At 36.1% G+C, this 72,089-nt stretch overlaps 4 protein-coding genes across 12 annotated transcripts in view; 1 reads left to right on the top strand and 3 right to left on the bottom strand.

Annotated features, from left to right (window-relative positions):
• The window catches only part of LOC129003175 (tropomyosin-1-like), a 35,154-nt gene extending 13,375 nt beyond the window's left edge, over positions 1-21,779 (bottom strand). For 2 of the 7 annotated variants that reach the window (XM_054431443.1, XM_054431442.1), the window contains exons 1-9: positions 21,621-21,779; positions 10,790-10,940; positions 9,937-10,062; positions 8,332-8,465; positions 7,108-7,225; positions 5,404-5,474; positions 3,876-3,951; positions 3,364-3,426; positions 2,061-2,130 (exon numbers count right to left, since the gene is read on the bottom strand). In XM_054431443.1, the coding sequence (XP_054287418.1) occupies positions 2,061-2,130; positions 3,364-3,426; positions 3,876-3,951; positions 5,404-5,474; positions 7,108-7,225; positions 8,332-8,465; positions 9,937-10,062; positions 10,790-10,903 (772 nt within the window). In that variant the 5' untranslated portion in view covers positions 10,904-10,940; positions 21,621-21,779. Of the gene's footprint in view, positions 1-1,112; positions 1,272-2,060; positions 2,131-3,363; positions 3,427-3,875; positions 3,952-5,403; positions 5,475-7,107; positions 7,226-7,340; positions 7,459-7,512; positions 7,631-8,331; positions 8,466-9,936; positions 10,063-10,789; positions 10,941-21,620 lie in introns of all 7 variants that reach the window. The other 5 variants (XM_054431440.1, XM_054431441.1, XR_008491626.1 and 2 more) reach the window with 4 other exon arrangements.
• A 12,808-nt stretch (positions 21,780-34,587) lies between these two features.
• On the top strand, positions 34,588-51,018 carry LOC129002945 (mitochondrial outer membrane protein SLC25A46-like). The gene is made up of 9 exons (XM_054431080.1): positions 34,588-34,819; positions 37,591-37,697; positions 37,956-38,134; positions 45,091-45,147; positions 45,710-45,855; positions 46,659-46,795; positions 48,272-48,393; positions 49,347-49,488; positions 50,285-51,018. The coding sequence occupies exons 1-9, from the start codon at positions 34,630-34,632 to the stop codon at positions 50,450-50,452; spliced, it is 1,248 nt and encodes a 415-aa protein (XP_054287055.1). The 5' UTR covers positions 34,588-34,629; the 3' UTR covers positions 50,453-51,018.
• Positions 51,019-51,180: 162 nt separating this feature from the next.
• Positions 51,181-53,244, bottom strand: LOC129003409 (uncharacterized). The gene has a single exon (XM_054431701.1). The coding sequence runs from the start codon at positions 53,242-53,244 to the stop codon at positions 51,181-51,183; it is 2,064 nt and encodes a 687-aa protein (XP_054287676.1).
• A 3,564-nt stretch (positions 53,245-56,808) lies between these two features.
• Positions 56,809-71,871, bottom strand: LOC129004327 (uncharacterized). Of its 3 annotated transcripts, none has more exons than XM_054432873.1 (9): positions 71,781-71,871; positions 68,669-68,954; positions 67,350-67,518; positions 64,632-64,763; positions 63,488-63,607; positions 62,741-62,872; positions 61,545-61,659; positions 60,529-60,705; positions 56,809-58,505 (listed from the first exon to the last, which is right to left on the bottom strand). In XM_054432873.1, the coding sequence occupies exons 2-8, from the start codon at positions 68,929-68,931 to the stop codon at positions 60,530-60,532; spliced, it is 1,107 nt and encodes a 368-aa protein (XP_054288848.1). In that variant the 5' UTR covers positions 68,932-68,954; positions 71,781-71,871; the 3' UTR covers positions 56,809-58,505; position 60,529. The 3 variants fall into 3 exon arrangements, with proteins under 3 accessions (XP_054288848.1, XP_054288847.1, XP_054288846.1); XM_054432872.1 differs by having other exon boundaries at positions 71,727-71,838; XM_054432871.1 differs by having other exon boundaries at positions 71,658-71,830.
• Between the last annotated feature and the right edge of the window lie 218 nt (positions 71,872-72,089).

The following is a 72,089-nucleotide window of genomic DNA, read 5'->3' as shown; positions in this document are numbered from 1 at the left end:
TTATCTAGAATTAAATTTGATAAAGCCTTTAGAATCCTTACTCAGGTAATTCAAGATTTTCTATGTTTACAATGTCATTAAATAACAAAATGAATCGAATTTTTTATATTTCCCTTTTGAAACAAACCTTTTATTTAAATATTTTAAATGTTGACATTTTGTTTCAAATTATATTACAGTAGTACACTGTTTTTTATTGGATCTTGTTTAAACTTTAATTTACTTTTTAAATACCATAAACGTAGACTAAAACTAACACAAGGACAACATACATTAACAAATAATGGCATTAATAGCACAAGCACAGCAAATTAGGACAAAACTCTAAATGTTAGAGGAATAAACTTAACACAGTATCTTCTGAGGCACATCATTGAAGTACAAAGAAACCATAATTCTGTATTGGAATGGTGAATCGAAAAGAATAAACCATAAATGGAAATAAATGTTATGGTAACCATAAAGTATGTGTAACAAAACTGCACATCACATAGAGATCATGAGTTGTTGCTAAGTAGAAACTTGAACTTCTCATCGTTTTCCATCCAATTACTATGATGAGTAAGAACAATATTTCGATGTTTCTCTCAATAGGCTTTTTTTATATTTCTGGGAGTATTCGATCAAAGTAAAAATGTGTTGATCTTTACTTACGGTGAGAAAAAATTGCTTTAGATAAGGTTCTGGGTTCAAATGTGATTCTTTTGAAGAGTTGTAGAAAGGAGTATTTTGAAATTTTTTAGGGTAATATAGAACTAGTTTTTTTTCACTGATTCAAATGTAAAATGAGTCGAGAAGACATTCCTTCGGGAGAATATTGTAGAATCTCATGCTTCAATATCGACGATAGGGTGGACAGACATGCACGAAGATGTACATGGAATGGGTACATGCAGACTGTTGGGGCTACAGTACAATGTACATTGGGATAGTGATAGTGACACTCAACAAATACAGACAAGACTAAGAAACAACGGGTTTGTCCAAAGTTACCCTGGGGAAAAAACCTCGGGGCCTACATTTCCCATAGAGTCCTGATAGGAGTCTACGAAATTCAAAAACCAAAATGGGAGGTTCTCATCAGAGGGTCTTCTCCGGGAGTTCGACAATACCTTTTCCGATGGCGCTTTGATGGTTATTTTCATACATATTACAACACACATCATGTTAATACAAGGCTCGCTGGGACTAGGCGCCCACGATTTCTGTGAGTGTCGCGTCCACGTCAGCCATGACGGTCTTGTATTTGTCCTTCTCTGTGTGAAGTTCATCTGCAAACATCTGCGAGTCAGCAAAATGGCGGAGGCGGGAGTGAGCGCCACAGAGCAAGCAGCATAGAGTAAGCGGACGTAAGCAAGCCAATAGTACCTTATTGCTCTATGTTACAAGCGACTATCGAAGGCAAGATATTATTGCATTACGAAGCTGTTCTACTGATTAACCCCTTGGTATCTTATGTTTAAACTTAACTATTAAAAATGCTGTACAATAATGTATTTGAATTTAAATATTCTGATATGGCATGACGTGAATGTATATTATTACATACAAATAACATGATTATTGTTTTCATGCTAATGGATGAGGTTCACTGTGTCTCCTGTTATTTCATGTCAGGAAAACACACACAGGTTAACATAACCAAAGTTACACACAATCATAACAATCAAAAATGTTACGATTCCATGAAAAATCAGATAGTTGCTTAAATAATGCTGTTCAGTAAACCACACCATTACACTTGTGACCGGCTTCAAAATTAATTTTACAATGGAACAAAAACATTGCTTTAAAACAAAAACCCATCGACTTTTTCCTTTTGGTTCGCCCTCCAAGAGAAAATTAAAACGAATATATCATCGACCCACTTAAATAGCTAAACTCGTTTCTCCTAAGCGTTAAGCATGCAAAGCCAGCGAATCTGTTGATAAACACATGGAACATAGCGAAATAAAGAACGTTAAAACCAATGCCTATGAACGCTACAGCAATAAGCATTGTCGATTTTACCGAATGTCTTAAGAAATATTTGAAAAAGTTAAGTATTTCTCGAATCTGACCTTCCAGCCTGTCGACCTCCTTCTGCAGTTTCTTGACGGTCTTCTCGGCGAACTCTGCACGAGCCTCAGCCTGCAACAGGGAACGATCATGTGATCAAGGTACCCTTTGTAAAAAGTCTAAATGTAAAAGAAAAATAGTCAAGTTCGCGCCTAAGAACGTATCCCATTTTGTTGTATATTGAAGAAATTACAGCTTAAGATGGGGATTTGAAACCACTGAGTCATTTAATTAACTATAAATTGTTGATGATTGGCCAAGTAAACTAAAGTAAACTGAAGTGTTGAACATTATTTCAGTAAAGCAGTTTGGTAAACAAAATTAGTTCTGGGAACCAGTTTAGAAATCAAAGTACATTGTAGATTTCTAATCAAGAGCCTGATGATGACAGGTGTAACTGATAGAAAAATATTGCCTTTTGAAATGTATTAAGAAACACCTACCGCCTGATAAACCTCTATTGCAGACGCTGATAATATCGAAAAAAATAAAAATGGCTGCTATTAGAAAATTTAGAAATTGCAGCTATTCAATAAACATTTTTAATTTAATCTTTAGGTATAAACTGTTTTGAATGTATCGGGACGCTATATCCATAATAATACATAATAATACTTAATACATAATACTTAATACAATAAGGAGGCCTTTTTAGGCTCCCTAATTTGCCAATTTGTACTATTGAGGTGTCATTTCAAGGCATGTGATCTTGCGGGATGACGAAAGGTAATGAAGAAGATAACTTTAGGGCTGAGCCCTCATAGCATTATATCACAGACAAAAAGATTTGTCTATGATTAAATCCATCATTTTCAAAGATTCAGTGATTGTGAACAACTTTCTTTTGCGAATTTAAACAGCTGATCCTTCAGTCTAATCTTTGAACACGGTCATTGTTAACGAATAAAATCAAACAGTTTATGTAAAATGGAATTTAAATGCACTAATTTATGGTTTGGGTTGGATCTAAGAGCAGCAAATTGAATTAATTTATGTTCTGCTAATTCGTAGTTTTATTCACCTGATAACTATGTCAAACATGTTGGTTTAGTTGTCGGACATGTTTAATATTTGTTTGTTTTTGTTTGTTTAGAATTGGATTCATTTAGACTCGAAAACAAATTTGCACACTGGCCCCTCGTTTTATATTATACTTTATACTTTATCTGTATAATAGCACCAACACACGCTACCTGTTACCAAGATAGTATTCAAAACTGAATTATCTATTCCTCCCAACCTAGAATTGGGAATTCTTAAGATATAAATGAGATTAAAAGTATACTAAATTGTAACTAAACTCACTTCTTTGAGCTTGACGGAGAGTTGCTTGATTTGTTGCTTGTATTCCTCTACTCGCTGGTTGGCCTAAACAAACAAACAAATTGTCAAATAGTGAATAGTGAGTACATAATAAGTACATAGATGTACATAGCAAGTACATAATAGGTATAAGGATAAGTACATAAGGGGATAATAAGTACCTAGATAAAAATTTGCAATGGTTTCATCATATTAACGGAATCATCTCAAAATAAAAATATTTTATTGAATGTATTCTGAAAAACTACTTCAAGTATCGTGATAACTTTTAATAAGTTTATTTGATTCATTTATTCTTGTGTTCCAAAGTCTTTCATCGTAACATTAAATATGTTTTTTTCATATACACAATGCAGGTCTTCAGCAATTATATCGTGGTTAAAATTTAACTTCTTACTATATCAATTGAAATATGAGTATTACATAGGTTTATTTATAATAACTGCCAAAATTATTTCTTTTTGTCCTGACATAGTAGAGTTAAAGTCTATTACCTTTTCTTCTGAGACTTCCAGAGACTTTAAGCTGTTACCGACGACCTTCAATTCTTCTTCCAGTTCCATGATCTTTCTGTAAATTATAATAAAAGTCAATAATTGCAGCTTGAAAATCATCGCATTTTTACCCAATTAAAATAAACAGTTGACTAATTGTCTTGCCATACTTAAAAAAAAATTTAAAAAACGCCAAGGAACTTTCTTTACAACTGAACACGAACATTCACATTAACGTTTTTGTAAAAATTCTACTACCATCTGTTCCCCTTGTACAATTAGCATTATTTACTTATTAAGTAAAAATAAATAGATTAACTAAATTTTCTCTGTTTACTTCATGAGTAAATAAACAAATGACTAACGAATAAAAAATCCTTTATTTTCGAGCTTCCCTCGGTACAACAACACAGCTTTATAGTTATTATTTTACAGAAGATGTTCCACTTTATACCGTCCCTAGCTTATGGTAACTCTTTTCAGGTTATGGAAATTAGTTTTCAGAGTCAGAATGAAGGTTATGTAATTTTTAATAAGAATATAATATTGCTGATCACATAAGGGTTTTATTGTGTTACCGAAAGCCCTTAAGAACGTTTTGAAAATTGAAGGAAACTAGAAAATCTAACTACACTAAACATGTTATTTTTTTACTAAAATGTCCTCTTTACTGTTGCTTCCATATCTATAGGGGAGTTTCACGAGGGCAGTTTCTGTAGCTTGGTATGTTTTACTGTTCTTATATTTCTTGAGAGTAAAGAGTTATTTTTTATACACTGATTGGGACAATGCAAATATGTTTTCCTACAGTTAACTGACAAAGCAGACTTCCTTGCACTGATTTTAGCATGCTAAGCAGCTAATAAATTTACTTACTTTTGCCGCATTCATTTTACTTTTGTCACAATCATTTTTTTCCGCACTCCAGTATTCCAACCCAACAACACAAAACAGTGTACTCTAAAGGTACGTAATAAGCACGAATACTAGAAAAATACCGGTATGGATCATAAACAAACAAATGACGTTTTTGGCCAGAAAGTACAGAAACCCCCTATACTAATAGCATTAATTAACATATGTTTTGTTAACTTTCGGACCAAAACGTCATTTGTTTATGTTTATGATCCATACCAGGTATTTTCTTGTATTCGGGGTAATAAGTGTTCCCTTGAAAATACGTTGGCTACACGTTTTTTTCTAGTGGGGCTACACAAAGATACTACGACTACAATCAGCTGCTGCAGCGTTTCACAGCCTTTTGAATTTTGATACTTCGACTTAACCTGCAGTTTCATGTTATTTTCGTTCAATGATTGGATTTAACCACATTTAACCTAATCTAAAACGTGTTGTTTAAGTGTTTGAGAAACTAATTATTCGTATGCTTTATAGTAACTGTAGGAAAAATATTTTGTGTAATGCGAGCGCAAAGTGCTACTTCACGCACTAGTTACACAAATAACTATTATGGTATAATGGTATATGGTATATTATGGTATAATATACATTGTATGTGGTTACTTACGAGTCTCCAGATTTTACACGGTCCTCAGCTACTTCAAGCTCGTCTTCAACGAAGGCCAACTTCCGTGAAACCTGATCAATACATTCATACATTTATAAGTAGATTCAAAAATGTAGATTGCCTATGTCGATATGAAAGGTGAAACTGTAGATTTAATTTTGACAAAATTTAAACTTTGTACTCCAAACCACACTGATAAGTGAAAAAGTGTTGGATATGGAATGGCGAGTGTGGATGTGGAAAAGAAAAATATGTGGTATGTTGGTTTTTCTGATACTTTCTCTATATTCAACATTTTTTAGAATGACAATGTACTGATGTAGTGAAAATGATTTTTAGTTAAAATAATATTTTTATGTTGAATGGTTTTAAAATTATCTACAAATATTTACAGTATATAACACAAATACAAAGATAGTGTACTAATAGATGACAAACTGTTGAATATCACTTTTAAAATCTTACATCAACATGGCTGAAAATACAAATTTCTTCACATTGATGAAAAATTGAAGACACTTAGTTAATGAACACTTCAGAGTAAAATTGTTCTTGTTAAACATGCGTAGAAAAATGTAACATTTAAAAATCATACATAGAGTTATTTTTGCAAAACACCCGACAGACGAATATGACAAACGTTTCAACGTACAGTATTAGAACATTGACAGTGTTGTACAAAACTGAGATAAACCCACATTTATGAAACAAAAATATTATGAAACAAAATGCAAATTCAAACAAAATTGAACAAAAATGCACACAAAATGATTAAAGACTGATTAAAAATGCTGATTAAAAAGCAAAAAACATAGACAAAATGTTACGTTTGTTAACCGGTGAAGCTTTTGCAATTATTAGGAAATTATTGTACTGATTGCTAAGTGAAGGCGTTGCACTGATTACTGTGTTTGGACAATCAACAGTTGTCGAATAATGGTTCAAAAATATTCAGGATATCATCTTGCTCTCTCCGTTTGGTGAGTACTATTTCTCCACTTGTTATTCATTTCCACCATTTAGTTTTTTTGGTCACGTTGTCATAATAAATTAACTGTGAGATGTATCATGAGGTTCTTTCGAAGGAAATCCAGTTTACGTGTGTGATCTTGTTAACATTATTATAATCTTTGGTATTTCTTTGTCAAGTATCATTTGTTTGTTTGTTGTAGTCATCGGTGTGAAATCGTTCTTTATTTTAAATATTTTACTTTCACCCTCTTGAGGATCTTCTAATTAGCATTTCCTTGAAAATTACTTAAATAGGCCTACTTTTTACTAAGGTAGCCTTTATGTTTCTTGTTTCTTCTCTAGACGTTGGTATCATTTTTCTTCAGCAACATAAAAACGAATGCTCTTTCACTTTCATGAAATGTAAACATGCCAACTGTCAACTTCCAAGTGACTGACTAAGATTTTCGTTAATACTTGTTTGTGAATTTATAAATTTCCGTGTAGACCACAAGCCTTGATATGTGGTTTGATGTCAATCGTCTTGGTTAGTGACATGTTCATGTCCAGTTAAGAAAAGTTCATGCAATAAGCGAATGTCAAATGCAGAAGCCAGAGCTAAGCCAATAAGCAAGAAGAGGAAAATATTAATATCAGTAGTGAAATGGCGAGATTGCAGGACAGCCTTGGTATGCCAGAAGCCAGCAGTCAGAAGTGTGAGCCAGCGTTCAGACTCTCTAGTTCTCTACTGACCTCCTCAGACTTGCTGTCGGCATCCTCAGCCAACATCCTAGCCTCTTTCAGTTGGTTCGTCAACTGATCCATCCTCTCCTCGTCGAGCTTGCTGCGGTTCTCTAACACCTGGCACATTCTGCAAAATTCGGATTAATCATTCGAGCGTGCAAAACATTTCCCGTTCATCGGACACATGGTGCAACATCCAAGGTGTGCTAGATCAGCGTGCAGATCAGGACCATCTTACCGACCTCGTCGGACTTTGTGTCCGAATCCTCAGCCAACGTTCTCAGCTCTTTTAGTTGGTCTGTAAGAAGATCCATCCTATCCACTATAGGTTTGTTCCGGTTCTCGAGTACCTGGCACATTCTGAAAACCCCAAAACAATCAGACGGACATCCACGTCACCACGATACTACAAACCTCCTCCGACTTGGTATCCGAGTCCTCGGCTAAGGTTCTCAGCTCCTTAAGAGTGTTTGTCAGGTGATCCATTTTCTCCACAATCGGTTTTCCGCGGTTCTCGAGTACCTGGCACATTCTGAAAAGGCAAATTACATACTTTACTGTCGGCCAGAGTTTCGTTTCATATTACGAACCTCCTCTGAGTTGTTGTCCGCCTCTTCGGCTCTTGTCCTAGCATCCTTCAGCGACGTTGTGAGGAATTCCAGCTTTTCCCCATCGCCCTTGCTACGGTTCTCTAATACTTGACACATTCTGAAACACTTCTTATTATTTTGAACATAAGAGACTAACCTAAGCTTAACTAATTAATTATAGTCAATCTAATTTAAATCAAGTTCTCGTGAAGTAATGTTTAACTTATCATATATGTACTCATCATATACTTTTGGCCTTGTGCACTGCTACAAATTTTAAATTCAGAAATATCCGTTTTGTGTTAAGCTACTCTAAACATGCTATTCTAGAATTGTACTTCAAAACATGACTTTACTCATAACAGCATTAGTGTAGTGAGGTCTAAAAGTATTGATCAATAATGCAGTTCTGTTCCACGACAAAAAGGGACGTCCCTGGCAACAATGATTTCTGTTCCAGTGATTATCCGTACATCTGATACGGTTTTACCTTTTTTCTTCGTAGATCGCCAAAAAAGCTTACTTTTAGCAGCGCGATGTACACATTATAGAGGTATACAGCCTTAAGATCATGCAGTGATGATATTTGGTTATCATTGAACTTGACGAAGAGTCCTAAATCAAACTGGATACCGTTTCTTACCGCTTGGCTTCGTCGGCTGCCTGTGAAGCCTCTGCCAGCTTGGACTGCGCTTGTGTGGATCTTTCTTCTGATCTTTCAAGGTCCTCCTCAATCATCTGGACCTTCCTGTTGAGGGATGCTACTTCACCCTCAGCCTAAGAAAAGGAATTAAATATGAATTATTACATAATGCACTCTGGTGTTTCCTTATTCAAATACTCCTTCCATAAAAAATACATGTAAATTTTTACGTAAAATAAATGCTAAACGTGGCTAAGCCTATCAACCTAATGTCAATATAACCGATATTCATGAAATCTTGAAAATGGTTAACCGAAATAGTTACATCATATACTTTTCTTGTATGAATTGTAATCTTCTTTAATTTCCTAATTTAGTATAGTAGGTATACAAAAAGATCATAGTTTTTGAGATATTTAGGAAACCCCTAGAAATGGTACCTAACAGCGGTAATTTTTTTTTTCTACGCCAGTGGCATTTCACGAGAGTCACGAGAGAATAAATTTTGGACGCCATATTGGAATAGAAAAAATTAAACTTTAAGTTTTTTTATTAATAAACTTACTCTTACTCTCAGGGCCATGCATATCTAAGAAGATATTTGGCCGCACCAACAAAGCCTCTCCATCTTGCTCTATCCTCTGCATCTTCCTCAGTTGCTCCATGTCTTTCTTTACTTGGCTCCACCATTTTTGTTTTGGCCTTCCCCTCGGTCGGCTTCCTTCGGGACTTCTTAGTAAAACTAATTTTAACTTATTTTGCTCCTCTCTTCGTAAAACATGTCCAGCCCATCTAACTCTTCTACACTTAAATTCACATACCACATCTGGATCTCTGTAGAGTTCTCTCAGTTCTCTGTTGTGTCTCTTCCTCCATTCACCTTCATAAATTGGTCAATAGATTTTTCTTAAAATCTTATTTTCGAATGTGATTAACTTCTTTTCTTCTTTTTTATTTGGTTTCCATGTTTCAGCTCCGTATAATAATACTGGGCTGATTATTGTCTTATAAATTCTAACTTTGGTGTTTTTTGACAGTAACTTAGAGGACATCAGTATGTTGCAGGCGTAGAAACATCTGTTTGCCAGATTTAGTCTATTTTGAATTTCTATTTCTTCTTTGTTTTCCCTGGATAAGATAACCCCTAAATACTTCAAATGTTCTACTTTTTCAAATTTATGGTCATCTACCTGCAGTAGGTCTTGGGCTATACCCTGATTTCTTGAAAATTGCATATATTTGGTTTTCCCATCATTTACTTTTAGTCCTAATTGTCCTGTTTTGTCCATAAATACTTTTGTTAGTTGGCGTAGGTCCTCTAAAGTTTCTGCAAAAATTACGACATCGTCTGTAAACGCTAATATGTTAATTCTGGAGCCAATTGAAATTCCCTTGTCTATTGTTGCCACTTCTTATAGAGCTTCTTCTATTGCTAGGTTGAAGAGGATTGTATTAATATACCATCTTCAAAAGATAATAAGTTTTTCCTTTAACAAAAAAAACGCGAATCATTATTTTAATACAAATGAACCTGCACTAAGTCCCCGACGTACCCTAGGCGTGTAGTGTGTAGTATTTATGTATTATTTGCCATGTTTCACTCACCTGTGTCAGCTGCTTTTCCTTCTCCTCCAGGTCCTTGGTTGCCTGTTCCAGAGCCTTCTTGTTGTTCTCCAGGTCCTGTTCTACTTGCGTTAGCTTCTTGGCGAGTTCCCGAACGTCCTCAAGGACCTGGTCAAGCATATGAAAATATTAAGCACAATACAGTAAGGCTGATTTAAACCAAATGTCCACTTGAGGGTCAACAAAAAAGTTTGTAAAATCTTTTTGGACTATGAATAATGTAGGTAATACATGTCCACAAAAGACTAGTATAATTTCATACATTAGCTGTACTGTTACACTTCAACTCACGATTTTCTACCTTTGTTTGTTGTATCGGCTACATGCTAAAGTTTAGTACTACTCGTATTTTTTGCCGAGTTTGTTTATCAGATTAGGTATCATGACCTAAAATAGAAAATGTTGAATAGCAGTTTTCATGGAGGAGGATGACATTTCGACATCACTCTGTGTGTTTTCTCTTATTGGGTGAAAAAATGACATTGTCTACTTGTCAGAAACATCTTAGATAACGAACTAAGAGATGAAATTATGAATGTCTCACTCCAGGGTTTCAAATAACGCCATTTCCATCGAAGTTCATGTTAGAAATCACTTGTTTGCATTTCGTTTCGATTTTTGAGAAATTAGGTCATAATTTTCTTCCATAATTCATCAACTGAGATGTTTTTGCCTAATAGACTATGTCCCTTATTTACCACGGGTAAACCTACCACAAGGGGTGATGTCAAGAAAAGAAGGAAGTCAGTTTGTTTGCCAACCTTGTCGCTAACTGCATTTTCCAAGAAAACTAAATTTGATCTATGTGAATATAAATTTTCCAATTTCTGCCAACCTTGTCAGCGCGTGAGTTAGCGTCCTTTGCCTGTCCTTCGCAGGTGTCCGCCTTGTCCATGGCGGCGTCCTTCTCCATCTTCATCGCCTGCATTTTCTTTTTGATCGCGTCCATCTTGGCGGCTTTGTTGGTCTACGCTACCTGGCCGAATCTGCAAACAAAGTCCATCTTTAGTACAAACACTGGAGAACAGGGGTGGAAAGCTGTAAGTTGTAGGTGAGTGGTTACAGTGCTCGCCTAATGATCAGACTTGAGAAAAGTCAGTAACATGTTGGTGGTTCGAAATTTAAACAGCTGTCTTGGGTAATTGGGATATCAATAAATAGTCTTGGGTAAGGAATCAACTTTGTCAGTAATTGATTATCTCATTCGTATACGTATTTTAACGCCATTAGCTTGTTTAAAACGGTTCAAAAACTTGTGTTGTTGATGGCTTAATGACGAATGGCATCTGAGCATAGAAACGAACCAGATTTGAAGGTGAGTCCTATACAATTTCACTCCTACAATTTCAACACCTAGACGATTGCATGATACTGTGCTCTAATACATGATATTTAATTTCATCATCGGCGTCATCATTGTAACCTGGAAATCAAGAGGGTCTGACTAAAATATCATTGCAATTAAAAACTTACTGGTTAATATTGCTGTCGTCATACTGCATCAAAAACAGCTGTTTTAACATGTGCGTTACTGGTCTAAAGAAGCTATTTTTTTCTCTCTATGGCGAAAAAGAATCAGCTGTAGTCGAGAACATCAGCTGTACATGTTTCTGACTTAGTTTTTCGTCTGCTGATTTTGCGAAAACCCCCCTGATTATTATTAACTAGGCTATTGCATATTATCAATATTTTTGGGATTATTATAGTGTCTCGTTCTATTTATACTGCAGTAACATAACATTTACTCTTATGGATGATTTGACAAATTTGAAGTACTGATTTTAAATTAATTTCTGTGTTGGGCAAAATAATACGTAATTAACGGTAACAACTATGATAAACAAAGGCAAAACAAGATATTAATCATTTTGGTAGAAAATTCATAAAAATTTAAACAAAGTGCGGTGTTATTGTTTTGATGTTTTGGTTGGCTTAGTAATGGTAAAAAAGATGATTATAAATGTATGGAAAATATTGTTTATCATACGGGCCAGAATTTACTTTTCAGCCCCTTTATAATTCTTGTTTTTTAGTTTTAAACTTAAGCTCATATCGAAAAGATTCATTTTAGGCCCTAGTGATAAAATTAACCTTGTTTCTCTTTCCAACATTATACATTCATTTAAAATATTATTAGATCTGAAGACTGAGAGAAAAACTGAACACAGTATTTTACATATTTACACATGACGCCCTCTATGCGCAGCTGCAGCTATTTTTAAGCCAAGCCGATACGTTTTTAGACCCAGCTGACCCCAAAACTCCGCAGCGCCTCTACAGGCTGGCGACACTCGAGACTGCCTTCAACACTTCATTTTTATTTCAATATTTTACCGAGTTAGGACAAACTGATACCATTAAATTTGGAAACTGAAGTAAACGTATGATCGATATGGCTAATATGACTGTGGTAAGGGTTTATCATTGACTTTTGATCTATATTATTAAAAGGATTTTTTTTATTGTTGTGTGCAGCAAATCGACCCCTAAATATTTGTTTGCATAGACATATTATGTATCAATTTAAAGGTCTTATCCTCTAGATGTGCCTTTTGCGGGTTTGGATGATATTCCGTGAAAGCCCTTCGTCCTGGCTTTTAAAATTTCAGAGTTTGTTCTAAATTCTGTTGTCAATCATCTGAACTTTTTCAAGTTTACATTTGTTTACATCAAAACAGATGGTCATGATTCAATTTTGTTTACATCCATACGAAAATAGGGTTATATGTAGTTTGTGATGTTTCAGTGAATTCAAGTAAAATGTTGTAATTTTATTTGAAAAAAAAAATAAAGAAGAAAATTACTTACTTTAGATTTTTTGTTTTCATAGTATGTTCTATTGATGTTTTTTTTATTGATAATTTTTCTAAGATGCCTCGAAGAGATCGCGCACGCAATGATTATAATAGGACTCGCAATGCAAATAATAGGGATATATCAAATACATCGCGGATTTTGAAGTCACCAAGTGATTCAGGTTGCTAGTTATTACTATTATTATTATAAAAAAAAAACTCATAAAAACACCGAGCCTATCATAAGGTGTTGACAAACTTCCCATTTTAACCTCATATCTAGTGAGGTTGTATGAAATACTCTCGCCACAGCAAACCTGTCGACTAAGCAAATTTCCATTTGTCTGAATTGATTTTCAATCAAATCTATTGAAATAACATTAGGTTTAACAAGTGCCTAGGTTTGCTGCTACAAGTAAATTAATAAAGTGTTTTTTTTTAGTAAAATATTAATAGCTTAGTATGGATGAATAAATTTGCCGAGTTTGGTCAAAATATCCATTAACAATCAAATTACAACATTTTACAATATTCTCCATAAGAATAACATAAGAATTTTAAATTTACATTTTTTTCCGTTAGTAATAACCGTACAAAAACACTTTGATACTAAATTATTTTTTTTAAGCTCTTTAATGAGGTCTAGAGAGAAGTTGGGAGATTATGTGTTTTGAGGGTCAAAAATGAGAAAAACTATTTTTTCATAAAGATTTTTCAACCAAAATTTGGTTATGATTTTTACTAAATACCTTTAAATATTTTTATGTAGTTAGAAGTTAATTACCCTTCTTTGCATGTACATTATTTTAAAATGACAATTAATACAAACAACCGGATCTTTATTAATTCTCGTTTAAGCCAATTATTGTTCACAATATTACTCTAAATTGCGGATGGATACGTTTCGGATCATAACCACAGCGATTAGTAGCACCATTTCTTTATTTATAAATTGTTTAACTAATTATTATGTCATCAGAGTTGTTTTATTTCAATAAAAAATGCAAATTGTTTAATTTTTTGTTTCAATCATTCAATTTTAGGACCAATGAAAAACTTTAGTTCAATCATTCCGTGTGTTTTTTTTTATCTCATAAGTTTTAAGTGCTAAGATTTTGAGTAAATGTTTTTCGCTACACTACTGTGAAATTACCTGTTTTTGTTTAATGTTTATCACCTGCGAAAATCTATCATTACATTGTTTACAACGGCAAAAAAGAATGTTTTCACCACACTATGATGTTTTTGGCTGTATTACATACGTTAATTGGTGGCTGAAAGTAATGTTTTGCTGGCCATGCCAGCTGTCATCGTAATTTGGGGACCGAGCAGGTTTTTACAGGCCGGGGCCGTAAAATCAGCTGCCCGCTTACTTACTTAAAACATGAATGCATCTTAAATACACAATCAAAATCCATAGCATTGCAATAGAATTGTGTTATTGTCACCGTTGCCTAGCAACTATTAATTTTATATTTGCTGATTCCTCAAATTATTTCTTCACATAACCTTAAATGTGCAGTTGTGTTGACCATCAGTGTGCATTATTATAGTGGTGAATAGTGGTAATAGGGTTAAGTGTGGTGAAAAATAGCGTTCGTACCACGGACCGAAATGGTTTAGCAGCTCTCGATCGATTTAAGTTCTCGACTTCGTCTCGAACTTAAAAACTATCTCGAGCCAGCAAAACCCAATTTTCGGCCCTTGGTACGAAACATACTATTCCTATGCGAAAGTAATGTTTACTATATTTTTTTCATTTTGCCGACGTAAACAAACTAAGATTTGTTATTGTTTTGTCAACTGTTTGAATTTTTAACAATCAAAGTAAATATCTATATATTAATTTGAAACTGTTTTTCTTTGTCATAGCTATATTGAGAGAACGGCTGGGCGTAGAAACTCGGTAGAGGTGTCTAAAGAAAGGTCTTGGTCTGTAGATGAGCCATCAAAAGAGAAAAATGGTGAATTCCCTTGGGGCTCTGCCCCAGTGGCCTTTGAATTCCCATCCCATGTTATTCTTATGGAGGAAAAACTGGGTTTTTGTCCCAGCTAATTTGAGAGAACGCCTGGGCGTAGAAACTTGGTAGGGGTCTTTAAAGAAAGGTCTTGGTCTATAGATGAGCCATCAAAAGAGGAACGAGGTAAATTCCCTTGGGGCTCTGCCCCAGAAGCCTTTAAAGTTGCCTCTTCAAATTTGTTTACCATATGCATAATTCTACACTACTTTTTAATGAAACAGCTGTTAATATTTAAAATGTGATTTATTGAATTTTTCAAAATGAAGTACAGTATTTGCAATGGGTTTTTCTGATCTTAAAATCGATTTTATTCTGCATCGTGTCATGTTTTGCAATATAATGTTCTATTACCAAATCAGTGGAAAATCCTAATATCACAGTAACTCTTAAAATTATTTCTTATGGAGTTGACTTATATATATTGTATGGCTTGGTTTCTGTTTTTTTACCACTTCTTGGAGATTGTACGTAGGTGATATTCTTTGGCGTATTGCATCTGTAGACGAAACTTGGGTTGGTGAAATTATTACAATGGAAAAAAAGCGATAAATCCTGGACAATTTGATATAGGCTAAAAATAAAACTGAATTAACAATATGCTACATTTCTTGAGCAATCATTGAAATAACCGATTTGCAAACAATGGAAACATAGAAAAGTCATAGAACACAACCAAGTAGAAGAAAAGAAATATATTTTTTTCATTTATAATCGTTATTATAGACAACCTAATGCGGCTATGAGAGGGAAAATTTTTTAGAAACACTAAAAACAAGATCAGCTTTTTGAGAAAAGATAGAGATTTACAAAAGATTTTTATTATATCTAACTGTTGTGTAGATCGTGAGTATTTCCATAATCTTCGTGAGTCGCCTGTAATGCTTCGTAATTGCTCGAATTCGAGCAACAGGTACACTAGTTAACTTTAAATTGAAGTTATAACCTGAAAAAAAATTTTTCCTACAGTCACCCGACAAAGTTGGCTTCCTTGTACTGTTTATAGTACAGAAAGCTGCTAATTGCTGCATATTTATACTTTGCCGTACGGTTTATACTTTGTCCTACGGTTTATATTTTGCCGCACATCAGGATTCCAACGAAACAACACAAAACAGCGTGGTTCTATTAAGCACGTAATCCGTGTACGCTTGGAAATAGGTTGGCAACACTTAAAGATAATAATACTATGAGCAGCTGATTGACTATTATAACTACGATTTAACCTGTCATTTCGTGTTTATAGTTTCGGTATTTCTGAACTTTCTGGACTTTTCTTTTAAACGTTTTTAAAACATTCCTACGATCTTAATAAACAAGAAAATACCTTTAAAGCATTTTTTTTTTTGGCGCGGAAACCACTTCAAATTACAAAAGCATACGGAACTATATTCTCAAAACGCGGAGCACATTTCTTGCCGAGGAAAAATAGCGGAGTGATACGGACCGCGGGTACTACTTTCTCTTGGGCACCATTTGTGTTGCCAGCTGAACCTAAAAACGTGTTGTATAGTGTTTGAAAGACTAATTATTTATATGCTTTATAGTGACTGTAGGAAAAATGTAATGTGTAACACGAGTGAAAAAGGCCTTTGCTGCACTCGAGATCATTCCTCTCGTAAACATTGCTCTCGTGTGCAGCAAAGTGCCACTTTCACCACTAGTTACACAAATAACTATTTCTTTTTTTTAAACTTTATTTAATTTACAATCTGTTCAAGTTGAACAATAAGCAAATGATATAAATAGTAATACAAAAATAACTTGAGGAACATGAGCTAGTGATTGACCACCGTCAACACTAGCAAACAAAGAGAATTTTGATAACACTTAGCCGAATCTGAATGGTAGGTCCAATATCGTATGTCGCTTCAGTCTGTAAATGGTGTTGTGATTGTCCAATAAATTAAGTGCAAGATGATTTGAATGATTTTCCAATTTTATAATGTATTTTTTGCTATGAGTTTTGTAATGTTCAAGAAAATAATTAGTCTTTGTAGTGTAGTGTAAAGTAACGTTCAAAACACGAGTGAAAGTGGGTCTATACATATTATCGACCATTAAAAGTGCTCGATAAAATCTCTAACTTCAAACATGGTCTCAAATATGTAATGAGTGACTCACTTTCTACTCTTGTTATGAAATATATTATTTCGATACATTAACTTATATAAACGCAGACTAAGTATATATGTGTACATTGGAATATTTATGATTTTTTATTTTTTTATTATTGAATGGCAAAGCCATACCAGTACTTTACAAGGGAGTGAAAATTTATAAATGTATTTAGCTGGGAGGCCGACCTGAGCCCTCAAAATGTAAACATTAAATTTCATCTAATTATATCCATGTAGTATTAATATTTAACTTCCCGAAATCAATATTTTGAATTCGTAAATCCCCAATTAAACCCCTAAGTCAAAAAATGTAAACAAAATTAAAACATTTTAATTTATTCCGTGTTATCACATTTTATTTAGTAACTATTGCTATTATATATGATATATTAACATCATATATTATATATGATATATTAACATCATATATTATATATGATATATTAACAAAAGCTTGTTAATGTAGTTTCCTATACAATTTAACACTGTCCCAAATTAATAAATACATTATTATCTTTGTGCGAATTGACAGATTAATTAGTTTTATAGATTTTATGATGACATGGAAAATTAATCATACAGTTTATATATTTATAGTACAACAGTACAACTCCATTGTATGTAAACAAAATTGATCAAAATTGCAACTTTTGTAACTTTCCCCATAAAAAACTCATAGTTACTCCAACAACTTATCCATAATAAGGATTGGTGGGTTGGGAGAAATTGCGTGTCAGATCACTATTTCAATAGTGACAAATATTTACGTATTTATCTTGTGTATCATTTTTATAACTCGTATCACCATAAAACACGTAACTTAGCAGTTTTGCAAAATATTCTATTTGGTTTCTTTCAATCGTTTGTGTAATCAAATAATTTTACAATATTAATGTGGTCAATATTTCCGCCGAATTCATTTTCTCACACTTAACATGGTTATTTATAAAGCCACGGACAGTAGGTGCTCTAAGGAATTTTAAAATGTGAAATAATATCAAACAAACCCTTCCCAGGCATGTACTGAATAAGCATAACCTCCTCTTTATTAGTAACATCTGTTTCGGTTTGGCCGGGGCTGCGGCGTTGCCACTTTAGTCGCTGCGGCCTTGTAATATGGTAGTATATACAGGGTGTCCCGGAACTCTCTACCAATATTTTAGGGCATTGTTCCTGAGTAAGAAACATATCTAAATATCATATTTATATTGTCCGGAAGTCCTTAGTAAAAATTTGCAAGTTTTTCATTGCCGTCAGCTTTGTAATAAAAGGTCACCGGTTCGATCCTGTGAAAATATGGCTTTTCGATGGTTTGAAGCTTATAATAGCGAAATAAATAATATTGTCGAAAGGACCTAGCTGTCCTTGATCATTGGCTTTTGATAAATTGTCTTGACTAATGAAACAACTCATTTTAGTCGGTAACAAAGTTATACAAGGATCTTTATCCTACATTCATCATTCAGTAATATTTAGGTTATGAGGCACTTAGGGGTGGCGTCCCCATCTCAATTAATTGGTAACAATAACAACATTTTCTGTTATATTTGCAGCTACATTTTCATATAGTTATCAAACTACATTAAACCACATTGCCAACTTAAAAATAGCATTCAAGTAAGCTATTTATTTGCTGAAAGCATACAAGTCTTGATCGAACAGTTTAGCTGAAAAAATCTAAAGCATTATATACAAATATAATAGTGTTCGTCTGTGTTTGTGTGTTACTTAATAACGTAAACTACTGAACCGAATTGGCTTAAATTTTACAAAAATATTGCTACTATACCAAAGATCCGTTTAGGAATATTCATACTTCGATTCTGACCGATGGCTTTGCCCACAGTTCAAGTTCTGAGGTGAGGAATTTAAAAGTAGATATTGATTGGTATCCAAGACTCCAATGAGAACACTCACATTGTTTACATTTTGCTATGACATTTCAATGTAAACAAGCAGAACTGTCAAATGCGCATTAATTCATTCCACACAGCTGGTTTAAAAACTAAATAGGAATTTAATGTTTTGTACAACCATGTGGCAGGTTTATTTATACTTATATTTTGATTGTTCGTTGATTATATATAGGAAATAAGTCAGATTGTATAACTGCTGCTGTATCAACCTGGCTTCTAGCCCTAATTAAGTATTTAAAGTTTTTAATTTTAAAATTAAAAAGTTTTAAAATTGAAAGTATTTAATGTGAATAATTTTATTAACAGATTGTTGTGGACAAAGTAGTAAAGTTATATTGTTATTATTTTGTTGTTTATTTCGATATAATTTTTTTACAATTTTAATATACCTAACATGTTTTTGGATTAGTGCACACACCTTAAAAAGTAAGATTTTTTTTAACAAAGAGATAATATTTGTATATTTTTGCCAATTCAAGATAAGTAATGTTCACACTATTTGCTTTGAGATAAATTTTGAAACACAGTTTTAGAGTACTACCTCTAGTTAGGATGCTTTCTAATCCAGAGGTAGCTGCAATAATTATGATATAAAATGCCGTTGTAAACCCATTCGATTTCGTAAAAATTTGTATTGAATTCATTGTTGGATGAGTTTCAAGATCAAACTACCGACCACTCATCAGCTGTTGTTCAAGTCAACCAAACCATTGCAAACTAACAGTAATTTGGTTAAAGTTTGTATAATCAATTAATTAGGTAGTAGGTCCCTTAGTTGCCATTAGCTGTATGGGCTAATTAACAGCTGTGTCTAAGGAAAATATCGGCCTTAGTCACTAACAAGACAAGATCGCGCCACTCATCCTACCCTCATCTCCATTCATACTTAAAATACCTACTTTGTATGGTTGCAATTTCAATGAAAAGTAATAAAGATAAGTATAAATCAGCTTAATCCAAACCTGTAAAACCTTCGCGATACTTTTATTATTTTGAAAACCAAACCATTTTTATATAATGGACTAAATTTCAGCTATAACACAAATAAATTACAATGAACTCACGGTTGACTGTATTTGACACATTAATGGTCAAATGGTTTTAAGGGACAAGAACACCACTAAGTGCGGCGAAAGATTCTGTAATGAATTATAAATGGATATTCTAGAAATGTTAAAATGTTTCTAGATTCTTTATGATGATTGTTTGGTTAAATAAGTTACAGTTATATGAATTTATATGGGGCTTATAGTAATTTAAAAGTCTCTTAATCATAAATGGAACTAAAAATGATACAACTACTTTCCCTCCTACTAATATTACATTATTTAGGTATAAATAATACAACTTTTTGCCAAGTGTCTTATAAAACATGGTTTAACAATTTACAAAGTTATATAATAATGGCAATTTTATAAGTTTTAAATTGTATCCATCAATATTATTTGACAGTCTCGAAACCGCGTGACTCCACTGTTAGCCTGACATGAATCGTTTGAAATGTACCACGCAGGTGCACAACTTAGCCACACCCCCACCACTGCCAATGGACATTCGTTTGTCTTTGTATGCCAACGTATTGATAACTAATCTTGACTTTTAATAACCAACCGATCAAATTTGGTAACCAATTTTACGATTAAATAGTGAAGTTAAAACGTCGACGAGAATTTAAATTTCTCAGAACACTATAATTGTCGCACAGTTTGGTGTATTTTCAGTTTACATTTTTTTTCTGCCGAGTTTGATTACTGCGGTTTCTTTTATTCCTTCGTAAATATATTTATGTACAGTGTTCATTCATAAGAAGCAAACAGTTGTTTTAGCCCTCTTTGTGACATAAATATTTTTAATAATTTTTATGAGACATATAATATGTTATTTCGTTTTGCAGCAAGATTTTTTTGGTTTTGAAATAATTCCGTTGTATTGATCTGTAGGTAATAGGTAATGGGTCTGTAGGCCTATTTAAATACTGATACAAAATTGTCTGTGTATAGCAAACGTGACTACGGTTTAAAAAGAAACTAACACGAACTGTTTCTTTTAAATTTTCAAACAATTATTCTAGTCTTAAATATTAATGGTGTTGTTATTTTTTATAATTTAACTTCAAAACAACTATTACGACAATCTAAACACACATACACATTTTGTTACATTAATAGCCTAATTTATTTAAATCTCACTTACTTAGATCAAACGCATTATTATAGTTGGAAAAAAGGGACGAAATATTGTTATGAGGACTCAAAATATAAAATATTTTATTTGTATTAGTAATAGTTGTAGGCCTAATATTTTAAAATGCAAAAATATTATTGGAAATTGCCGATTTGATAGTTATGCTGTGATTGTTTTAAATGTTTGTTTGTTTGTAATAACACCCTTAAATATTTAAATCGTAAATTTGTTAATCTCACTAAATATCTTAGTATGCACATTTTGAGACTTAATATTTACATAAAAAATATGTATGTTCTAAAAAGTTAACAAAATAATGCCAAACTGAAATCTCTACTCAAAAGGTAGTTAAGCCAAACTAAAATTAAGCTGTTATTTTAAAGTGAAACTTAGCCGTTTTCAAAGTCAAGGTCATTACAATTAATCCACACCAATATTCAAAACTTCATTCAGCCACGCCACAATCAAACCTGTAAACACACTATTTTCACACAATCGGGTTTAATTATTTAACGTAATCACTCGGTTTTCCCCACTCACAGGACAACTCGGCGACACTGACACTTTACCACACCGCGGTGCGAAAATCAAAATTTCGCGACAAACTTTATCAACAAAAACGTTATCACATACCTGATACGAGCGGTGCCCTGGAACAGTCGGGACTGGGGGGCTGAGGCCCCGGGTTCCCGAAATGGGCGACCCCCCACCCCCCCTCGAGTAAACTGATCCCGCCGGGCACCACTCTTTCTTTATATAGCTCCTAGAGGCTACATCTCGTGTGTGCCACTGCGAGCTCTGATGGCTCTTGGGCACCCCTCCACTAAAACCCCCCTCCGGCAGTCGCCCCCGCCCCCTACGATTTTTAGAAATAGATATTTTTAATATTTTCAATGTGAGTAACCTACGAGGAATTGAAAATCCATGAAAAAATATAAAATTTAGTGTTACTCTTAATTGAAGTTGCATTGATTTATAAGAGACTCATATTATGCACTTTATTTAAATTTATTGTTTTTGTGTTAATAATCATTCAAATTAAATTCGTATCATGACTTTCCAATTATTTCCAAATCATCCTCCAACATGGTAATTATGTGTTCCAAAATCAAAATAACATATTCGAAGCCAAACGAGTAAATCACTGTCATCCCAATTCCCAATTACTAATGTTTGTGTTAGTTTAGCGTGTTAAATGCTGACCCTGGCCCACTTCGACTCTAACGAAGGCTTCAATACACAGGTACAAGACTATTAATTTGCACACAACATAATGCAGTCACTTATAATTATTTATTTCTTTACTGTTGCTATTAGGAGAGCTGATACTTACAAGCACTGTCCAATGAATAGATTGGCGATGTTTGAGACAAAACCCCCCTCCCCGACCTCAGCGACGCATCAACCCCCTCCAACCGACTTTTAAGTTGCCCCAGTTGTGGTGATGGTGTTTTATAGCCTGACATGAAAACATGCCATTCAATTTCTTGAATGATTTACAAGTATATTATTTATTTTAAAAGTATTATGGATTTTTAAATTTTGTAAGTTGTCAGTTGAACATACTTTACATGTTTAACACTTGCGTTTAAGTTGTGGTCACCGTGGCACTTCAAAATTAAAATTCCCAACAATGACTATTTATTTACTTAAGTTGTTTCGTGGACCAAATAAGACTATATCTGATTGGTGAAAATGATTTGTGTTGTTAATGCGTTTCCACTGTACTAGTGAGGAAGCAAGTAAAATTGTCCATATTTGTTTTGTATTAAAAATGTATGCAAAGGCACACATGTTACACATGAACACATTTTACATTGTTTATACTAATTCTACAATTTTATCCTTTGCTGGCTATGTAACTCTAAAATGTTATAAAGATTTGCAATAAAGACTATTTATTTGCCGATAATATTAAAGGGTTTCCTTTATGAAAGTAAACAATCTTTCCGTTGTATTTTAATGTTTCTTTGTAATCACGCGTCCATTCATGAAACTTCGACTAAATACATGCATTTTAAACTACAATGAAGCACATTTAGAGATGTTTTATTATATTTTGGCGATGTTGTAAGATTAAAACACGTCAAATGTGTTGTGTTTCCGTTGTTCAAAACTCAATAAATCGTAATTTTTAAAAGACGTTTACATAATAACTAAATTCTTTAAAAAACCACACCATTAGTAGAAAATATAAGTAAGTTTCCTCAAAAAAAGTTAAGAAACAGTTTAGGAGATAATTATGTTATGCATGGATGTACTTAAAACATACATTCCTTGGTGGTTCATTTCTGGACCAAGGTATCTTTTGTCTAGACTGTTTAACAATAATTCTTTCTAACAAGTTGACATGACAAACAACAAGAACAATACTTGCACTGCCAGTTCCTTGACACATTTCAAACACATGGCATAAAAATACTGACCATGGTGAATAAAAACTTGTGTACTCCATTAAAGGAAACAATAATCAGTTCTCAAACAACATGGGAATAAATTATGAAAGGTGATTGACAGTTGTATGGTTGTATCTATTGTTACACATAAAGGAACAATAAGTTTAAGATTTTTGGACTTCATAGTTTGTTGAGGTAATATTAATAGGAGGAATGAGAGAGATTTTACACCTCTTTATTTCCTCTTGTTCCCAAAAAGGAGTGACGTTACTTATTGAGTGAATCAGTGAAATGTCTCTAAAACTTTTTTTATTTTTAGTCAGCTGAGCATTAAAGTGTAGTGAGAAAACAAAACAAAATATATTAAGTTTTCAATTTTATCATTTAAAATGCACTGATTATACCTTTTTTAATTGAGTGTAACAGAAAATACGGAGGCAAACTAGGAAATGTTTACACAACTGGTACAAGAGAGGGCAGAATAAAACTATGTTAGTTTACCCATGGTTTATCAATGGTTTAGTGAGGTCGCATAACTATTAAACACTAAAAATTACCTATGTCGTAAAGAAAAATCACTAAAAATCAATGGCCACTTTAGCAGACTACAGTGTCATAAAACTGAAATTCAAATTGCCAAAGATGGCGGCCGACTTCCCGCCTAAACTAACCTAATTCAATTCTCAGTGAATTATAAACGCTTTGGCCGTCAGGCTATGATTGTAATTTTTAATTTTCAGGGCAATATTAGTCTCTGCAGACGGTTGGGCAGAATTTGTCGATAAACTTGTAGGCAGAGAGGCGCGATGATGTTGGTAGGTCAGACGAGTTTAGAACGAACATTCCGCCAGATTTAGAAGTGACGTCACGGCTCGAGTTACACAGTGCTACCAACTCTACTACTGTTCAACACAAGATAATCATGTACCAACTCAAAAACCTTCGGAATATCGTTTGGATTTCCTCATCATATACATTGTGCTACTAAAAGTAACGACTAGCCAATAGTATTTCCCTTTTATATGATTATGGCAATACCTCAAATCCAAGATTCCTCTTATTTATTTATTACTAGCAGAGTACCCGTCCTTCGTACGGGGTTGGCGTATCGTATAAGTATAAAATGCTTATTGCAGTTATACTCATGATTTGTGTTTGCAATGGGTTTAAGACACGGTTTAAGAAAATTCAATTCTTTAAATTTACGGTATGCTATATAGTAAAGCACATCTACCATAGCCATAATGTTCTACCACTGCCCCTAAACAATAAAAAAGTGAACTTATCATTTTTCACTGCTTTTTGTTGCTAGTTGGTTCAAATTAGATGTTGGCATAAATGTAAAAAAATAATAGTGCCGCAATCTACTGGTAAACCTTATAATATTCAATGTTATCATTGACCAGTTATTTAATATCATAAAACCAACTTGTGTAGTTTAAACAGGTGAAAAAATGATTTTATTCTTTTAAAATATGAATACTCGTGGGAAATTTTTAATAAAAAATATGAGATGGTAACACGAACGAGCATGGTATACAGTGTACAAGAGAAAGACATTTGAAGGTAACAAAACTGGATGACAACAGGCTTTATTATGTGATAGACTTTACAGACATTTACTTTGACAAAAAGAGACCTACATATACGACAGAACAACTACATAACTGATCATAACTAACAAAGGATCTGATTAGAATTTGGTCTTTATTAAAATAAGTAGTAAGGAGACGAATTTTAAAATTACCACAATTGCCACAAATAAGAATTGAGTTGGACATTAAATATCTGCGCCAAAAAAAAAGGTTGGTGTAAAAGTGTGGAAATTTATGTATTGATATGAAATAACTTGGAACTGGAAAAAGATCGCCATGAAAACAACTACAGTAACTTCATTAGTACTTGCTTCTACACTTGCTTCTTGATTTACGTAGGAGATACACCGAATAAATCCACCTCAGCATACATCAAGCCACCCTTCCTTATTAACCTCGACAGACCGTTGTGGACTTGTGGTAGCTGTATCATACATTGAAGGAGTCTATTCCATTAATCTTTGGCTATTAGGCAGGAATCTTCGCCAGAAAGTGGTGTTGGCTCTCGTTCAACGAGGGGCCGCAAAGTCGACTGGACATAAGTAGCCTACAAAGGGAAGTCAATATGGCCATTGACCAGTCTGAAGAGTGGACACAGGTCCATTATCTTGCGTCTTAAGTGTAGGGGTTGCAGCCTGAAGTGCATTTCCAAGTCAACTATAGGAGTCTCGAGATATTCAAAGCCAATTATGTAGCCAAGCATTCTCCTGAAAAGCTCAAGTATCTCTTCTAGCATGTTGATGTGGCAAAGTTGGTAGGGACGCCATGTCTGTGAGGCGTGCTCAAGCATAGGCTGAACTAAAGGGTCTGAAGAGGACTACCAGTGATCTGCAGTTTATAGTTGTCCTGAAGATAAATCGAGGAGGTGGGTAGTTTTGGGTGCAATATAGGGCAGATGTTCTTGTGGGCTGAGAGTGGTAGTCGTGATGACTCCTAAATCAAATCTAAAGGTAGCTGGTTTGAATCCAAGCGAGATCGTTTCCAGACCCAGATGCCATTTGTCATTGGGCTATGAATTAATGATGCTATGTAACAAAAAGGTCGACGTTAGATAGTAACACGACCAAGGGTTTGGACCGTTCCCTTTCAACACGTAAAAAATTCCGCTGTCGTAAATACACACAAAATAAAATAAAATAAATTTCTTATTTTGGAGATCCTCTTTAGGTACATGTCTTCGACAAGCCCCCCATGTGACTCGTAGATCTCTATGTGGCTACGACCCTCAGGTTGTCCCTGGAGTCACCTGCCGAAGAGGTCAGCAACGGTGTCGCTAGCTCTGTGAAGGCGGCCACATGGTAGCAATCTGTGATGATACTAAAACGGTATTGTAATGTTGGTCCACAAAAAAGCTCTTGTAGTTTAACAAAAGTAGAACAAGCCCACAACAAAATACCAATTGATAGATTTGTTGATTTTTAATCAAGAAAGAACAGATCATTTTTTATTGTTAAACCATTACGTCTAATTAATTAGTTTTAAACCTAAATTACTATGAGAAAGTTTTTTGGAAGATTTTGGAAAATGAGTTTACCTTTAATATTTCAAACTGGTTTGAAAGTTCCTATTTTGTTAAGTTTCAAATAAATAATGTTCAATATAATTAAACATAATACAACAAATACCGGTAACTAAACATTCGGATTATAATGTTTTGCCAGTATTATGTATTCTAAATCAACCTCCAATGAAAAATATAAGGATGATGACAGTGCCTATAGTTTGTTAAATTCTAATTATGCGTAACAACAATATAAAATCGGATTGCACTTCTAGGTTGTAGATCTAATCTAACTATGATTTACAAGACACTATTAAACATATAAACCACTTATAATGCAAACATAGCATATTCCTTTCCCTATGCCGTAAGGATATTAGATAATCTGTTCTATAATCTAGAATACAGCAGGTTAATAATGAGAAGTCGCCTCTGAAATAAAATCTTTGCAGCCACCACTATTTTGTACAAATAAGATAATAAATTCCAGGGTTATTACATTTTCATCAGGAGAATCATTATCATTTGGTGGGTGATTGTTATATCTTAAGTCTAAGTTGAACTCTTAAATTATTTTGGGTTGTGTTACAGATATTTGATCATAACAATAAAATTCAGCTTCTCAGAGGTGTAAGCCAATCTAAACCAGTCGCTCATAAACGACAATAGTGAGACAAGAGTTGAGATATTTTTGGACAGTGAGTCATTTGTTATATTCCACACTACAGTTTAACTTCAAAACACCGCCTTTTGTGTGAATTGTAATTTGATATTTTTACTCGATGATTTCTAGACAACTTATAATTAACTATTATCAAAGAATTTTGGAGTAAATTTGAAAAAGGTAAGCAGAAGTGAGAACTTTAAGTAGTAATTAAAAAATAGCCAAGAAATTAATTTATACAAACTACCTAACAAGAGCTTATTAATTCGAATAGCAAATTACAAAATTTGAAGAGAAACTTTCACAAAAATTAACAAATTATTTCTGTGTTAGTGTTAACCGAATATATAGTGTAGGTACAGTACCGTGTTATCAGAGATTACACTAAGTTTAAAAGTCGTTACACCAAAAAAAGAACAATTTGTTGATTGGGTAAAATCAAGTTAATTCTTCATTGTTGTATTAATCAAATGCAGTAGTGCCTATCCTGGTTCCCTAGTCCAGATAAAACCTATAAAACCCACGGACAAAAATCATCGTAAGCATCATAAAATCATCTTCTGTATATATAGAGGAAGATTTTCGTACTTTAATTCTTGACTAATAGGAGGTCACGAATTGTGGATATTTATAGGGATGCACTGTGGATGCGATGCTCCCTGGTGTGGATTAACGTCCGCACTAGTGAGTACTACGACTATCCACAGTATTATCCTGATAATTAGACCAATTCGTAAATTACAAGGAAAAATGTGGTTCGGATTCCACTATAAACTGTAGGTCCCTTAGTTGCCATTAGCTGTATGGGCTATTAATTAACAGCTGTGTCTAAGGAACATGTCGGCCTTAGTCACTAACAAGACTACAAGATCGCGCCACTCATCCTTCACTCATATTTGGGTTAAAATACGCACATAGTGGCGTCCCCATCTATCTATATATATAATACGCTAAGCCGATTTTTGTAAACAGAACTCCTCCCTCATTTTTTGACCGATTTTTATGATTAAAATGTCAAAACAATGGCCCTGATCTGTAGTTTTGCAAAGTGTTTTTCCTTTTTTGATATCTTTATTAGTTCGGGCAGGATCTTCCATCAAAGTTGGGTTTTCTCCCATAAGATTAACATGGGGGAATCTAAATATTTAATTGGAAACTTTGTCTCCACTAATTTGAGAGAACGGCTGGGCGTAAAAACTTGATAGAGGTGTCCAAAGAAAGGTATTGGTCTGTAGATGAGTTATCAAAAGAAAAACGAAGTAAATTCGCTTAGGGCTCTGCCCCAGAAGCCTTTAAAGATCCCTCCACTGATTTGTTTACATCTTGGCCATGTGGATAATACTTTTTAATGAAACAGCTGTTAACTTTAAAATTGTGTTTTAAACAACACACATTTATTGGGAGCAACTGAATTGTCCAAAAGAGGTATTTGCAATGTTCTTTTCTGATTTTAAAATTATTGATTTTCTTCTGTATTACGTTATGTTTGACAATAACATTCTATTACGAAATCAGTGGAAAATCCTTTTATCACAGTTACTCTTACAATTTTTGCTTTTTTTCAAATAAAATCATACATTAATCTGCATTACACTGGTGAATTCACGGAAGTCTTTAACTACAAAAGATCCACCAATACGATTTTAATATTATTTAAAGGTTCTTAAAAAGGAAGAGATACCAGATAACATACTAATAATAGCTCCGATGACGTACGGTATGGGAAATATTTTATTCATTGAATTATCAACCATATTTGGAAACTATCGCAATTAATATCATTATTGTTTTTACACTTATTACTCTTTAAACAATACTAAATTCTCAAAATATGTATAATTTCAATCAATTTATCGCAGTTAGTAGAATTAGCGTTAAGCCTTGAAAGTAACCGTCGATTTCGACGGGTCCCCCCTAGTCTTAAATAATTGAATTGAATTGAATTGAATAATACCAACCAAGGAACATCTTCATATTTTATAGACGTTGTAATTGGAGTACATTAAAGTATTAAAAACTTGGTGACTAACCATACAGAGTACTTCTAAAAACGAGATTTAAAAAACTCCACTGTTAGTTGTTGGTACATTGTGTAGTTAAAATGTTGTTTTTAAACACTGAAATATTTAACAATTATTTGTTCTATAGATTTATATTCAAAATTTAAAGCATATTGATTTCATGGAAATCATTAAATATATGTATGGTAGGCTACTCTAAAATAGTGCTCAATCGTCACAAACATGAAACAATCCAAATGATTCAAATGATTTTATTGGCCATTCAGTTCATACAAACAATAGGCTACGTCAAACAATAAATAATAAATAAACATGCCAAGCTTCTTCTTGCGCTCTTGACTAACAAAATTGAAAGCTGACATAAACACATGCAGGATCTCACTCAATACAAAATATGCAAAGCAATGCATGCATACTAAAAATTAAAAAAAAACTACATAAAACAACTACATGCTGCAAGCCATGCAAAGCAGAGAAAAATAAATTTACAATTTAATAATACCTCTACTCCATGATCCTAAAAGCTTCAGATGTTACAGGATATGTCTACTTCTGATTATTCAAAGTCCATGAAAATATCAAATACATTAAGTGAGATATTTTCCCCATGTATATAGGTTTTACATACCTAACAAACTTATACCAATAAATTGAATATTCAAATAAATATGGTGTTACATTTTAGTTTAAAAGGAATTTTTCTCTTCACCAATATACCAGATTAATCAAACTTGTGTTAGTCTATGACTACATTCTTCGTAAAGTGTAACATTCAAATATGTAAATAAGCAAAACAACAACTGTTGTGAGAACAGTTTATTTCATAACACCTGTTAATTTATATTAATTATTATCATATGTTTATTTGTTATTCTATGTTTGTGAAAAGGTAAATAAAGTTAGTTGAGTTTGAGTTATGACACAAAACAGTGCATTCACTTAATTCCTAGTAAAATATTACATGGTGGCAGCGGTTTAGAGCTATGCCTCAGAAGAGAAATCCAAGAAGGAAACAATCTGACTATGAAGATAATGAAAATGAACAAGAACAAAATGAAAGAAGCAGAGAAAATGAATACAACAATTCAACTATGAAGTCAATCATTGTATCAAACACTCATTCAGTTATTCAACCTCCAGCTAGTTTCTCCTTTGTACCAGCAGATTGGCCAAGATGGAAAACACGATTTCAAAGATATCGGTCAGCATCTGGGCTATCTGAAGAGTCTGAGAACAAACAAATCAACACTCTTATATACACATTAGGTGAGAAAGCTGATGAGATTTTTGCATCTTTTAATTTAGCAACCGAATCAACGCTAACATTTGAAGAAGTCTTAGATTTATTTGACAAACATTTTATCCCACGGAGGAACTTAATTTTTGAAAGAGCAAAGTTTTTGAAGAGACAACAAAAAATTAATGAAACAGTTGAAGAGTTTATAGTTAGTCTCCATTCCTTGGCTAGAACCTGTGACTGGGGTTCACTTAATGATGAAATGGTGTTGATGGTACTAATACTGGGTTTAAATGATGAGAAACTTAGTGATCGCTTGTTGCTAGATCCCGAGATGAATTTAGACAAGGCCATTACAGTAATAAGACATGCAGATAACGTAAAGAAAGAGAAGGCAGATTTATGTGATGAGAAAAGAGTTCAAATTGAAGCAACTACGTCATCGAGTTCAAACCAAAATCAAGGATATAGGTTTCGTCAAAAGAAACAAGAATACCCAGCGCAATGTATCTGGTGTGGTTATAAACCGTCCCATCCAAGAAGCACGTGTCCAGCAAAAAGCGCAACATGTAACTTATGCAAAAAGATTGGTCACTTTTCGAAGGTCTGCAGATCTAAAGAAGCACAGGAAGTAACTGACGAAAATGAAGTAAGTGAACTTGGACCTTCAAATAATAAAGTATTCATAGGTACACTTGGGGATGGGTCAAAATGTAAGCCCTGGAAACTAGAATTAGTATTTGAGGGAAAACCACAAACATTTAAAATTGATTCAGGGGCAGATGTAACAGTAATTCCCCCTGGCATAGTTGATCCAAGTAGGATCCAGCCGACTCTAGTTGAGTTGTTTGGGGCTGGTAGAACAAAATTAGAAACTGTAGGTTGTGTTAGAGCTAATATCCAATACAGAGATGTTAAAATAAATCACATGGTATACGTAGTGAAGGGACTCATAACACCCTTGCTTGGTCGTCCAGCAATACAGGACTTGAAGATTTTAACTTTTGTTAATTCAGTTGCAGAGGTAGACAGTGACTTTTTTACCGAATACCATGAAATGTTTAGTGGTGTCTGGGCGTCATTCCTTATCCCTACACAATAGCACTTAAGGATGGCGCAAAGCCATACGCAATAACCACTCCTAGGACAGTACCTTTACCCCTAATGTGTCAAGTGAAAAAAGAACTAGAAAGTATGGTACAAAATAATGTAATCACACCAGTTGAGCATGCTACTGAATGGTGCTCAGCAATGGTAGTAGTGCCTAAATCTAATGGAGATGTCCGCATATGTGTTGACTTAACAAAGTTGAATGAATCCATCCAGCGGTCTTATCATCCGATTCCCAAAATTGAAACGTCTACTCTCAGCTCAATCTCAGGAGCAAAATGGTTTTCAAAACTTGATGCAAACAATGGTTTTTGGCAAGTCCCCTTAAATGTAAATTCCCAGGATCTAACTACTTTCCTTACCCCTTTTGGACGTTTTAAATTTCTCAAACTTCCATTTGGAATCACATCAGCACCTGAACATTTTCAGAAATGCATGAACAAAATCTTAGACAACCAGTCAAATGTCGCAGTCCATATGGACGATATTCTGATTTGGGGCAAAACGAAAGAAGAACATGATACAGTTGTTCGGCAAGTACTTGAAAAGCTTAAAAATGTAGGAATGACACTTAACAAAGACAAAACTGAGTTTGGGAAGTCAAGTATTAAATTCCTCGGGCATTTCCTCTCATCCGATGGAATTTCTGTTGATAAGGAAAAGGTTTCCGCCATTCTCAAAATGGACTGCCCAAAAAACGTAAAAGAACTTCAAAGGTTCAATGGGATGGTAAACTTTCTTGGTAAGTTTATTCCTGACAAAGCTAAGATTTTGGCCCCAATGAACTCACTACTTCAAGCTAACGTTCCATGGATATGGGGTCCAGAGCAGGCGAAGGCATTTGATGAAATAAAACTCATTTTGACTAACTCTCCTTGCCTAGCCATTTACGATGTAAATCGGGAAACAATTATCTCCTGTGATGCCTCGCTTCAAGGACTAGGATCAACTCTTTCTCAAGTTCAAGATGATGGTTCTATACGACCAGTATCATTTGCATCCCGAAGCCTTCTTCCTTCTGAAAAAAACTATGCAAACATCGAGAGGGAGGCTACAGCTGTTGCTTGGGCATGTGAAAAGTTTCAAGAATTTATTATTGGCAAGAGAATAACAATACAAACAGATCACAAACCACTACTTCAAATTTTGAAATCCAAACATCTTGATGAATTGTCTCCAAGAATACAAAGAATTCGATTGCGTCTCATGAGATATGATTTTTCAATTACTTATATTCCTGGAAAGCAGCTTCTAGTTCCTGATGCTCTTTCAAGAGCACCTCTCCCATTTTCAGGTACTGATGACCGTGAGTTAGAAGAAGAAACTCAAGCGTTTGTTCAAATGGTTTTGTCGTCCATCGATATAAACGACTGCATAGTTGCTAAAGTATTGGGAGGAACAAAATAAAGATCCGACTTTACGTGAACTGAAAAAAATAATCATCCAAGGTTGGCCTTCTAAGACATCATTACGAGATGACCTAAAACCGTATAATTCAGTTAAGGATGAGCTAAGTGTGGATAATGAGATGATACTACGAGGTTCAAGACTTGTAATTCCGCCAGCTCTGCAGTCTTGGGCACTTCAAAGAGTACATGAAGGTCATTTTGGAATCACCAAGTGTCGTTTACGTGCAAAAGAGTCAGTCTGGTGGCCAGGAATTTCTTCAGCCATTGAATGTATGGTGAAATTATGCCCTACTTGTATTAAACATTCAAGGAACAGTCATGAACCATTGCTTCCCACACAATTCCCTGACAGGCCATGGAAAACACTTGCGATGAATTTGTTCAAACTTGAAGGCGTTTGGTTTTTGACTGTGACAGATTATTACTCCAGATATTTTGAGATAGCTGAATTAGAGTCATTAACATCACGAGAAGTAATAATGAGATGCAAAGCCTTTTTCTGTCGACATGGCATTCCAGAAGAAATTAGGTCTGACTGTGGGTCTCAATTTCAAGTCCTTGAACATTCAGATTTCAAGACATTTTCCAAAGTTTATGGCTTCAAGCATGTAACAAGTAGCCCAAAATTTTCCCAAAGCAATGGAGAGGCTGAAGCGGCAGTGAAAATCGCCAAAATGATTCTAAAGAAAAATGTGGAAGACCCTTATTTAGCGCTTCTAGCCTATCGAACGACACCCCTCTGGAATGGGTTCAGTCCCTCTCAGCTTCTTATGAACAGGCGATTACGGAGCACATTGCCTCAGACAGGACATTTGCTTTGTGGAAAACCAGATCTAAAGGATCTTAAAGGGAGAGAAGAAACATATCGTGAGAAGTACAAACACAACTATGATAGAAGGCACAAAGTGCAAACTCTCAATCCTCTTCATATAGGAGACCCAGTTTGGATTGTGGACCTTAGAAGACATGGCAAAATTGTGAAAATCCTGGACAGCCCTCGTTCATATATTGTTGAAACTGATAAGAGGAATGTGAGAAGAAATCGATTCCACCTCAAACTTGCCCCTTATTTAAGAGAGGAAAACAGTGAACAAAATTTGTCAGCAAATACACATCAAACAGAACCATACAACCGTCCAAAGAGAAATATACAAAAACCAAGCTGGTTGAAGAACTTTCAAACTTAAAAGGGAGGATGTTGTGAGAACAGTTTATTTCATAACACCTGTTAATTTATATTAATTATTATCATATGTTTATTTGTTATTCTATGTTTGTGAAAAGGTAAATAAAGTTAGTTGAGTTTGAGTTATGACATAAAACAGTGCATTCACTTAATTCCTAGTAAAATATTACAACAACAAAAATCTATTTCGTGAACAGAGTTGTCGGAGTATAATCATAGATTAAGTAATTATATCACTTCATCTGTGGTTTTATTGTTTAGGATCTGTGTAAACTTCAATTTACTACGTAAAGTATTAATTTAAAAGTATTAAGTAAAGTATTCATTAAAGTAAAGCTAAAACCATAGACGTTAATGCAAATTGAATATGAAGCTTCATGACTTTCAGTCCAACCTGCGACCAAGCAAACAAAAAAATGGGCAATTTCTAAATCAGCTGACTTTTATTTGCACTTGCTTCCTTGCTTGCAGTTGAGCTGACGACACTTAACCTCTAACCTCTAATCAATCTAATGTCAAAATAATGGCAGGAATGGAAGGATATTATAGTATGCCGGAACCTAGAGCTGAAGACGAGTGGAATGTAAATGACGAAGAGTATTATTATAGAAGAATTAACCAGAATCCTGCAACCAAGTATGATAGAGAAGCATTGTCTAGGTCACTTATGGTCAAACCGAAATCTAGTAATGCAGAATCTGAAGAAGAGCAAGGTAGGGAAGTTAATCATTTTAAATTAGACGTAGGGCCTAGGCTATTAATTCTACCGGTGATGGTGGTTAGTCAAACATAAACATATTACAATTTTATGAATTCTGCTTCCTTAAACAAGCATTATGACTATTTGAATCTTTTAGAGGCTGCACTTTACTTTAGGTTCTACACTCATTCAAATGAAAATATCGATCGATATATCGATCATTTGATATATCGTTTGGTTAGTTAGGTAAGTTTAACCTAACCTAACTAACCAAACGATATAACTTATCGAATGAAACAATCGAATAATTGATATTTTCATTCGGTTGTTTGTGTAGGACCTAAAGTAAAGTGCAGCCCTTTTAGAGCATATGCCTAACGAAGCATAATTGTGGTAGCGAACGTAACACGTTCGCTACCACAATTATATGGAATTTACGTTCGCATAGACCAGCGACGCATTGTGCGTCGACTCGTTTCTCACAGTAGACCACCGACGCATATTTGCGTCAGCTGGTCACATTGAAATAGACTAACGACGCACATTTGCGTCAGTGTTCTAATGTTATTAAACAGCGTATTTCTTAGCAACGGTCTATTTTAAAGCCCGTATTTTATCGTATCGGTCTAGAGGGATATCTGCCGCAAATGTGCGTCGCTTGGTCTATGGATATGACGATTGGTTACGTCACACAACAGTTGGCAACATTGTTGTTTACATTGTGTATTTCGCGACATCACAGAACAGATGTAAACGTTATAACCTTTGCAGTTTTGGCTCGTGTTTAGTGGAGTTTCTTTATTTGTTTGTGTAAAAGCTTGAAACAACCAAATTTACAACGACGCTTACGTGCGTCGCCTGGTTGATTGAAACGAAAATGTAATCTTTTTAACTGGATTTCATTAAATAGACTGACCGACGCCTATATGCGGCGTTTTAAAATTTGCTCATAACGAAAAATAAAAACAATATTTATTGCTTACTAATTCACTTAAGGTTATTATGAAGTCAATTTGTCCATTTAAACGATATTTCTCTTTTGGTCTGTCGGCAATGTTATTCCTATATCACTTGGTCTGTAAGCAACGTCATGATCATTCCTTTTAGTCTGTAGGAGTGACCGGACCGACGCAAATGTGCGTCACTCGGTAGCGAACGTGTTAAGTTAGGCCTACCAATTTTTTCTGCCTGATCAAAAAACTCTGGTTAGTTTCAAGTGTTATCAAAAACATACCCATGCAGTGCATTACAGAATGACAAGCACCAAGTCACAGAAAACATACTACTATAACCCAGAATGCCAACCGCATGGTAATAAGCGTTAAGTAGTTTGAGAGAGCTTTGCCTATCAATTCGTAGGCAGCGCCACCAGCGTTGCTATACACTCATTAGGCCTATAGCTGGTGTAGCATAGCTGGTGGCGCTGCCTACGAATTGACAGGCAAAGCTCTCTCGGTACTTAACGCTTTTTACCATGCGGTTGGCATTCTGGGTTATAGTAGTATGTTTTCTGTGACCAAGTTAACTTGCCTGCCATGAATTAGGGATTAGCATCGATAGGTCAACCATTGATGTTCACCATCAATGGTAGGCTAACATCAGTATCAACCATCAATACATTTTAAGTTACTGAGCATCAATATTTTTAGGACAAAAACATCGATAGTTGATATTTTTTCTGTTTATCTAGTTCTAGATTTGCAAGACGAAATCATAATTGATTAACGCTGGAGTGGTGCTTCTGAAATTTATTACAAATGAATTGGTTTGGCAGTATTTAGGACAAGCACCTCAGCAAAATTTAATATACCGTATAGTTATCTCACTCTCACTCTACTCTAGGATAAGTCTAGTCCAGCTCGCAACATTTTTGGATTCTATAGGCTAGCGTATTTTATCAGCCTTTCAATGGAATAAACACAAAAATTCAACATTTTCACTAAAACTAGACCTAATGGATAAGGTACAGCCTATTCAATTGATCCAAAGCTAGAATAAAGAAAGTTAACTACTTATTAACCTCATCTAACCACAGAAAGCTGTAGTGGCGGATCCAGAGGGGCCAAGGGGCGACCACCAACCCCCCCCCCCCCCTCGGGCATAGGCCTACATAATATATTTTTGTTACTTCATGTAATACAGTAGTGCATACACATTGCGTGAAATAATTTATCACACTAACTTTGAACAAAGAATTGGTATACAACTGCCATTTTGGAGACTTAGTTTACACAAATTTTTCGGGGTGATACCCCCGAACCCCCCCCCCCCATCACCCCGGTACGCCCCTCCACCCTTGTGACTGCTCTAGATTCGCCACTGGAAAGCTGTTAACTTATATGACACATTTCAATGAATTTACAGTGAAGTCTTGAGTATGATGCTTCAAAAAATGGTGGGTGTATGAGAATCAAAATCAAACAGACTGACCTGCTAGTAGGCTCGTAAACATAAACAAAGAAATGTGTAATGTGACTTAAAGGCTTCAGTCAAAGAGGAGGTTGTAGATAGCCAGTGGTAGAGTAGACTAATTTACTAAAGTAAAAATTCCTTCGTTTCTACAGAGAAAATACTCTGTTCAGTAGGCGAATGCAGTTTAGCTTTTTTCAAGTACTTAACTTAGACTATAGATATCTATTTTGCCAATGCCTAGAGTAGACAAAGTCATGAATTGGTCTACCAATTCTTGTGGATGCTCGCAATTGTGTGTTTTCTAATATACGAGGAAGTGTTTTTTGGACAAAAAACCGACAAATCACTAAGAATATTGTGTTGTGGTTTCAGCTTACTTAACAACAAGGAAGTTCATTGCAGATGGTGTTAGAATAGCTACACTCATTACAGAAAACCTTCTTAGTCATCCGTTTGTTGTGATTCGACGACAATGTCAGGTAAGTAAATGTTAACAAAATCTGGCATTGTCGAAAATTGTGACATCAAACCCCCTGTGGGCACCCTTGCCTTTTACCGTAGTTAAAGTATTGCCTACAATAACATTATTTTAACTAGGCCAGGGGCGTACTAAATTAGTCAATCAATCTCTATCTTAATGCAATTGAGGTTTTAAGAATATAAGCCATTAATTACCGTACAAATTTTACTGAAAGTAATAAAAACTTAACGTTTCCTATAAAATGGTACCTGTTTAGGTAAACCACAATTCACGGAGGTTCCACAACACACCGTTCACTCTGTTGCCGGTGATTGTAAGACTGAACCAGAGGCAAGGTTTGGCAACACTGTGGAAAGGCCTGGGCAGTGTGTTACTTGTCCGAGGCATGACACTTGCCATAGAGGATGTCATCTCCAAGTTCACCCCCTGGCCTAAGTGAGTACTATCCTTTATCAAAGATATTAGAGCATGTCTGGTACTTGATTGTGGTGTGAGTAATGAAATGATATACTAATGTTGCGGTACAATTTCCATGGCCTCCCATGGATAAGAAGTTATTTGTATACCATATATTTTTTTATTAGGCTATGGTTGTTTCTCTGGGGATCTTAAGAAACTGGCCCAAACTATTACAACAGAATCAAAAAAGATAGGACTTAAAGTAAGTGCAGCGAAATCCAAATATCTCAAAGTGGAAAGAATTCAAAATGAGGATGAGGGACCATTAAATGTCAACAACCTGACCTTTGAGAGAGTATCCGAATTCAAGTAGGCCTACCTAGGAATAACAGTTAACTCTATAAACAAAAGAGAAAATGAAATAGAAAAGAGACTGATCGCCGCAACTAACTGTTTTCGAAGCATGTCCAAAATCTTTGGATCAGAATTACTATCGAAATCCACAAAAATATGAATTTATAAAACTATATAATCTAATTGGTACTTTTGTATGGACCAGAGGCCTGGACCCTAACGAAACAAAACGAAAGGAGATTAATCGTCTTTGAGAACAAGATATTAAGAACGATTTTCGGACCTTTCAAAGAAAATGAAATATGGCGGATCAGGAAAAACAGAGAACTACGAGAAAATTACGAAGACCCAGATATAGTAGCTAGTGTTAAGAGCCAAAGATTGAGGTGGGCAGGACACATAGCAAGAAGAGAAGAAAACAGTCTCCTGAAGATATCTACAAAGGGACGACCACGAAGGACCCGACCTCTAGGAAGACCCAAACTGCGATGGGGAGACCTGACGCGGAGAGACCTTCAGTAGATGGGGACATCAATTGACCAAGCAGCAGAAAGAAAACAGTGGAGGCTTGATGCCGAGGCCAAAAACTAACTTAGGTTTGAATGGCCAAGGAGATAAGGAAAGATAAGTTTGTTTCTTTAGTTTCCATTATCTTTTATCAGTCCAAAAACTTTACAGAGTATTTAAATTTGTGTGAACGGGGGTATCACTGCAATACAGTAGACTCACTCTTATCCGGGCTCCTCGGGACCAAGGCCAATCCGGATAACGGGTTTACCGGTTAAACTGATGTCCCCCAAAACTCGTAGAAACAGACCGTTTAAATGCGTATTTGACTTAAATTTAGGAGAGCATTGTAATTAGACACGTGATCACTAGTCTCAAATCTTCCCCACGAGAATGGTCATTTCAGTACCTCCCACTTTCTGCCGATCTAGTCCGGTTAAACCGATGTGCTGATAAAAATTGTCCGGTTAATGAGATTTCATTTCTGCCGAGTGTAGTCCAGTTAAACCGATGTCCGGTTAAAAGGTGTCCGGATAAGAGGGAGTCTACTGTAGGTGTTTTCAAGACAACATTTGTTGGCAACGGCTGTTACCATGACAACGGGTATTATCATGACAGATGTTTCCATGGCAACGGTGGTTGCCATGACAACAGATGTTTCCGTGGACACGGTGGTTACCATGACAACAGATGTTTCCATGGCAACAGTGGTTACCATGACAACAGTTGTTTCCATGGCAACGGTGGTTACCATAGCAACCGGTTGTTTCCATGGCAACAGTGGTTACAATGACAACAGATGTTTCCATGGCAACGGTGGTTACCATGACAACAGATGTTTCCATGGCAACGGTGGTTACCATAGCAACCGGTTGTTTCCATGGCAACCGGTTGTTTCCATGGCAACGGTGGTTACCATAGCAACCGGTTGTTTCCATGGCAACGGTGGTTACCATGACAACAGACGTTTCCATAGCAACGGTGGTTACCATGACAACAGATGTTTCCATGGCAACGGTGGTTACCATGACAACAGATGTTTCCATGGCAATGGTGGTTACCATGACAACAGATGTTTCCATGGCAACGGTGGTTACCATGACGACAGATGTTTCCATGGCAACGGTGGTTACCATGACGACAGATGTTTCCATATCAACGGTGGTTACCATGACAACAGTTGTTTCCATGGCAACGGTGGTTACCATAGCAACCGGTTGTTTCCATGGCAACGGGGGTTACCATGACAACAGATGTTTCCATGGCAACGGTGGTTACCATGACAACAGATGTTACCATGGCAACGGTGGTTACCATGACAACAGTTGTTTCCATGGCAACGGTGGTTACCATAGCAACCGGTTGTTTCCATGGCAACGGTGGTTACCTTTTTTTTTTTTTTTTTTTTTTAACTTAATTTTATTTTACAATCTGTTCAATACTTTGAACAATTAGTAAAAGGGATAATATAAATAAGTGTCTTGACCAAGAATCTTCCCTGTGAAAGATCTTGCAAAATTAAATAGTCATGTCATAACTAAAACTATACAAATCGGTATGGGAGTTCTAGAACTTTCACAATTTTTAGTCTGTTGGGAAAATCACTATTGTCCAGCAAATTAACGGCTATATTGTTCGGGTGGGTTTCGAGTTTTTCTTGATAGTTCTTGCTAATTCTTGTTATTTCTTCAATTACTGTAGGTATTCTGAAATCTTCATGGATTGTTCGATTCGAAACAAACCACGGAGCATCAACTATTCTTCGTAGCGCCTTTGACTGAAATCTTTGAATAATTGCTAAGTTGGATTTACTTGCCGTTCCCCAAAGCTGTATCCCGTACGTCCAAACAGGTTTGATCATAACTACGGTGGTTACCATGACAAAAGATGTTTTCATGGACACGGTGGTTACCATGACAACAGATGTTTCCATGGCAACGGTGGTTACCATGACAACAGTTGTTTCCATGGCAACGGTGGTTACCATAGCAACCGGTTGTTTCCATGGCAACGGGGGTTACCATGACAACAGATGTTTCCATGGCAACGGTGGTTACCATAGCAACCGGTTGTTTCCATGGCAACGGGGGTTACCATGACAACAGATGTTTCCATGGCAACGGTGGTTGCCATGACAACAGATGTTACCATGGCAACGGTGGTTACCATGACAACAGTTGTTTCCATGACAAAGGTGGTTACCATGACAACGGTTGTTTCCATGGCAACGGTGGTTACCATAGCAACCGGTTGTTTCCATGGCAACGGGGGTAACCATGACAACAGTTGTTTCCATGGCAACGGTGGTTACCATAGCAACCGGTTGTTTCCATGGCAACGGGGGTAACCATGACAACAGATGTTTGCCATGACAACAGATGTTACCATGGCAACGGTGGTTACCATGACAACAGTTGTTTCCATGGCAACGGTGGTTACCATGACAACAGTTGTTTCCATGGCAACGGTGGTTACCATAGCAACCGGTTGTTTCCATGGCAACGGGGGTTACCATGACAACAGATGTTACCATGGCAACGGTGGTTACCATGACAACAGTTGTTTCCATGACAACGGTGGTTACCATAGCAACCGGTTGTTTCCATGGCAACGGTGGTTGCCATGACAACAGATGTTACCATGGCAACGGTGGTTACCATGACAACAGTTGTTTCCATGGCAACGGTGGTTACCATGACAACAGTTGTTTCCATGGCAACGGTGGTTACCATAGCAACCGGTTGTTTCCATGGCAACGGGGGTTACCATGACAACAGATGTTTCCATGGCAACGGTGGTTGCCATGACAACAGATGTTACCATGGCAACGGTGGTTACCATGACAACAGTTGTTTCCATGACAACGGTGGTTACCATAGCAACCGGTTGTTTCCATGGCATCGGTGGTTACCATAGCAACCGGTTGTTTCCATGGATACGGGGGTTACCATGGCAACAGACGTTTCCATGGCAACGGTTATTACTATGACAACAGATGTTACCATGGCAACGGTGATTACCATGACAACAGACGTTTCCATGGCAACGGTGTTTACCATGACAACAGTTGTTTCCTTGGCAAAGGTGGTTACCATAGCAACCGGTTGTTTCCATGGCAACGGTGGTTACAATGACAACAGATGTTTCCATGGCAACGGTGGTTACCATGACAACAGATGTTTCCATGACAACGGTGGTTACCATGACAACAGATGTTTCCATGGACACGGTGGTTACCATGACAACAGATGTTTCCATGGCAACGGTGGTACCATGACAACAGTTGTTTCCATGGCAACGGTGGTTGCCATGACAACAGATGTTACCATGGCAACGGTGGTTACCATGACAACAGTTGTTTCCATGACAACGGTGGTTACCATGACAACGGTTGTTTCCATGGCAACGGTGGTTACCATAGCAACCGGCTGTTTCCATGGCAACGGTGCTTACCATAGCAACCGGCTGTTTCCATGGCAACGGTGGTTACCATAGCAACCGGTTGTTTCCATGGATACGGTGGTTACCATAGCAACCGGTTGTTTCCATGGATACGGGGGTTACCATGGCTACAGTGGTTACCATGACAACGGACGTTTCCATGGCAACGGTGGTTACCATGACAACAGATGTTACCATGGCAACGGTGGTTACCATGACAACAGACGTTTCCATGGCAACGGTAATTACCATGACAACAGACGTTTCCATGGCAACGGTGGTTACCATGACAACAGTTGTTTCCATGACAACGGTGGTTACCATAGCAACCGGTTGGTTCCATGGCAACGGTGGTTACCATAGCAACCGGTTGTTTCCATGGCAACGGTGGTTACCATAGCAACCGGTTATTTCCATGGATACGGGGGTTACCGTGACAACAGATGTTTCCATGGCAACGTTGGTTACCATGACAACAGATGTTTCCATGGCAACGGTGGTTACCATGACAACAGATGTTTCCATGGCAACGGTGGTTACCATGACAACGGTTGGTTCCATGGCAACGGTGGTTACCATAGCAACCGGTTGTTTCCATGGCAACGGTGGTTACCATAGCAACCGGTTATTTCCATGGATACGGGGGTTACCATGACAGCAGATGTTTCCATGGCAACGGTGGTTACCATGACAACAGATGTTTCCATGGCAACGGTGGTTACCATAGCAACCGGTTGGTTCCATGGCAACGGTGGTTACCATAGCAACCGGTTGTTTCCATGGCAACGGTGGTTACCATGACAACAGACGTTTCCATAGCAACGGTGGTTACCATGACAACAGATGTTTCCATGGCAACGGTGGTTACCATGACAACAGATGTTTCCATGGCAACGGTGGTTACCATGACAACAGATGTTTCCATGGCAACGGTGGTTACCATGACAACTGTTGTTTCCATGGCAACAGTGGTTACCATAGCAACCGGTTGTTTCCATGACAACGGTGGTTACCATGACAACGGTTGGTTCCATGGCAACGGTGGTTACCATAGCAACCGGTTGTTTCCATGGCAACGGTGGTTACCATAGCAACCGGTTATTTCCATGGATACGGGGGTTACCATGACAGCAGATGTTTCCATGGCAACGGTGGTTACCATGACAACAGATGTTTCCATGGCAACGGTGGTTACCATAGCAACCGGTTGGTTCCATGGCAACGGTGGTTACCATAGCAACCGGTTGTTTCCATGGCAACGGTGGTTACCATAGCAACCGGTTATTTCCATGGATACGGGGGTTACCATGACAACAGATGTTTCCATGGCAACGGTGGTTACCATGACAACAGATGTTTCCATGGCAACGGTGGTTACCATAGCAACCGGTTGTTTCCATGGATACGGGGTTTACCATAGCAACCGGTTGTTTCCATGGATACGGGGGTTGCCATGACGACATATGTTTCCATGGCAACGGTGGTTACCATGACAACAGATGTTTCCATGGCAACGGTGGTTACCATGACAACAGATGTTTCCATGGCAACGGTGGTTACCATGACAACAGTTGTTTCCATGGCAACGGTGGTTACCATAGCAACCGGTTGTTTCCATGGCAACCGGTTGTTTCCATGGCAACGGTGGTTACCATAGCAACCGGTTGTTTCCATGGCAACGGTGGTTACCATGACAACAGACGTTTCCATAGCAACGGTGGTTACCATGACAACAGACGTTTCCATGGCAACGGTGGTTACCATGACAACAGATGTTTCCATGGCAATGGTGGTTACCATGACAACAGATGTTTCCATGGCAACGGTGGTTACCATGACGACAGATGTTTCCATGGCAACGGTGGTTACCATGACGACAGATGTTTCCATGGCAACGGTGGTTACCATGACGACAGATGTTTCCATGGCAACGGTGGTTACCATGACAACAGATGTTTCCATGGCAACGTTGGTTACCATGTTGACAGATGTTTCCATGGCAACGGTGGTTACTATGACAGCAGTGGTTACCATGGCAACGGTGGTTACCATGAAAGCAGTGGTTACCATGACAGCAGTGGTTACCTTGGCAACGGTGGTTACCATGACAATGGCGGTTACCATGGCAACGGCGGTTACCATGTCAACGGCGGTTAACAGCAATAACAGCGGTAACCATGGCACTAACCATAGCAGTTACCATAGCACCATTGTAACCATACCATAACATCATATCTCAACTTACAATACAATTTGTTTATTTTGTATAAAGCTTTCATATAAACGGTGAGATATAAACAGTTGTACTACTTTAAAAAATTTAAATAAAACATTAATAATAATACATACAAAATAATGCATATGTACTTAAAACAAGACAACAAAATATTTTGTATGCTGAGTAGGGCCCTCTTTGGGGATTCGCGGACCTAGCGCAGTCTAGGCCTGCTGCTATCCTAGATCATTGGGCTTTTGATAATGAATTTGTCTTGGCTGAAAAAAAAACATTTTTATAGTCTGATAGTCAGTTACAAAGCTGTCATGTTATTCATTTACACTCATTGTTGGCTTATCTTTGCTTTAAAATACACACCCTGGTATTTCAACGTTTCAATAAACTATACTATTTATAATATATCATGTATTTGTTTAGAAATATAATAAAATAATTATCTTTTATTATATTTTAGGGAAGTGGGACGGTTGAGCACGTTTAAACAGTGGGGACAACATTTCCTGCTTAAAAGGTAAGGACATAAATCTGATTATTATGAATATGTTAGGGCAAATTTACATGAGACTCTTTGCATTAGTTGGTTCACAAATTGTAAATGATTTTACATATTATAGATACTTTCAATTTTTAGGTTCCCCTTTTGATTCAAGTAATTCTACAAGCTGGTCTAGTGGTAGAGTGTAGGGCTTCGGTGCCTGAGTTCCCAGGTTCAAATCCGGTCAAAATTACCAATGGATTTGATCTATTAGATAATGCCGTAACCCTCTAGGACTAGCCTGAAGTAATGTTTAAAACCCCGGGCTAGAACTAGTGTCCTAGGATGTGGAGGTGAGACGACAAAAATTTATTATGTAAGCTCCAAATCATACAAACATCAAAAAGCAAAGTCCTTTTGCTTTTCCATTGTTTTTATCTACATAACTATCACCGTAGCATTTTAGCTGACTCGAGATGCAGGACCCTCCATCCATTGAATGTTACTGTTATATCAAGGTGGGTTGCATATTAATAGGTCTGATTTAGTTAAATAGTTTTGTTTTCCATCTGTTTAACTTGTGTGTACATGTCCGCAGTGTAACGCTTGCCATTGTCACGCCGTTCTACGTCGCAAGTCTGGTGGAGACTGTACAGAGTGACATAGCCAGTGAGAAGCCAGGCATCTTCGATGTGTTCCGGGAAGGAATGTGTCGTCTGTTCAGTTGGAGTGGCACTCAGAAAGGTATGTTTACTGGGAACAGCACATTTGCCATGCTTAGGCCTGTATATTACTGAGGTATCCGTTGCAATTTTTATCGGATTTTGTTTTACCTATTGTCATTTTACGTTTCTTTTGATAGATCAAATTACCTCGACCCAATGTTCATAATTATCTTAAAATAAATAAACCAACCACATGGTTTTGCTGAATAATATATTTCATTTGGTCAAGAATAGGTGTGAGGTATTGAAAAATAAAATCAATTTGACAGTTCTGCTTGTTCACATTGAGATGTCATAGCAAATGTAAACATTATGAGTTTTCTCATTGCAGCCATGATGACCAATCAATAATTACTTTAAAAATCCTCATCTCAGAACTTTGAAAGCAAAAGGGGCAAAGCCCTCGGTCAGTATTGAAGTGCGAATAGTAATAAACAAATCTTTGGTATAGTAGCTGTATTTTTGTAAAATTTAAGCCCAGTCGGCTCAGTACCTAGTTTTTACGTGATTGAAACACACACACACACAGATGGACACCATTAGATTTTTTATAATAGTATAGATTTTATGTAAGATGATTAGAACAAGAGTTAGGCTTAAAACCAGTCACTATACCGTTGTTAATAATGGCCTACCGGTATTGATTTATACTTATTCAAAGTGTTTCCCACAAAGACTTGATCTGAATCATGTTTTTATCTTACTCACAGAAACATGTGTATTAAAGAAAAGCCAATCAAGATTTTTTTGCCAAATGTTACTTGCTAGTTTACCTGAGAAAGATAGAGTCCAGAAACTAATTTACTATCGTCTCATTTGTAGGACGCATGTTGCCTATCTGGTCTCTGGTTCTTCCTACCGTAGTGTTTGGGATCTGCAAATATGGATTCTCAAGATTCTTACAAAGCGGGCTCTCTGGGATATTGCATCTCAACCTCAGAATATCACAGGAAAATAAGGTAAAGGGTTGTTTTTAATTTGTTAAAACCTATATGCAAATACTCTTATTTTTTAGTAGCCTAATGTTTTCAAATATATTTTCTTTTATAGTGCAAACATGTTTAGTTTTTCTATTTATTCATTTTTAATCACAAAATGATAGTAAACAACTTGTTTCAAATTTTCCTTTTTTTCATGTCCATTTTTATATGAGAAGGGCATTTTTATATGAGAATTCAAATTAGGAAATATAGGCCTAAGTATATTTTATATGACTAAACTCAATACATGATTGAAACACACTGTCATTATTAGAATTTTTTAATTTGGATCAGCTAAAGTCCATAAGTAAAAAGAAAACACCCTAAAGGAAAATTACCTCTAAGGAAAAAAGAGGTAAAATAAAGATTCACCCTAAAAAAAGAAAATAAGATTCAGTCACTATCAATGTACTCAAACGTTATGAAACACAACCAAAACCAACTTCAGCTTTGGCAAGATATACCACATCGCTCAATATTTCCTAACCCTAGGATATTCAGATTTTCTCTAAATCTGGACTACAGAGCCTACCAACTTTCATTTCCAGGACTACATAAATATAAGTTAAAGTATTTGAATTGTTAAATGAGTGTTAAAAAGGTCTACTGTTCTTTAAGTAGGGATGGACGAGATTGGATTTTTAGTTCGAGACGAGACGAGACGAGATTTTTTATTTCTCATAAAATTTCGAGACGAGATCGAGACGGGATTTCCCTTCTCATACACAACGGGAAATGCATGTTCAAAATTTTTACCTGATTTTGTAACATTGACTGTTTAAATACAAAAATAATGATAATAGGCAAGAATATTTACAATCTTTTATTAAAAAACATCAGCATAAAATTTTTTTATTAATCACGCCTAACTTATTAAAAATGCCTACGATTAGGAAACATAGTGATATCAGTTAGGATAAAGTTCAACTTATCCTAAAATAAAATAAATCATAAAATAAAAGCAATATTAATTTTTATAAAATAGTTACTTGTTTTGACTTTTTATAGTAATAAAACATTCCTCACACTGCTTACACTTAACAAAACTTCTCAAATGTTATTAAAGTAATATTATTAAAATAAATAAAGTAATATTTACATTTAAAGAATTAATTAAATAAGAACGCCTTCGCAAAGGAAACGCAACTACAACACGCTCCTGTATTGCGGGTATTGCATTGACTTTCTGCAGGAGTTTTTAATTTTTTTTTTTTATTCTCGTCTCGATAAAAATCTCGGCCAAAAAGAAATCTCGTCTCGTGTAACGAGATTTAAAATTTCCCGAAAATTTCCCGAAATTTCGAGACTTGACTATCCCTATCTTTAAGCTTAATTTTTCAGGCATACTTTGAAAAAATTTGCCAAGAAATTATGAAACTGACCAAGTATTAACTTGACAATAACACCTGGTTTTTATGTAATAAGATTTTTAAATAACAAAATATATGTTACCAGGGTGCCTTGCCAAGGGACTCCTTTAACCATGCAGCCCATCAAGACATTGAGATTACGTCCTCCATGTTTGCAGTGTTGGGGACAGAGGTTGTGTTCTATCCGTTTGAAACCATTTTGCACAGGTAATTCAATTGGTTTCAATATCACAATGCCTTTTTTTGTAATGATGAAAAGTTGTGGGTGCTTTGCTCTCTGTTATGAAAGGACAAAAAATCTGTGCGACAGTTGTTCAACAATTTATACAGTAAAATAATAAAGACAGTACAGATCTTCAAAGGACTTGATTAGTTTTGTTCAGAAAATCCTCTTAGGGGAGTGAACTGGTATAGTCGTGTAGCGCAGGACTCTGGTTCCTGAGTTCCTGGGTTCAAAACTCACCAAATCTAGGTGATGATGCCGCAATCCCTAGGTCTAGCCTGAATTAATGTGAAAACTATCCCAGGCCTAGTCCTAAGTCCTAGGTAAAAAAAATTGAAAATCCTCATGTAGTGACTAAATAAAAGAAAGCCATTACAATAAATGAAACCATACTGTGCCTACACATTCTAGGACGCTATTTCTAGCCCTGAACTGTTTTACAAATTACTTCAAGCGTGGTGAAGTTTGGTACGGTTATAAAAAAGAACTTTTGTTTGCTTTAAAATACCAAGACTTTTTGGGCTTTTAACCTTTTGGTCTGAAATTACAGGTTGGATTAAGTTTACTAGACTCAGTGCATAGATTTGTTTTATAAAATAATAGTTGTTTTATGAAATAGTGCAATCAACTGGCCAGTCTTATTGACAATCATCTGGTTCTGCTGTTTGCATGGCCTTTACTTAATAGCAACCTTTTTCTGTGTATCTGCATGGCGGCCATCATGGCAATTTCTTCTCGCCAACTCAAAATTATTATTTGATGTTGGGCAGCACAACCATCCAAGTGGCAAGGAACAACTGTTAATATTTATCTGAGCTGCTGAGCAAAAGACCGCAAGTACAGCTATCCACCTGACTAATTAAGACGGCCTAAAATAATATTAGTAAATGGTATTCCCTAGTCTTAGCAAAATGTTTAACAACTATTTTATTTACAGAATTCATCTGCAGGGAACGAGAACAATCATCGACAACCTAGACTCAGGGAGGGAGGTTATCCCCATCTTGACTAGCTACGAGGGAGCTCTCGACTGTTACACCACCACAGTACAGTCCGAGGGAGTGTGCGGACTGTACAAGGTATGATGGATTTAATAGGCCTAACTTGGGAATGTGATGAGTGTTTGTTGGCGAGCTGTTATTTTATTGCTTAAAAGTCCTTTCACATCCTTGGACACAAGGCTCTAGCCTGGAGCCGTTTAATAATCGAGTAGAACCTTGATAATCTGGCTTGAACGGGGGGCCTCGCCAGTAGGCAGGATTAAGACCAAATCATCGAAAGATAATTTAAATTGTATGTTCAAAACTAGTAGTGAATTAAAGGGAGCTGAAGTTCCTCAAAAAGTTAACAATAATAATAACAAAAAACAATAATCAATTGTATTTCTTTTTTATGAATGAGTGGTGGGTGTGTTTGTCCTCTTTCCAGTACTTTTGTTGTCCCTATCTTAATTTTTAATAATGATAATATTAACTACTGATTATGTAATACACTGTAAAGCTAAAAGGCATATTGCGTTAAGATTCTGAACAAGGTAAGCAGTGATTTAAGCAAGGGAAAACTCCTTTAACTTTTTTTAGTTTTTTGAGTTAGGGATAAATGTTTGAAATACTATCTTTTTTACAAAGAAGAAGAGTAAGGGTTTCATTCTGTATGATCATGAACCATTTCCCTGCTTAGATCTGAGTAACAGGGGACCGAGCGCTTGTGGTGTTTAAGTAGAAAGCTGTATTCATGTAAACTGACTGTCGTAGGTTTTGTGGTGTTTCTCAACCCTATTATTTATGTTTTCTTTCTACATGCTCTTTACTTTCCTGGTGAAATGCCTGTTTGAATGGTTTGTACTTGGATTTACTGTATAACACACTTTTGCAGGGCTTTGGAGCGTTGGTTCTGCAATGTTTAGCACATTACGCTCTCATCAGGGTGACAAAAGCTGTTCTCACACAAGCTTCGACGTTCTTCCGAAGCTCATCTCCGCCTCCGCCCGAGCTGTTAAAGAGGACTATTACCACGGAAAACTTAAAAGTGAATCGACTGTGAATCTTGTGTCAGTAGTTTTAAGTTTTTTATCTAGTCCGTGAACATGAAAACACATCAACTTTTAAAGTCTTGTTAATATACCGAGTAAGTTTAGATGTAATTAAATCAATATTCATGACATAAATTTTCCCTATTTATATTTTGTACTTATTTTTACCAAAACATTATTCATAAATGTAGTCGTGTAGCAATTCTAACAAAATGTTTTTCTATTAAGACCCAAGACCTATTGTTTAATGGTTTTTAACCACATCAAGAACATTTTAAAGATTATAAATTTTGTGAAAATAAACTATCCTTGCCAGCTGGCACGGATGGTTGCCATCTTGTATTTGTTTAAGTATAATCTTTTACTATCGAAAGAAGTACAAAGTAGACTTACCATTCCTCAAAAAGGCCAGTAATGCACTGAGGCATTTGCCAAGCACCAAATATACGAAATATACGAGCAGACTAGGGGCGAGCTACTTGAGTATTTGCCAAATTATGAGCAGAGGTGTCCTAACGTTCATCACCTTCCGAGCAGTGGGTTTGTTTCTTTATTGTTTGGTAAAGGGCGGGAACGGACAATCTTTTTGATTCGACAAATAGATGTGAAGCGCTTGGTAAATGCCTCATGTACAGGCCCATCTTTTTTTTTTTTTTTTTTTTTTTTTTCTCATGGGGCTGGGGTATTCTTACCCCTTGCTACCTCGACCTACAAGATCTTTTGTAGCACCCTTTTTTGTTTAGTCACCTAACCGAAGTTTTCTTGCGAAGCCAATCAGTTGGTGCACACCCATTTCTCTTATTTCAGTAGGCAACGGGAATGCCTTTCCTAGGTGTTTCAACCTTTTATGGGCTAACGCCGGACATTCCAGCCATATGTGCTCAGCTGATTCTGTTTCATTGAGACAGAATCTACACTGGTCTGTCTGTCTAAGCCCTATTGTCTTAAGGTACTTCCTTACATAGCCATGCCCTGTAAGTAGACCTATCAGGAGGCTTATTTCTTCTTTTTGGAGGTCGAAGATGTTTCTCCATTCCTTACTAAGAGGATTGATTAGCATCTTTGATTGTCTCAGGCCTGGGGTATTTTCCCAAACCTTTTCTTGTTGTCCCTCTGCCCAGGTTATGATTTTTGATCGGCATTTGCTCACTGGGACTCCACAGCATGGTTCAGGCCCAATGAGTTCGGATTTTGCCCCCTCGCCCGCCAGGACGTCAGCCCTTTCGTTGCCTTCGTGCCCAGCGTGACCTGGGATCCATGCAAGTTGGATTCTGTTGTGTTCGCTCAGGGCCTTGAGGGTGTTCCTGCAGCTCTGCACAACTTTAGACTCCACCACGCAGGCGTCAATTGCTTTGAGAGCAGCTTGGCTGTCTGAGAGGATAAGCACCCCTCTCCTCTTCAGGCCTTTGTCCAACTGCAGTCTCGCACAATGCTCTATTGCCATGACTTCCGCCTGGAAGACAGTCGGCGTTTCACCGAGGGCCTTTGAGAGGTAGGTTCCAATACCATACACTCCAAGTCCCGACCTGCCCTCCCTCCGCGATCCGTCTGTGTAAAACACCATCGCCGACTTTCCTGTTTTATCCCTTACCTTCTGCCATTCTCCTCTGTCTCCAATGGCCACTTGGTAGGGTTTATCAAAGTCGTACTTCCTAATCATAAGATCTGAGACCGTCATTTCCATATCCAAACTTGGGAGTTCCCTTAGGATTGACATGTGACCCGTCCTTCTCAAAGAAGATATTTCTCCTTTACTACAAGTCTTAAGGGCTGTTAATGCTGCCCTTTTCTTTATATCCAGCCCGAGTGGGAGTGCGCCTAAAATTGACTCCATCACCACTGTCGGGCATGATCTTGTTGTGCCACATACCCCTGTGCAAGCAAGTCTTTGCAGTTGTTGCAGCTTTGCAGCTGCCCCAGTTTGCTCTGCCTTCTGCCACCACACCAGGGCTGCGTATTCCACCATAGGTTTGACTATAGTTTCGTATATCCACCAGATCAATCTAGGGTTGAGGCCCCATTTTTTGCCAAATGTTCTTCTACAGGCGCCCATGGCTCCTGTTCCCTTGGCGATGACATGATCTATGTGCCTGTTCCAAGTCAACTTCTGATCTAAGTATACACCCAGATATTTAGTCTCCTTGACTGACTTGACCCTCATTCCCCTAATTTGGGGTGGGGAGATTTTAGTCCTCCTTTTTCTCGTGAAGGTCACTATTTCAGTTTTTGTAGGGTTGATTGTCAAACCCTTTGTGTTACACCAATTGTCGATGTAGTCTACCGCCCGCTGGGTAAGGTCCTCAATGGTACCTTTGTGATTCCCTCTCACGGTCAGCACTAGATCATCTGCAAATGCCTGTAGGTCAATGCCTGTTTGTTCAGCTTCTCTCAGCAGGCCATCAACCACAAGTGTCCATAGCAGGGGAGATAAAACTCCTCCTTGCGGACACCCTCTTCTGGCCTCGACTATAACCGACGAGTCTCCAACCGTGGCTGATATTTCTCTGCTTCGGAGCAGAGCCATTATCCAGCACACTATTTCTTGAGGAATTTCTCTGTCTGTCAGTGCTTCCTCTATTGACTGATAGGACACATTATCAAAGGCTCCTTGGATGTCCATGAAGACTCCTGCTAGGATTTCCTTGTGATCTAGTGTGTCTTCTATTCTCACTACCAGGCTATGAAGCGCTGTTGTAGTCGATTTGCCCATCATAAAGGCATGTTGGTTCACATTCAGGCTTGAGTTCATGAGAATCTCATCCCTCACGTGCCTGTTAATGATCTTCTCCATAGCCTTTACCATGAATGAGGTTAAACATATTGGTCTGTACAAGGCCACACTAAAAAAACAGGCCGTAATGCTCGTCAAGCATGACGTCACGATAGAAGACGGCAATGACGTAATTTTGGCGTTTGTGATCAGCTGCTTGTTTTAATCTTTCATTGGAAAATGAATAAATAAGTACTTATACGTCATAGCCGTCTTCTATCGTGACGTCATGCTTGACGAGCATTACGGCCTGTTTTTTTAGTGTGGCCTTGGTCTGTAGGATTTAGGCTGAGTTGGTACTTTTCCTTTCTTCCGTAGGAACACCACTCTGGCTCTTCTCCAACAAGTTGGGATGTGTCCAAGTGCATAACTGCCCCTGTACAATGCAACAAGGAGGTCCACTAGGTCCTCCATGCCTTCTTGCAAGAGAGCAGGGAATATGCCATCTATCCCAGGAGATTTGAAAGGGCTGAAAGAGTTTACTGCCCATCTCACAACCTCTGGTTTGAATATCTTTCCCGACACCCTTCTGGCTAGCGCCACCTCCCTAGGAGACTTCCCTAGGCGTGGCCAATTAGCTCCTTCCCCTAAGGGACAGCTCTCCGGGAAGTGTACTCTTAGCATCTCCTTTAGAGTGTCGTCCATGTTGGTCGTGAGATGGCCATCATTTGCCATTACTGCGCCCAAAGGGTTCATCTTGGATCCATGGTTAGTTTTTAAATAATGAAAATAGTTAATAGAGTCACTGACATATGTGTACTGATTACTGTCAAATACGCCATTTTTTTTACATTAGATGAGTCACCCCGACTAACTGAATCAAAAACAATCGCTGTAATTGCTGTATCAAAGACCAAGAAAGAAAAATAACAGCAACATATAGATAGGATGCCTACTTCTGTATCCAAAAGTTACTGGTAAAATCCAACTCCCTTCAGAAATATCATTAATCTATGAATATGAATATAACAAATAACAAATACAATAATGTGAAATTCAGGGCTGTGCGAATCCAGAAATTTTGGTTCGAATCCGAATCCGAATCATAGCTGTAGAGATTTTATCGAATCCGAATATTTTAATTAATCCCGAGTCGAATCTGGGTCGAATCCGAATCTCAAATTTACAGCCATTATTGAACCTGGATCGAATCCGAATCTGAAATTTAAAGCTGTTATCGAATCCAAATATTTAAACCTGTTCAGAGTCGAATCCAAATCCGAGGAAAGTCAGCAGTACCAATTTTCACATTTTTAGACCATATTTTCTGGGGCTGAAATAACTTAGGGAATTGCTTAAAAAAATTCTTGAAATGGGCCAAATAAAAAAGTTATAAAATTTAGGCCTACCTAGTTGAAGTTTTGAAACTAAAAAATTGGGCATAAGTAAGGCATACCACCTAGGCCTAAGTTACTCGCTAAAAGTGATGGACTACCAATTTGTGTAGTCTAAAACATAGGCCCAGCCTATTATACACCTCGGTGTTAATCCTCCACACAAGCCTATGTCTGCATTACTATTACAAGTAACAACTAACACTGTGAGGTTAAGTTTACTGATAGCCAAGATAGGGTTCAAATGCGACCTACACTAATGTGCCTAAAACCTAACACCAAGTTGGTCAGGTTCCTAACATGAACCAGTCAACAGCAAATCGGAGTGCACAAGTAGTTTTTTAGTGTCTAAAAAATTATATTGAAAATTATATTTAATCAGTATCTAGTAAATTTGAATATCGAATCCCAACTCGGATCTATTTCCAAGAAATTCTAATATCGAATCCGAACCCGGATCTCTTACCAGTAAATTCGAATATCGATTCCGAATCCAGTTAGAAACAGTAGATTCGTTCTCGAATCCGAATCGAATCTCTAAAAAGATTCGGATTCGATTCGTTTTTCGAACTATTCGCACAGCCCTGGTGAAATTTGAACTTACCTTGAGTTTCGTCCTTAATTAAACATACTCCTAAGAAAACTTCTCATTCTGAATACATAGTGAACAAACCTTTCCAACTAAAAGCATACAATTTAATACATCTTTTGAAGACTTTAAGCTTTAAGTATCTAAAGGCTTAGAACAAATGTCTAAGAACAAAAAGTAGTTTTTATATTACTATGTGAATGATGGGATTCAAGTTATTACTTCAATGAATTATTCTTTTGAAAATTATAATTAATATTATGTTATATCATAGATAAAACCATTACATACTCCCTTTGTAGATTTCTCATCCTTATGGAACAGTTGAATACAGTTTTATTGTTAGTTCTGTACGGTGTACTGCAGAGGTCGTGTTTTGTTTACAATTTGTTTCTTGTTATTTCAGTCATTTAAAACCTCGTTTGACAAAAATAATACGATCTAATCATAAACAATAACTCGTCACCTAGTTATATAACCAAACAGAGCACTAATCAAGAAACTAACCCTAAAATAATAGAAACAAAATTTCGTCGACCCTAGTGTCACCGTACATGAACTAGACACGAAAAACGAGCTTCAAAATGTACAATGGGATGAGAAGTCTACTTGTGTTGGTTAGTCTATGGTGATATTTTATTAATTGGTTAACAAAACACATCAAACGTTTTAAAGCAACCTGCTACATATACACAATAGTTTATTGAGTTATAGATGTATTTTACTGCTTCAAGCTCAGCTTTCCCGACCAATTGTAGTACTGTGACATAGCAGCATGATTTTACTGCTTTACAACAAATTATTGTATTGTAATTTCAATATAGACCTCTTTTTTATCTGATTTTACATTTCATTTGCTGTTTTAGCTGGATTTTTTGTAGTTTTTAACAATTATCATACATTACTTACCTAGGTCTTAGTTTTATCACTTTATAGTTTTAATTGACAGTACACAATTAATTATTGTTCACACATCACTCATATTTTTACTTTCTAGTGTTGTTAGTTTCATGTTACTGTTGTGGATTGTTTTTACTACAAGGTTGTAAATAGTTGTACGTTTTCCCATTAAATCGTTTTCTATAAACCATAGATTTAATATTTTGTTCTACATCCCATGCGATTTTCTGGCTCCCTCTAGACTTGGTTAATTTTTTTTACCTTTTTGCCGTTTTTTTTCTTTTCTTATAAATTTAAGCTGTTTACTTAAGAAGATTGTGTTACTGATATTCTTTTTCTAATCAGAGCACTTTTCAGACTTATTCAGGGAATAGATGGATGAGAAAATCCATCTATTCTATGAAGAAGTCATATAAAGGAATATTATACCAGTGTTTTGGTGACTTTTTTAGTTTATTTCCCTTGACCCCTTGGTATATTTCCCTTTTGTATTTTTCTCAGGTAAAATGATTGAAATGTTCTTTGAAAAAACACTTCTCAAAGATTGTTAAACAGTTAAGTGAACCTTAGAGAAGCATTGTGATAGGCCAGGTCTAGATATATGTTTGAATGATTCCAAATCCCAAGAAAACAGTAAGAAGATTATTTTTTGTTTGATTTTCAACAGGTTTTTTTAACTGGCTTACAGCTGTTTGAAATTAAAATAATGCGATTAACATGCAGTTTACAATTCTGGTCAAATAATACACATAACACCATTTAGAATGAATTTGATTTATTACAAACACATTTAAAGTGAAATACATGGAATCATCTACCAGGTACAAAAGGATATTAGGAAAAGCTAAAATATATTTAATTTGTTCTATGCCTTGCTATAAATTTGTAACAGATGGACGGACATTTTTGATTGATGTCAATTTGTAAATTTAGCTAAAGCTAACATTATAAAACTATTTTGAAATAATTCAATTATTTCCATTGAAAGAAAGGTTACAAAATAATTTTATGAAATATTTAGCTACCCATGTTGTAAATTATTACAGTAAAAAGTAAAAACTACCATAAATGTTACGCCAAAAAGGCAAAAATGTTGAGTTTTTGTCTAAAATCCACTTATTGACTATTAACAAGTTCTCTAATAATACACAACTCATCAACTGATTATTCTTTTTGTTCTTGATCTTAATAATTATTCTTTCAACTAATCATATAGAATTCAGTCAATCACACAAATATAATGGTTTATCACACAAATAACAAATAAATAAAATATGCTTCATATGGACTTAAGGGAATGTCTACACTATCAAGGAATGTAGGCAAAGGTGGGTTTCTGAAATATATAAACACAACATTTTTTCACAAATCACAAACTGTTGTGTAAAAGGGACAAACAGCACACAAGCAAATAAAAATAGCTACTTCCCTATAGGGAAATTCGCTAACAGCAATTTACAAAATAATTGAATATTTTATGAGATAAATAGTGCATTCTGGGAACTTCGGAAAAACTGTGTTGTTCTTTGAAACAAGTGACTTTTTCTGTAGTTCATTTGTAACATGTAGGATTCATGTACCAATTTAAAAAGATTCATCAGCGGTTTCTGATTGGCTGATTCTTCAGGTCTACGGTCTACCCACGGAATTCTATACAATAAAGTGTTTATTCATTTATAAATATCTCCGTTGAACAGTGTTGCAAACAATATATAATGAAAATTTAGATTTTTATACAATGATGCACATGACATTCCATACTGCGAGGGATTTTAATTTTAAATACATGGGCTGGCAGCACTTACAAGCTAGTAAATACCATTGGCTTGGCCAAAACATTTTTTTTCTGAAAATGTTCACTTTGTCACTTGCAACGTTGTTCAGCGGAGTTGGTAAAAAAAGGCTTGTCTTCGTCTATTTCTAGAACAGCAATAGTGCGGAAGTACTTTCCAGGTAATAGATAGCCAGGTACCCAGTTTATAGCTTAGTACAAAATAATTCTTGATTTCACAATTTGTTCGGTAAAAATATCTCAAATCTTATTATACATATTTCTTATATTTTACAACTGATAACAAACCAGTGATGCATAAAATTAGAAAATCCATCAAAAGATCAACGTTATCTAACAAGGAGGTGGGTTCCACAAAAAAACAACATAAAAATGCCAATGCTTATTGATAACAAAAAAAAATTAACTTTTGTTCGATAGGCAAACACATAATGCAAATTACAATTTTAACAAATTAATACTGATACAAACTAAATAATTGTTCTTTTTACATTTTGTTCTTTTATTCTTATGTTATTTTAACATAACAAAAACTAAAAACCTAGCAATTAAAATAATAAAATGACACTTGGAAATAATAAAAGGATATGGAATGGAGTTAAGGACAGTTTGACTAGTAGGACTAGTGTGATAGCGTCACAGCTTCCAGCGTAGAGGCTCGATGATATATGACTTGTACCTGGAGCAGAAGATGGGTTATTAATACTCAGAAAGTAAAATAGTTTTAAATACACCTTACAAACTTCAGCTGCTCCAAGCATTGAAACAAAATGACAAAGTTTTAAGACTTTCTTTTTGTGAGAGCATGCAGACCTTAATGGAAAATGAAAACTTTGCAAAACTGTTAGTCTTTAGCGATGAAGCAACATTCCACTTGTGTGGTAAAGTGAACAGACATAATGTGAGAATATGGGGCTCAGAGAACCCGCACGCTTACATTGAGCACGTGCGCAATTCTCCGAAAGTCAATGTGTTTTGTGCTGTCGCCTACAATAAAGTGTACGGGCCTTTTTTCTTTATTGAAGAAACGATAAATGGACTAATTTTTTTGGACATGATGACAGAATGGCTTCTACCTCAACTAGAACAAGATTTAGAAAATTTCATTCTGCAGTTAGACGGCGCACCTCCACATTACCACTTGGATGTTAGGACTGAACTCAACAATCAGCTGCCTGAGAGATGGATCGGGCGCGCTGGTCCAAATGATGGCGCACTCTTGAACTGGCCTCCAAGATCTCCGGATATCACTCCCTGTGATTTTTTTTTATGGGGCTACATCAAAGACAGAGTGTACACACCACCATTACCAGAAAGCATAATCGAAATCCAGCAAAGGATCACTAATGCCATCGAATCAATTGATCAAGACACTCTTACCAAAGTGTGGCGAGAGTACAGGATTGATATCTGTTGTGTCACCAGGGGTTCCCATATCGAACATTTATAATTTTGAGTATCTGTAATAAAACTTTTTGAGTTTTTCTTAAAATGTAACCATTTTTTATTTTAGTATGATAAATAAAACCAGGTTTATAGACACTTGAAATCGGGAACTTCATTTGTAATAACCCTGTATAATAAAATAGTACCGGGGGACAGAGCCATGGCTCAATTTTTTTATTCACAGTTTTAATGGAATCGTGGTAGGCTACTTACTAGAATTGAAAAAATATTAAATATATTTTCTGGCGTTTCTATGTCCATACTTCGTCACGTACAATAATATAATTATGGGAGAGAGCGGTACCATTGACTATTAGATACAGAAGGCGGCACGCATTTGTATGTTGTACGTCAAACTACTGCCCTACTTCAGTGTGAACTGCAAAGTAGGATTTTTTTGGTGGGAAGGTTGGCAGCAGTCAACAGTGACAGTAGCTGGTGACTCACTGGCTACCAGACCGAGTAGCCAGTTCAGCAGCCAGAATTTTTCTAGTTTTATAGCCAGTGGCGACGGGGCTCAGTAGTCAGTCGGTCGCCAAAGTATGGCTACGTCGCTGGCTACCTTCATGTAATAACATCTATAAGAATCAATGCCCCATGACAGACTGAGTAGCCAGTTCAGTAGCTGGCGACATTGCCAGGCTACCTCGTGTAATAAGGGACTTATCGTCTGTGTTTACATTACCACTGTTTTTAAATGTCTTTGAAAATTAAATTGATTATGAAGTTTTTATTCATTTTCGGTTGTTATTGATCTTAATAGACAATAGACCTACAGGTAGTGCGCTAAAGAGTCGGCCTCTTCATTGCACTACGGTATAAAACAGCCAACTTGTTAAACAATTATTACCATACTGTTTTACCGGTTCAAACTATACATACTATTATGTATATCTTACTGAAGATAATGCTTCAAACAACTTTTAGTTATAGGCCTATGTCTATTTTTCGTAAGTAAGTTGACTTTTTAAGGAATCTTCAGTAATGCGCTTGAAGAATTTTGGTGTCAAATTAAAGGTACAGGCTATAACTGTTCTCTAGGGAAATATAATATAATAAACAAGTATGGATTTTTAACTTATTTTTCCAACCTTTAGTTGTTTAACCTATACACATCTAAGTATTAAATTAAAGCTCTTTACCCCATGGCATTCAAAACTCACATTTATCGGTGTTAATTCTATTCTGAAATCACTTAATTGTTTTTCGAGTTTGACAAATATATCTAAATGAACAAAAAATGTACTTGCTCTCACCTCACGGATGCTTGTACAGAGGGGACGTCCGATGACGAGAGCGCCAGTACGTTACACAGTACGGCCCAGCAGCCAGTAGTACCACAACAAACATCAGAGCCAGGACGTAGGACCACAGGACCCAGAACCTTGAAGGTAGCCATAACACATGGTAGCACCAAGCCTCACCCCTCTCATCTGGCCAACGACAAGTTAATGTAAAAATGTGTCCTAGACCACAACAAATTTTGTTATGGTAAAAGTATTATTTTTTTACAAACTTTCAGTTCTAGGGTCTATATTCCTCTTTGGCTTTGGATTGAGTACGAGCAGTGTTTCCACACGACCAAAACCAAAATCCCACTTACCAGGTCGAGAATATCCCGTTTTACCCCGCTTAAATATAGTGAAATGTCCTGTTTTAGTCCACATGGACTGTCCCTATCTAAAGTAAACTTTTTGACATATCATGTTTAAACAACTTCTTAAATCTTACTACCCTGGGTAAAAAGATAAAATTCTGGGTACGGAAAAACTGGGAAGAAGCTTTGATAGGTGTTGAGTATAACAACCAAACAACCTGTCACAGCACTTTTTGAGTTATTGAGATGGTGTTTAGTATAGGTTTTAGGTTGGGAGAATTAAGGGACACAGAACTTTTCGGGCCAAGAGGAAGTTTCGGTAACATTAAGATTTTGAGGTTCAGTTGGTTGAGATTTTGGAGTAAGAGTAAATGTATGGAAGGGAGAAGAAGTCTTCACAATTTCAGGTATAGGGATGTAAGGTGGTAAGTAATATGCAAAGCCAATTTTAATTATATTTGTAAACAAACGATTAAGTTCCATATGATCTTTTCCACATTGTGACAAACCCTTTGTTTCAGTTATTTCCACGATGAAAGCAAAGATTGTAAAACCATTTACGTAAACTATCATTGGTAACTTGATTTCATATACTACAAGTCACCCTCTCTTTAACCTCAACCAACAAAAAGTCCAAAAGTCAAAGCTATCAACTCATTATTAAGACTTGCGTACCTACGAGAGCTACTCCAAAGCCCATGTCTGGGACGCCCATCCTGTAGGAACAAGTTGGCACTACGACCTCATTGACTAGAGTGTCCGATCTTTGGAACCTCCACGACGAGCTTGGCTGTAAAATTATTACTTAAACATTATAGAGAAAGTACCTTCGGTGCTTGATTCACAAAAGCTACATGAAAAATGTACTTATTTAGTAACATAGTTGTACAAGCACGAAAGAGAAAGTAAATTTAGATTCAAAATAGCTACGTGAAAATGAAAAATAGTTTAAAAGGAAGAGAAAATGCAAATTAGAGCGCATCTTGTGAATGCAGTTTGCTTGAATATGGTCTCAGTTTCAATTTTAAAAAGCTTCTTTTTTCTCTCAATTCAATAAACATAATATCTTTGAGCTTCTGACGTACATTGATGAAGACGTTGTGAGAAGGACACCAAGTTTCAAATTACATTACAACAGAAAATAATAATCCTTTAGTGTTAGTCAAAGGTTTTACATACTATAGATGTATACACACGCTTACTTCATTGACAAAAACATTTTTATTAAATTACTAATTTCCACTGCACAGTACCACTTCAAACCAAATCTGAACAAGATAAACAGTGCAGAAACTGAGTGTGGGAACAACTTGCCGCCTCGTACGGATAGTTCTGTATAATAACATATTTGTCGCTGCATTCTGAAAACGCTCATGGACTTGTTGCTCATGGATTGCAGGTTGCTTGTTGTGGTTGTCTTTATTTAATTTAATGTTTAATTTAGCTAAGAATATACCGCTTAGTTTGCCAAGTGTGGTCGTAGCCAAAGACTAAACTGTACTGCTACTGACTACTAGCATAGACTAAGGAACACAAGTAGATTCCTCATCCCATTAAAAATTTGAAGCGAGTTTTTGGTGTCTAGTTCATGTACCTCGACACTGATCACTAGTGTAGACGTAATTTTGTTTATATTATTTTAGGGTTATTTTCATGATTTGTGCTTTGCTGTTTGGTTATATAACTAAGAGACCAGTTATTGTTTATGATTAGATCGTTTTATATGGTTAAACGAGGTTTTAAATGACTGAAATAACAAGAAAGACATTGTAAACAAAACACGACCTCTACAGTGTGACATACAGAACTAACAATAAAATTGGGTTTGGCTGTTCCATAAGGATGACAAATCTACTAAGGGAGTATGTTACCTCGTCACTTAGTCTGTTGATGTCCAGGTTCTCCACCAGTCGTCGCTCCCCGGTGTCAATATCTCCACTGAAGTGAACGGACTTGTGGTCATGAGCAGACAGGATCACATGAGGTCTCAACCTTTGTAGTACCTACCAACAACACATTTATGAAACCCCTTTCATGAAACCTCCTGAAGTTGCCTAAACAACTTTTAACACAAAAATTACCTTTGCCGCCTGTGTTAATTTGTCTCCATTATAATGTCTAAAATATGAAAATCTTTTTTCACAAATCTAAATGCAAGGTACCAACTCTTATCTAGCCACTGACTTCTCTTCTATGAAGGCTAAACAATCCATTGGGAAGTAACATAAAAGGGTAAGCAATAACTGTTACTTTTAACCTAAAACTACTTTTTTAAGAAGTCGATGGCCTCTCTCAACTTTGCATTTGCCTTTCCAAATAGGCCTAGAGCCTGTGCATGAACATATCCAGCAAAGCAACGGGCGAGCAGGTACAAGACAAGGGTGAACTGTATTGATAAAAGTAGTGGTAGATACCAGGATGTCCAGATTCCAAACCCTCGACATCGCTGTCTTAAGCTCGAAGACCGTGGTGCTACTGACTAAGCCACCGACTCACCACAGCTACCTGACAAATTTTCTGTCATTCCTAATTTCAACTTTATTGTTGTCAACATTGTAAACTATTTGTGCATGTCAAGCTAATAACTGTATTTACATGAGTCGAGTACATATTCTGACCTCGGCTGCGAAGGCGCTAGGTACACCAAGCAGAGGCATGTGTGAGATAACCACTCTCGTCATATTGTCCCCGGCAGCCAAGGGAGGCAAGGGCGGTACAATCCTCTGCATTTTGTTCACCTGAATAATAAACCATTATGATCATCTGGGTCTACTGCACTATACTTCGTTCATAATATTTAGGCGGTTTTAGGGGAAGATCGATCCCTCCACACTTGACCCTTACCTTAAAAATAATTGCTCAACAGCTGATTAAGCAACATACATTAAATTAAATACAAAAAAAGTCGTGGGGAATCTTCCCCTCAAATCGCCTAAATATTGAGAACAAAGTATAGTGTCATTCTTCACAGCAACTACTGTGCTTACGATAGGGCTGTATGTGTTTTTTTTTTCTTTTGAATCTATGGTTGGATGGATTTAAGATTGGTTAAAATACTGAATTGAAGGAGTGAGTAAAAAGACGATTGACACTAACATTCAGAAAAACTACTGTAGCCATTGTATAGCAACATTTCCGTAAAGATCTTTATATATGTAGGCATATCGATTTTAAAAGTTTTTGCCATACACAAAAGTTTAAAAAATGTTACAGGATACATGAAATGTAAGCTCATTTGAAGTGCAGTAGACAATCTCTTGTTTAAATCCTTTTGGTTTAGACTTTAGATTGTATTAATAACAGCATTATGTATTTCGTGATGATTGTTAATGCATTGTAAAAGTCCACAACAATAAATTATTTTGATTCGATTGATTTGATTTGATTTTACACCCACTTTTGAATGATTCTAACACACACACCCTGCTAAATCTATAGCCACAAACTTACTTATTATTTGTCTACAGTTTTCAGAGCTTAGAGATGTTAACGTTGTATTCCTTTAATGTTGAACACTTTAGTAATTACTAAATCTGCACACATAATGTTTTGAAACATACACTTTCATTTTTCAGATTCATGATTTTTTAGTTCTGACAAGTATCTCATCCCAAGGTATCTGAACGACAGGGAGTTCATTAAATGTAATTTAAGCTATAGGCCATAGTATTTGTAACCTCACTCAATAATTTGTACTCCATGTTTTATAGATGTACAATTTATGAGTAAAGTGTGATCTTACATCAGCAGTACCAACATTACCTGAACAATCTGTACATTTCCTACATGGACGACCGAGGGAGAGGCAAAGTGCTCCATGAACCTGGCCACCTTCTTGTCTGTGACGATCTCGTCTTCTCCTCCAATGTCGTTGTCTCCAGGGATGAACACAGTCTAGCCAACACACATTAGCTTCAGAGATACACAATGAACAGTCTAGCCAACACAACATTACCTGTGGTCATAGCCTTCTCTAATACAAGGCTGCGGTGAAATAAAAATGGCAACACTGCTGTCCCGTCAAACCAAAACAGCTGTTGCACTAATTTATAATGGAGCATTGGCAATGTGTATGTTTACACTTTTGTTATTTCTGTTGTTACCATGGCAATAGGCATGACGTTGATGTTGCCACACACCATCACTGTGCCCTTGTATTGGAGGAGGCTATGCTTTGGTGCTACATTTAACCATCTCGATACATATCGGTAAAGAATATGGATTTCACTTTACTAAGACAGCAGCATATTTTGTATGAACCTATGTATTTTAAATATGAATGTAGAATGGATTGAGATCTGTTGTTTTGATACTGATTAAGATCAGCTGTTTTTTAGCCAGGATTATTTATTGTCAAATAATCAAGAACAGCTGATTCCTGTTCCAAACCATTCATAAGCTACTGCCTTTTCATCAAGTATCAAGTAGGTTTTTTGTTGTTGTTTTTTGTTTTTTTTATGATAATAAGGTGTACATACTTCTTTACCAAGTTAGTGGTTGGATCTGTTATTATGCCAAATGGGGTTTTTCCCATAATTATTAGGTAAGATACAATATCTGAACGATTTTAATCCAGTTTCATTGACAATCCGGAGTTAAATTGATTAATGGATCACCAGCTTGAGAAAGAATTGATGGATGAGGCCAACTTCAAAATAAATGATCATGTAAACTTTAACGGATGGATCGGGCATATTCTTTTACGGAGCTTTACCATACGCCCACCAAACGGGTTTGTTTGATAATTTGGCTTTTTGTACATGAGAGAAATGAAAAACTATACATGATCAAATCAGCAGACAATATTATTGGATCCAAAAGAGATAATTTCATGATTTAAAAGCCCAATTTAACAAAGCCTAATTATTTATCTTTGGCCAATGGCAATCAAAGGGTTTTTAAAACAATACAATTTGTACAGGTATAGGAGACAACATTATTAGTAGTTAAAAGGACAAAATATTTCAGTCATCAAATCCAATGCACAAGGAAAAGAGAGATTGATGTATTTTTAACTCTAATAATAACAATTGCTTTAACTTCATCTAGGATATTATTTCAAGTTTCCAATATGAAATCAGAATTTCTTTAGGAGCTACAAATTGTGCCATGACATAATTGATTACCCATTATAGTATCTAATCTTTGGTAAATAAGTCAGGTCTAATAAAGAATTATCTTATCAGTGTTAATATAGGTGTTACAGAGGATTATAATTGGATCAACAAAAATCTGATAGGTACACAAAATACCTTTTACCTATTGATGACAGAATTTTTTAGTCAGGCTATGTCCATTTATTTTACTTTAACACAATATGTCCGTTTTTACCCAGATAAAAGCACACATTGAAAAATCTATGTCCTCCTCCTCTATAGGACTTAGGACTACTAATGTAAAAAGAAGCAAAACAGGTGTTGTAAGTGTGAAATCCTTACTAAACTCACTAATGCCATCAACCACCCCCGGACATATTTAAATTTCAAATAACTTCTTGATCAGCATCGTACGTATTATTAAATTTACGGAAAGTAAATAAAGAAACGTCTTATAACACTTATTGACACTTTTTAAGTGTTATAAGACGTTTCTTTGTTTACTTTCCGTATATTTTATTTCCCTGGTATATTAATTCAAAAATAGTGACCTTTTCATGAGACAACCTATACTTAACACATTCGCTACTGTCATTGCCACAGACCGAGGTATACATTTGAATCTTACACACAGACCGGCTGTCACTTGGATAACAGTACACACAGACCACGGGCGAAAACCTGTAAAACAGTGATCATTTACATTGTAATACGCTACAATCGTGTTTGTATATAAATTATTCTTGTTTTTTGTATTTTTTGTAACCTTTAGTAATGTCGCATATTTGCGACGCCCGGTCTACAGCGAAGACAATAGTGAAAATTATCATAGTTTTCTTGAAATAGACTAAGCGTCGCATATATGCGACAGTTCATTTTTTTGTGTTTTAAGGTGAAAGTAAGTAAAAAAATAAACAGATTATTCAAGAACAGTTTATAACTGAACAAATATAAAAGCTACATAGGATAATGCAGCATACGTACTGCATACATACATACAGTGATGCAGAAAAGTAAAAGCCAGTTTTTCCAACTGTTATATGACGTCACCAATCATCATATCCACAGACCAAGCGACGCAGTTGTGCGTCAGACATCTCTGTAGACCACTGCAGGGAATTCAGTGCCTTCAAATAGACCACTACAAAGATATAAGCATTTTAATAACATTAGAACCCCGACGCAAATATGCGTCGGCAGTCTATTTTAATGTGACTAGCCGTCGCATTCTATGGGTGGAGACCGGCCGTCGCATATGTGCGTCGCTGGTCCATGTGAATGGAAAATTTCGTACTATTGCAGTAGCGAACGTGTTAAATAAGCCCGTGAGAAAAATAGCATTTATGTTTTACATATGTATACACTGACAAGGAAAATATCCTACCTTATTATCATCGATGTAATCCAAGTGGAAAATATCTCTGAACCTGTCATAGTATCTTTGGTATTCTTCGTTGGTTGCTGCAGTACCCTCATCCATGAGGTCTCCAAGAAAGATGATCGTATTAGGCTTAACGTGATGTTTGGCAAGAGCAAACGACAGCTTCAAGTACCTGCAAAGTAAAATAGTAATAATTAGTTTATTCAAATTTGTTTTTTAAAGTACTTTACCCTGTGAGGTATCGAGTTGGTCTAGTAGTAAAAGAGTGGGACTTTAGTTCCTGATGTCCTAAGTTCAAATCCCACCAATCACCGATGGATTTTGTCAAAGTGATAATGCGGCAACTCTGTAGGTCTCGACTGAGGATTACCACATTGGTGTAAAACGGTTAATCATATTCATTTGAGATGGGGACGTGCATATTTTGAATGAAATATGACTGAAAGATGAGTGAAGAATGGAATGTGATGCCTTGTGTAGCTTCGTTGCTGACTAAAATCAGCTGTTTCATTAGTCACGGCCATTTATTGAAAGCCCAATGATCAAGGACAGCTGGGTCCAGTTTTGAACCATCAAAAGGCTACAAACTTTTCTCAGGATCGAACCAGCAACCTTTTGATTACGGTACTAGGCGAACACAGTAACCTCTGTGCTACTGATCTGTATGTAGCTGTACTGAGGTTTCAGACTAGAGCCTACGTCCCAGGATGTGAAGGTGGGGCAAAAAAGTAATTATCCTGTACAAAAACACTTTACAAAACTCAAAGTCCTTAACTCAAATATTTTATAGGCTAACTTAGTTAGTTGTAAGAAACTGCAAAAATATGGTTGCTATGTTTGGGTTTGACAAAATACACCATGCGACTAGAATATCATAAACAAACCCTCATAACCATGTAAAATGTCTGTAGGGCTTAAAATTAGTCTGGAAAGAAGAACCTATAAAAAAATAGTTTTTAGTGCAAGTACAAAACTTGATTAGTGAGTTTTTTGTTTGTTTTCACTTTGAGAATTAAACTTCTGATGATTTTTAACTTGTTTTTAATTAAAATTTATTAATCAACGTGTTTGTTGAACATTGGCTATCAGAACTCTTAACATGGACTGATAGTTAAGTATTGCTATCTTCATACAGGATTACATTTCTATTGTATTTGATTAAAACTAAGTGCATCGTACGTAACATGGTACGTTCATAAAATGTTTAGCTAAAAATGTCTTACTCAAACCAAAATAAGAAATAAGAAATCCTAGATTTGATGTCCTTAGTCTACTTCTTCAATATTTTATAGTAGTATAATTTTAAGGTACATAACACCTACCTGTCATTGTCCCACCTAGTAAACCATGGTTCTGACTTCTCGCCCAAAATTTGTGGATCAGCGACTAATAATAATGAGCGTAATCGTTTTATATCTCCACATCTCATTTCCGGCCATGTAAAAGACTTGATTATGTATATAGCAAATTCATTAAAAATTATAAATCCACATAATATTAATATTGTTATGTGAAGTATATTTCGACGATGAGAGAAAAAGTGGGCTTTCCTGGCCAAACAATTGTAGGAGCATGGTTTTATCATTGAAGGTTCATTCGGTCAGCAGCCTGAAAAAAAACATATTTAACTAGGGTATTGATCAAACTTCCAGAATAAATCAGATCATGAATTGTTTGCAAAATATTCGCTAATGAGCTAAAGTAAGGTTAAAGTCTTGGGTCCTTTCTCAACTATTCACTACCACCACTTATTCTTAAACTGTTAGATCAATCACTAGTAGGTAGTTTGACGGGGTCTGGAATATTAGATAACAGGTAGACACTATTTGTTTACCTTACTCGTTTATTGCTTGGGAAGAGTAAACTGGATCCCTGTTCTCTAGTTATCACCAATAAGAACAATTCAGTTCATTTTATAGGCCTAAACTGTTAAATAAAATAACCAATGAACCACACACCCAATGTTTTGTTTGATGTTGTCCTCTTCATGGGAACATAACCTTAAGTTAGATAGAGGCTATGATTTCTGTCTTGGTTAGGTTTCGTGTGCATCTCATAAAAAGTTCACGTTTCTATCGCACAGAGCTTGGTTGGGGAGGTCCACCTAAAATAACCGGGGCTCAGATGATAAACGTTTACGCGCAGGGCGGTTTCCTTTTAGGCCCAAGTTGCACAAATCAGCCATTTTACTGTTTTCTAATCCTTAAAAGAATAATGATGCATTCAAACGACAAGGAAAACTATGATAAAAATAATACCTTGTTGACAAAATAATTATATTTGGAGTTCAAGAGGTTTTAAGCAACAATATGAACATTAAAGATTTGCCTAGCTATACTTAATTAGCAGACCAGAAATCGCCTTCCTTGTAAGAGTGTGATTTTATAATAGGCCTGTTGGAGATATGACTTTGATTAACAACTATACCAGTTAACCCAATTGCTAGATGTAGATTATAGATTAGGCTTGTTATGTTAATTGTTTGGTGGTTAGGCTACACTATACTATACTATACTGTATAACTTATAGTCGGAGTATGATATTTAAGATTTATAGGAGCTTGGGGCAAGAGTGCACACTTAACGTTAAAAACCCCCAAACAAATAGGTCAAATGATTAACAATCTAAACAAAACTAAGTTAACAATCCAATGTTAGTTAATAACCAAACTAAATTTTATTTTTACAATCATCATTAATGTATCATTTAACAAATAATAATGTTAAGAAAAGTTATATTTGCAAACTCTTGCCCTGCAGGTGGGGCAAGAGTTTCGTATTGGGGCAAAAGGACGCACATTGTTTGAAAAATCTAGCAAGACCTAATGAAACAGATTTTATAAGTACTTAAACACTTATCTACTTATGCTACAAAACAACTTAGGTTTAGCATGTTCTTAGTGAAAAGTTCTTTTTAGCAGTAATCACAAGTGAATTTGCTCCCATCATCATACTTTGAACAAAGGGCATACACTTGCATGAAGTGCATTGAATACAGCCCTCCTCTGGCGGTTCCTCTGGACAGATAATTTTGGTAACCTACTTGATGTCCTTAGTTGTTGAATTTTTGTTTAAATTAACTTACCTTTGGAATTTTTCAATGAGGAGTGAACACTGAAATAACATGTTTGGGCATGCGAACTCTTGCCCCAACGGCAATGTGAACTCTTACGCCCCATTCAAAGTTTTTACATGTAATGAGCTGCTGCTTGCTGTGTCCATTACTGGAACTAAACTAACACGGCTATAAGTAGAGCGTTAAATGACCATTTAAACTATGTACGATTGAAACTATTGAATTAATTATTGGAGTACCTACCTAACGTATACTAATTCCCAAATAGGTACTTTATTATTATTCGGAGGCCACCCTTATACAGCGCGCTGCGGCGGTTATGTTAGGTTGGGTTATCATAAATAAATATGTTTGTAGGACTTTCCTTATTTCATTATGAATCAAGCAGTACCAGATGAGTCATACTTTCGCTCACCAAATCCCCTCCAGGTACGCCAAGGTGAGGTCGTTGACCGGAGTGCGCGCATCACCTGTCATTGCCTGTATCTGGTGTGGTATCTAGAGGCGGCGACTCATTCAACGCAATCCTCACCGACATCGCTGCCTTCTGGAAGGCAGGACTCAAAGGCCGCTAATTGTAATCATGTCAAATTTGGACATTAAGTCAATTAAAGTATGTTCTTTCCATTTACAATTTAACCCAACCTAACATAACCACCACTGCACACTGTATAAGGGTGGCCTCCGGATAACACCAAAGTAAGTTTACCCCCAAATACTTAAATATAAGATCAAAATAAGGGTAAAAATATATTAGGCCTTTTTTACCTACCTTATTATGAGATGAATAAACAGAGAGGAACCATCAAACTACGGAGGAATGGTGAGGGAAACTTACTGTCTTGCTCCGGATGAGACTTGGTGGTACCAACTTGCTCAAGCGCAAAATTTCCGTTTTGCGTACAATTACCCTGTGCGCACTCTTGCCCCGAGTTAAGCCTAGGTACTCTATATCTTAGAACTAAACATAAAACCCCTTAAACTACCACAGATAGGCCTAGGGCCAAGGGAGGTGGAATGATGTCTAAGCCTATTTAACCTAGATGCCTACATTTCATAAGGCTGATTAGGATGTAGAGGCCTATGTTACTAAATTCAAGATAAAAGTGAATTGTGGCAAGGTAAAATCACTGTATAACATGATAGGAGTGCAATCGATTAAGTGGTAAGACATTCCTTCTGGAACAAACTAGGCCTAACCTCAAAAGTGTCATTTTAGCTGTAAATCAAACTTACCACAGCAATTAATTTTCATTAAACTGGTGTCAGTCACTTAAGCGTATACAATTTTTTTTACTAGCTCACCTGTCTTTATGTATTTTTTTAGTTATTCACAATCACACTGATGCTAACACTAACCTTGTTCACTGATGTCTTCAATAAATAATAAATAATAAAGTTAGTAAAAAGCTCCTTAGCTCAGTCGAGTCGAGTCAAGCTTTATCATCATTCGTCCATCCATTCCATGGCATTTTTTTTCTTCTAAATTTCCTTTCGTCTGCTCTCTGCTGGTTAATTAAATTATTTGTTTTGATTCCATCTCTACCTTGCTGGATAAGGCATTTTGATCTTTTTAGGTCTTCTATGTAGCTGTGCAGTTCTTATGGAGAAGCTTGTAAAGTGACAGCATTGATTTTTATGGCTACCTTCACTATAGATTTATAGTCA

Source organism: Macrosteles quadrilineatus, unplaced genomic scaffold (assembly GCF_028750875.1).
Source record: "Macrosteles quadrilineatus isolate MER2022 unplaced genomic scaffold, UCM_ALF_1.0 Scaffold_9__3_contigs__length_116548681, whole genome shotgun sequence".
NCBI classification, from domain to species: Eukaryota; Metazoa; Arthropoda; class Insecta; order Hemiptera; family Cicadellidae; genus Macrosteles; species Macrosteles quadrilineatus.
This window is presented reverse-complemented; position numbering and strand designations above follow the sequence as displayed.

Bases quoted from the DNA above. Each gene is read 5' to 3' on its own strand.
- LOC129003409 (XM_054431701.1), bottom strand. From the start codon at position 53,244: ATGGTAAAGGCTATGGAGAAGATCATTAACAGGCACGTGAGGGATGAG.
- LOC129002945 (XM_054431080.1), top strand. From the start codon at position 34,630: ATGGCAGGAATGGAAGGATATTATAGTATGCCGGAACCTAGAGCTGAA. The intron at 45,148-45,709 runs GTAAGGACATAA...ACATGTCCGCAG, and splicing joins CAACATTTCCTGCTTAAAAG to TGTAACGCTTGCCATTGTCA. The intron at 49,489-50,284 runs GTATGATGGATT...ACACTTTTGCAG, and splicing joins GAGTGTGCGGACTGTACAAG to GGCTTTGGAGCGTTGGTTCT.
- LOC129004327 (XM_054432873.1), bottom strand. From the start codon at position 68,931: ATGATAAAACCATGCTCCTACAATTGTTTGGCCAGGAAAGCCCACTTT. The intron at 63,608-64,631 runs GTAATGTTGGTA...TTTATTATTCAG, and splicing joins GAAATGTACAGATTGTTCAG to GTGAACAAAATGCAGAGGAT. The intron at 60,706-61,544 runs GTACGCAAGTCT...GTCGTTGGCCAG, and splicing joins CTTTGGAGTAGCTCTCGTAG to ATGAGAGGGGTGAGGCTTGG.